The sequence below is a fragment of the Rhipicephalus sanguineus genome, chromosome 3 (genome assembly GCF_013339695.2).
Source record: "Rhipicephalus sanguineus isolate Rsan-2018 chromosome 3, BIME_Rsan_1.4, whole genome shotgun sequence".
Classification (NCBI taxonomy): domain Eukaryota; kingdom Metazoa; phylum Arthropoda; class Arachnida; order Ixodida; family Ixodidae; genus Rhipicephalus; species Rhipicephalus sanguineus.
In genome coordinates, this window is record NC_051178.1 from 80,416,680 (window position 1) to 80,477,627 (window position 60,948).

Sequence of the window (60,948 nt, forward strand, 5' to 3'; positions counted from 1 at the left end):
CAGTCACTCCTATTTTACCAACTTGCAGTGTTTTGCGAAAGCAAGGCAGAACACCCTACAATACAAAAGTTACATTATTACAACTGGTGTACGGGAAGCTTCCTTCAAGATATGTATCAGGGGACCTAGAGAACTTCCAACTCGGAAAAGTTCTGAAGGAGTGATCCTTAAATTATGCTCTACAGAACACTAACAATGTCTGATGGGGTCTATCTTTGGGTTTCACCAGTCATGAATGTCATTAAATGAAAACGACTGACGTTGAAGGGAGCCCGCACAGCTATGACTACACGACGAAACCAATGCAATGCACATATGCACTGTTTATGTGAAAAATTCCACATGCAAAACCATGTATGCCAAATGCCGGGGCATATTCTGCCAGATGTTTTTTATGTTGCAGCAAAATGAGTGGACAGTTTTAGCAATTTACATAGTAATGCAATTTTGTCAGGAGTGTTACATTTCAGTGCTTCTCAAAACGCCTTTTATCAATATAGAGATCACATTTTCTTTTCATAAGCGTGCACAAATTTGCCATTGCAACATGGTTCGGCTTAAGTCAAGCCCCTGTAGGCAGTTGTACACCGCCCATCACCATGGTAAACAAAAACTGTAATCCCCTCCTCCCGGCCTGACCCCACAAGAGTGTCACTGATCGCAGGAAATTTGCTGCGTCGAGTGCAATGACCCTTTTGTGACAGTGTAATTGGCTGGCGTATTGGTGGGTGGTGACGTGTGCGTGATTGGCTGCCATCAAGGAGGAGGAGTTAGTCTGAAGAGTTGTAATGACGGTGCTGAGTGAGAGAAGACTCTCTGGGCCCTGGGTTATTGGCTCATCCAGTTCGCTCGTCGCTGAACTCTTACCTCTTTACTATGTAATTAAGTGTACAAGAAGTGCCAGTAAACTTGTTTGTTTTCATTTTCCCAACTTGCGAGCATCAGTTCCTCAACCCGGAGACTCGACTACGCTACCAAACGGAGTCCGGGTACGACGCTGCCCTATCTTAGCAACAACATGGTTGCCGAGGAGGGACGCAGCTAAACCCGGGTCACAACACCATGTACTGTTTTTAAGTGATAACACGTATGTTTGTGGTGATGGCACATTTTTTTCAGTGCAATGAACAAAATTAAGTACCTGCCGGTAGGCCACCCAACCCAAGCAGAAGGCATGTGGATTGATCACATCAACTAGTGGATTAAAGGCCTGTGTCGCACCAGTCAGCTGGACACATGCAGCTCTACAGGCACACAGATCAGAAGGGATTGGCAGCGCGCAAAACTGCACAGTACAAGCCTTACCGAGATACATTCTATATATCACTAACACTATATAGTCACTAACACGTACATGACATATGAAGCATGCAGCATGCTTTAAAAAGAGTGTTTCAAGAGGGTGTCACAACACAAACCTTGTGGACTGCTCCTAATTCTGCCACTGCGGAGAACTGCATGCAAGCTCTATTCAAGTCTTCATTCTCACCACACGTGAGATAATAATGTGATCACACAAAAAGTATGACAAGTTCTAGAGCACTGCACGGGCCCGGGCCGGCCCGGGCCCGTGACCTTCGGGCTCGGGTCGGGCTCGGGCCTTAGCCAGGCCCGTATTAGGCCCGGGTATCATACGTATCTGTATAATCACGCTCCGGACACCCGACACGTCACTTCGACGGGGATCGCTAAAGAGGCCGCCGGCTGGTTCACTTCGGCGCTCTAATAGACAGTTGTTTTGGAAGCCCTTAGTCCGGTCTAGCTTTAAGGCGTAACATTTTCAAAGATCGAAGGCGGTCACACAAAGACGACGAGACAGCCATCTTCAGGGAACAGCGAGGGCGGTGGCTCGCTCTCTAACGGGTGTGCCTCGCTTTGACAGATCTATGGCACTGCGGTGGCGGTGACTCGGGGAAAAAGGGTGGGACAAAGAACGTGCTTGTTTTGAACACGAAAACGTTGTGTACGTTGGGTGCAGTTGCCTGCCGAGGAGTCAACACGACAGCTTTAATTTATGTAATGCTGCCCAGCCTGGTGTATTCCTACCAGAAGCAGCTAGAGCACGTTTTTTATTTCATTGCATTGTGCAATAGATGAAGTTTACAGACTTGCTACTTTTACTCAACAGCCCTAGCTCGTATTTAATTGATGTAAAACTTAAACTAAAAGTGTCTGCCATGTTTTTTTGTTTTTGTTTTTTTTTTTTCAATTTATGGAGGTATATTTTGTAGTCGTTCTTTGAAATGCAAAAATAAGATTGCGTGGTTAGCACTGCGTGCGTACATGAAACAGCCAGCTATGACTCAAATTATATTTTATATTTCCCTGCAATTATTTCTCAAGAGTGTTACGGGCGTATTTAACCGAAAGTATACACAGTACCAGTGAAAGTCGTGACACTGACAGAAGTTCCCAAAAGAATCTCTAGAAAATATCTTGTGTGTGGCAGGTATCTTCACAATAACCGAAGGTTAGACAGTGCCTCCTTTATGCTCAAGGCATAACTAGCTGAAACGGGCCGGGTACGGGCTACATTTAAGAACACCGGGCCGGGCTCGGGCGGGCCGGAGCATAGCGTTTTCGGGCCGGGCCGGGCCCGGGCCGGAAAAATCGGCCCGTGCAGTGCTCTAATGACAACTATCTGGATGCTAGAGGATTTTAAAATACACTTCTCATAGTGAAGGCAGAAATAGAAGTGGTAGGCAAGCAGGTACTACACATGTGCAATGCAAGAAACAGAAATAAGCAAAAACTTGAGTAATGCTTGCAAACAACGCACAAATCAATGTTGCCCCAAGTGTGTGTGTGTGTCCCCGAAAAAAGAAAATCTATTGTACTGCTGTTAATTTTCTCCACCTCTGCAAGTTAGCAGCAGTTCTTACTCCCCTGAAAGCTCCCATGCAGTCAAACTTTATCTAAGTAACACATTTGTCAATAACTACAATGGATTCCAGTTGGTGTGGTGGTGCTAAAATAAACCCTCAACAATGTACCACAGGTGTAAGAAGAGAATGGATAATACTCCCACAGGTTATTAATTTATCGTGGGAAAATCCTGCAAAGCTCACAACAACAAAAAAAAGTGACATGCTTTTTCAGCTGGATCTCTGACAGGGCTATTAACCACCCTCTCAACTTACCGCATTTACATGGCACAAGTGACATAGGTACACCTGCCGAGCTTTTCTATAACTTCTGCCACTGGGCATGTATGACTACTGTAACAATGCGGCGCATCTCATAGGAAAGAGCCCCGTTCACATCACGCATACATCTTAATATTTTAGGCTGGGGTGCAGTTCAAAGTCCCGTTTTGCTCGAGCACACGAACTTAATGTGAAGTCACTATTTGACACAGTCAATCGGGGACAAGCTCTTAGTGACAGCCGGTTATGCTAGAGAAGACAGTAGGGCTAATACAATGCACAGAGACAAGATGATTTCCTGCGATTCACCATCTGAAAATCTACAGCAGGCGAACAATCTGTAACTCTGAATTACACATGAAAGGCGGTCTCAAATAGCTGCAGCTCAACTTTATAAGCTTCGGGGACTCTCCGATTCACGCTGCATTTTGAAGCCTTGCCTAAAGCTGGCAACTCAAGTATCGCCAAAAGGTAAGTGCGTACCACCAGTGTTTGTCTTCTAACCTAGTGCCTGCATTTAAAGTGACACAGTTTATTTTCCACCCTAGCCTTCAAGATCAGACCATACAACATCCAACTACAGAGACCATGGTGAATATGCCATATGTAAACTAAGCTAGCTTTGCAACCAAGGCGTGCTTCACTTCCTTTTTACTGACACTCTGAGGCTAGTGGGCATCACAATTCCATGTCATGGGAGAGCGACATTTGGCATCCAGAAATGAAACGGCTATTCTGATTTTGCTAGTATTTCAAAGCGTCTGTGCCAGATAACTGTGAAACTGCCGAAATGCAAATGATTATTTACATCAACAAGGGCATCTACCTGTAGTCAAAAGCATCATACACCTGTTACGAAACAAGCCAGTGTGCACCACTTGTTGCTCGTTTTTTTTTTCATCGTTAAAAAAATATGAGAAAATCAAAGAACACATTAAGCTAGAGACCATCAAGCAATCTTCCATTTGTTTTTCTTTATGTGGTTTATTTAAAAAGTGCTATTAATGCCTGCTGACAAACATTTGCACAAATAAGTTTGTCATGACATGTCCTGTGACACACCTCTCCATCTATGGATGAATGTTAATGAATGTGCTTGTATTCAAATGAATTGCCTGTATCCAACAGGGGACTCACTTGTAGAACTTCCAGGAAAATCCCAAACTTTTGAGTCACAAGCCAACAAACATCCTAGTGTCTGTTCAGAAATAACAATTTCAGTCCCTCGGATTTGAACTAAATCCATGCCTCACCAAGTTGCTTCTCCTCCAGAATGCGAAGAACCATGGCAACGCTTAACAGTGGGAATGTGCCCTTGAATGCACCACTACACCAGTGTCATAAGACTCCTTACAAAAGCCTCTTAGCAGCAGATTCTATACATCCAGCTAAGTACGTGGTCATGAAACTGCAAGGTGACACACTTACATCTGTACCAACGTAACATTTGCTCCAATTTGAGCCCTCACGATCAATCCTATACGACACTTCATGGATGGTCTGTTTGGCACGCCACCAATACAAGTAATAAGAAACTGCCTGCTGCTGCAGTGCATGAGAAAAGCAGAATTTATGGCTTCACAAGATCAGCCACTCCTGCACAAACTATTCCTTTTATACCTAAGTGCCCTTTCTGTCACGGGATGAGCCGTGTTAACTACTAATGGGCGTTTTTCTTTTTTTCAAAAATTAAAATAAATATAATCTCGAAAGTATTTCAACGCTTAATACAGAAAGGGACTGCTCTCATGTCAAACCAAATTCAATTAGATAAATAAAAATAGTGAAAATGAGTATCGTATCTACAGCACAAACTGAATTCATATTTATGAGTCATTCAGTCCTGAGTACAACAGCAGTAAGTTATATACGTAAAAGTGCCAAAGATTTCTCTGTGTAATATTTCATAAACACTTTACTTGACCTCTCTAAAGTCTTCTCTATCAAAGTGAATAGTAATTATACTTAAAACACAGGTATCTTTCCTGTGTGACCCAAGATACTATATATGGCCACCTTACAGAATCCAGACTTCCGTATAGCGCCTTATGGTTGTCATGTATGCAACATCATGTTGGTGCTTATATAGACTTTTTCCGCTGCCACTATGTCAAGAAAATGCGGTGGCGCTGTCATCCAGCGCTGTCATCAAGTGGTTCCACGCAGTAGGCAAAAGCCGCTGTACCTATTGCAGTTGCTGCTGCGTTTTCGCTGGTGCGTGCGCTGCTTGTCACCGTGCAAAGAAAAAAACGGAATACCGACGGGCAGTGTCCCTGTTATTTGAGCAGGAAGGCACAAGAAAGATAGAATAAGCTTTTTTTTTTCAGTAGCTCTTTACAAAGACCGTCGCAAGAAATTAGCCACAGCTGTAAAATGCGAGAACTTGTCTCTGATGCCGGCTCATCAGTTATGTTTTGGGGCGGCTTGCCCAGCAGAAAGGATCAGCTTTGTCAAGCGTTTGTCATTGTAATGTGCCGCAGCAAACTTTTTGGCATAAGCCTTGTGTGGAGGCATAGCGAGCACGTTTACCTCAAGGCACGTTAACGTTGTGGATAGCATTGTCATATGCAGAGAATTCTTCACAGTTTCCATCGTTGATAGAACTGCAGAACTCTTAGATGCGTCAAAAGGATTTCACTGTACTCGCGCAGGTCGTGGTGCATGTATTTCTTTTATGATGGGCACGGTTCATTAAGGCAGCAATGAACGAAAGGATTATTTCGACTGTTGGCGAATTCCATTGAGAGAACAGGAGTAGAGGCATAGTGCAGTAAGGAGTGGGGGGGGGTAGAGCGCTTAGAGCAGGGCCACTCAATCTGCCGCTGGAATGCGGCACGTATCCGGAGAGCAGGTGAGCCATTAACCCCATTTGCAATTACGTACTACGTTTATGCAACGACGCATCCAGCAAACAGGTGCATACACTTCATAGTCGTCATCGTCGCTACTTGTATAAATGACAGTAATACGGCCAATATCAGTGGTGTCAAACTATACATAGTTGCTACCACTGCCACTGCACTCGCCAGCTTAAGCAAAATAAAAACAAATAGGGAGAATGTGGTGTTTAAAAGTCACGTGACTCTCTTCATATTCCTGCCACCTTCTTCATTTTTTATTGCCAGCTGCCTACGAACATGTAAAACCTGTAATGAATTTAAAGGGGTCATGAACCACTTTTCCAAGTAATGATCTAATGACCTCAGTATCGGAGTGTACTGCCTCCCGAATCGATTGCCGCAAAAATTTCTCGAATCCGTCAAGAATCAGCGGAGTTACGGGGGTTTGGCGCACGCTCCCAGCTCTTTCTCTCTTTTCTCGTGCCGACGAGCGCACTGGAAGCTAGACAGGGAGGGATGGCATGGGGGAAAGAAGTTACGTCAGCGCGCGTCGTGAAACGCGATCGCTCTCCCGCTGTGATTCGCTTGCGCGAGTGCGGCTACCGTGTACTGAGGAGTGCGGCGCGGGCAAGCGGCGGCACCCCGCGACAAGAAGCGCATCTGATCCGAACGCCGCTCTCGATTTACGTTGGCTATCGGCCAATAAGCATGCTATGTCTCTTGCGACGTAAACTGACAGATACGCGACGTAAACGGACAGACGCCCCGCCCACCGACGAGAGTGAGAACCGGCCTCTGTTTGAAAAGAGGGTGCCTGGGGAAACGGCAACTTCGCGCTCCGCTTGTGGCCATTACGCGGCGCGCACGACTAATTGGCAGAGCAGTTCATAGCCATGTCAGCTTTCCGCAGGATGTGTTTTTTCAACCAGCCCAAGGGGTGCTTCATGACCCCTTTGAATAAATATGAATTCGGTGCTCTGTGCGCCTACACTGGTATACTTCCTCAAATGTGTATAAGCTTAGCTGCCTGCATCTGCCAGGCTGATCACAGGCTTACATTTTATGAACGTTCTCACAATACACTCTAAAAACAGTTGCGACCTTATGGGTGTATTTCTGTCGCCCCCAACAATAACGCAATCTACCAGTGCACCTTTCCTGGCTTGATTGCAGTGTGGATCCAGTACTTCTAGGTCATAAATTTTGTGCCTGCTATCGCGTGATGGAGCACTCTTGATAGGAAAGTGGCAAGCACAGAGTTTTCGATGAAAAAAAATGCAAACAAGGCAGATGAAGATTATCGCTGATCGAGTGAAAGACGCCTCAAATAGTGCAGACCTTCTTGGATGGTATGTCGTAAGTCGCATTGCCCTGGGGGATAAAGTAAGTCTCATATACCATCCAGAGATAACACGGGTGCCATGGGGACCACACCACGCAGCCAAACGACATCCATAGTGAAAACACGAAGTAGACCATTTACTTTTGGCAAAGGCTGTACATTGTGTCTGGTACATGGCATGAATACAGTATGGCTGGTTTCAACACTAATCGTGAGTAGCATGTGCACGAAATGTGCAATGACACAGAGGTGATCAATGTGTGCATGTGCACCTTATGCATTGTTCCACTGCACAAGACAGAACTGTGTAGTTAGAAGTGATGGATGTGATATCAATGAAGCCGAAACTTAGTACAGCATGAAATCAGTTAAGAGACGGGTAAAGGTGCTGTCAAACTGCATTATCACATACACCATATATACTCGTGTAATGGCCACACCCATGTAATAGCCACACCCAGAACATTGCTAACCAATCCCCTGAAGCAAATTTATTTAAAACTACCAGTGTGTTAGCCGCACCCTTAATTTTTAAGAATGTTAGCAGTGTTAACGAGCATCTTGTCCTCATGCGGGTGTGAGAATTCCGAAGCATATTATTGTTTCGGGGGGCAAAACAAGGCAGCCGTGCCGAGTTTTCAGCACCTCCAGGCAGCAACAGCGCAGCCTCAGAGATTCAGTGGCTGCCTACGTTGTGCTGCAGTCCACAAAACAACACCAAGTGGACGGCCGAGGAGGGCATCCCTTGTGAATGTGTGCCACTGGGTTTTCGAAGCGTGGGGTGGGGTTTCCTTCGACAGTGGAGAAAAGTTTCAAGGTCATGGGAATCTCGAACGATTTCGATGGAACCGGGGATGACCTCATCTGGGACAGAGGTGAGGTTGAAGACGTGAAGAGTAAAGAGGAGGACGAGGGCGAGGAATAACATTCTTGCAACCACATGAAAGTAACAAGTAATGTTTTAGCTTCTCCAAGTACAAGTGAGTACTGCAGTTAAATAAAGGCAAGTAACACTGAAAAGATGCACAAAAAGAAAAAAATGCTCAGTCTTTTTCTCCGTGTAATGGACACACCCGTGATTTTCAACCCAAATCTCAGAAAAAAACCTGAGGCCATTACACAAGTATATAAGGTATGCATATGTATATCACACTGTTGCTACATTGAACAAATTTGTGTTCCCTTTAGAAATTTTTGTACCTAGAATCAGGCTTATACCGAATTAGTGGGAACTTAAGGTGGGAACTGCCTGGCATGCTTGTTCTGGCAGCTTTTAAATAGCCAGACTATAGTTCCAGTGGCAAAGAGACAGCCATTACAATGCCACATGAACAAGTAGTAGAGAGTGGAGACCCAGTGTTTTTGTGCCACACTAAGTTCGTTCACTCAAGCATTGGTAATAAAACTATAGCTTGTGCATCTAAACTGAACGTGTTTGAAAAACTGCAGTGTATAATTGCAGTGCAGTGGTTGCATGGTGAATAGCATGTGTGACGTGCCCTAAACTGGTAATTTTTTGTGAAACACCCTGTAGATGAAAGTGTGCCATACTCACTAATAATACAACAGTTGCCAAATGCTCCTTGCATCCGTAATGATGAATGCACTTAACTACAAAGGGCCGGTATAAAAAATGCAAGTTATGACTACTTTTTCAATCACCATGACAACACTGATGTCCGGTAAGCTTAATTAGTGCAAGGAATTCAGATACGTCAAAGGCGGCCTAATTATAAGGCAGGGAAATTTATCCCCTGCCTCTATACTTCATATAACTTGCACGACCATGACAAACAAGCCAGCCTGCCAGCATCTCCTGATCTGGACAAATTTTTTATTTTGTTGCACTTATCACTAGGAAAAGTGTGGCATTAGGTAGTTAACAACGCTTTTAAGAGCCTTTAAGCCAGTAAATCAGATTACATAGCCACACAACGCAAAAAAATGCTGATACTGTGTCAATGAGCAAAGTCCCATGAAATAGCTGCCTTATCACATTCGTGGCTTCCACTCGGGTTTTAAAGGGACCGACAACTGATTTTTCTCGACCCAGTCTTTTTACGGCGCGACAGGAAGGTTACCCTTTGTAGCGTTTGTAGATGCAGCGGTTTATCCTAAAAGCGCATAGTTATTTTATAAGCAGTATTTTTCGATCTCAAAGGCTCCAAACACGCATGAAGGCTTGCTCCAGCAACGCTGAGAATTGATAGCGATGCCGCTAGCCCTGTGAAAGCTGTCGTTGTTCTGCTTTTGCAGGAGTTACTGTAACTATGCTTAACCACCTTTATTTTGAGCTTTCCAGCCATTTTTGAAAATAGCAAGCTGTTACAATGAGATGATGTGGCTTCATACACCACCTCGGTATTTGTACAGCGTTGTGTGCGCCTGCGCCCAAGGTTGCCTTCGCCTGTGTCAAGGCTGCCTACGATGATGATGATGATGATGACTTGGGGCTACTCCCTTTGTATCGGGCGGGCAAGATTAATTTGCCCTATCCAGCGAACAAAAAAAGAGAAAAAAAAACACACACACACATACACAGCACCGTAAATAAGTCTGTACGGCTAATTCACTGCCGCTGCGTCGCTCGCCACCACCGCACCAGCCTTGCTTTGGTGGTGCGAACTGCTGCATAGTTCACTGCACCAGCCGTTTCATCGCCTGCGTGCAGCACCGTGTCACTCGTGCGCGCAAACCCCAGTGCCTCGGGCGGAGTAGTGCCCTCTCGCTGGCGGGGGCACAAAGACGTACAGCGTAGCAGAAGGCGGGGGATGGTTTCCTCTTCCTGCTCGCACACCCGGCATAAAGCCTTCGTGTCGTCGGTAGCTTCGTCGAATCGACGGCGGTACACAAGTGTTCGCAGTGCCCCAACCCGCGCTTCAAACAAAAGGCCGCTACCCCCATTTGTGTCGTAGATGCGTTCCTTTTCTATAACACTTTTGTGCTTGCGGTACTCCGTCAGTGTTGTCTTGGAACACATCGCCTTCCGCCACTTTTCGCTTTCTTCTTCCCGTACTTGTTCTTGAACAGCCCGAGCCCATTGGCACACCCTGGTTGCCATCACGGGCTTCGCGAAGAACCCGAACTTTCGGCGGAGGGTGTGCAACCGCGCAGCCCATTCAGTCCTCGTTCCGGTCAAGTGTGTGTAGCGGAACAAGCGCCGTGCCCACCTGCGGTCGTTCATGAGACGCAGGCGGCCCTCGTAGGCGATCTTGCTCCTGGCTTCTCTAGCCTCATACGACGACCACCCCACGTCTCCTTGAATGGCCTCTATGGCAACTCGTCCGTGGCAGCCCAACGCCAGTCGACCAACCTCTCGCTGCCCTCGCTCCAGCCACTCTAGTCCCAGCCAAGCGAAGGCAGCGCCACTTTGTTGCATACAACTAACGCAGGCCTATATGTAGATTTTTATGGAGTAATATCTTTTAATATAAAGAAATGAACAATATTTCAGTGCAAACAGAAAAGTCATCGAACGCGTACACCAATCAACGGTCACGTGACCGGCTTCTTCGGACCATTTATGATTTTGCCGCCAGAGGCGCCAAAGGTCATTTTTCGCGACTTTCAATGAAGAAATAAAAATATAAATCCACCTCTCACGAGATAAACAGGGTTGGTTCGAGTCAATGCGATGGACAATCTTTTCATCAGTGCAGTCATATCATTTCATGTTCTGGGCAGTTGTCGGTCCCTTTAACAGAAAACGGCCACACTAAAGTGCCATATACACCAAGCATGCTCTGCATATAGCGTAGGACACGACTTGCCAAGCTCGTCAGTAGTGAGCTGCTGTAGCCACCGCCTATCAAGGCTGTGCACTGACGGACAGCACTCTCAAGGGTTGAGGGCCCACAAGTGCACTAGTAGGCAAGAGCCTTGCAGTGCAACCTTACACTACAAGCAAACTCCGGTGAAATAGGCCTGTCAGGACCAGGGTCGTAACTAAGGGGGGGGTTGAGGGGGTTCTGACACCCCCCGAAATTTCTGCATGATTTCTGCAAATTTCTGCCAAATTTCTGCATTCCAACAACACTAAAATACTTGCACACTTTCACAGCAACCACTAGTTGCCAAAGTTAGCCATTCTACACACAAACACCCCCCGAAAAGAATTTCTGGGTACGGCCCTGGTCAGGACACGAAGAAGCTTACCACTAAAGAAACATGTTACTTCAGCTCGTAGGAACCACGTGTCATGACATCCAAGGAAGTACAGCACTGCTTTGGCAAGTTGGCACTGCAGTGAACGGAAGGCCTGGTGTTTCCAGGGAAGTGCTTCAGCGTATGCCATCCCAAGTTTGCTAATGAAGTGAAAAGAATGTCACTGAAGTGCACTAAACAGAGGTGCAAGGCAGCACCAGTGAAGACTCTGACCGGGCCAATAAAAGACTGCAAAAAGTCGTTCCAGTTTGAGGAGCAGGGGTGCCATATCCTCACCTCGCTTCGACTCAGTGCAAGGCCTTACAAGTACCTAGTTATAGCCGCAAAGAAGACAAAAATCTTCCACGTAGACTTCGACACCAGTGTGGGCACTGAAGCAGCTTAATCCCGGCTGCTGTGTGTGCCACTTGCCACAGGAACATTGCAACAAGATTGTTTATGAGGACCCTGATGTGCAACTCACACAGCGAACGAGGCCTGCCTGCTGCGTCAGCGACAATGACAGACTTGGATGCTACTAAGAATAGACCATGAAGCTAGCAAAGCCAGCAGTGGGGTTATCCAGCTCTAATCTACTACCAAATCAGAAGACGGATTTATTGACACATGGAGCATTGCTGGTAAAGAAAGGTTGAGCTGCATCGTGACATGCCCATCGGTAATAAAAAATGAAAAGATATAAAAACTGTTTGCTGCAGTTACTGCGAGACCAACCAGCCCAAAGAGACATCGGGTGCCATATCAACGTGGGATGTTTGCAACTTCTGCACAACATCACAGTTGCCAAATGAACGTGCTTGTCACTACGTCAGCGGCCACAAGCGCCAATACTCTTCCAGATTTTGGTGATGCCCTGGTTGAAAAACCTTGAAGCACAGAATTACAAAGCAATCAGTGCTCCTTCATATGGCACCTTCCAGAATGCCCCGTGGACCGTAACTGTGACGCAAGTGGAAATTGAAGCCTCAGGCGTTAAATGCCGCCGTCTCCGATTGCCATCACAAGCTGGTGCTTGTGGTCGTGGCTGACGGTCATGCACCCATACAATATTATGGTGAAACCAAAATGCAGGTACCTTGAGCAGAAAAACAACCTCCTTACAACAAATTCTGAGCAAGTGTGCTTAATTCATTTCACCCACGCTGAGTTTGGACAGTTAACTATCTTACATAAAGGACTGTGAAGTGAACATTGAAACAGTCATACTATCAACTTTACACATCGTTTTCGATCACAAGGGGGATTAGGTATTAGAGAGCTTTAGACTTGGGGCCCCAAGGAGCCTGGGAGCTGCCAGGGCGCACGTGCAGAACCCAAGCCACTCTTGGGCTGTTGCGTTCGCGTTGTCCCAAGACCCAAAAATCAAAAACTAGCCCAGGGACCCCAAGGCATTTTGGGTCGCCACCGTGACGACGCAGCAGCAATGCGGGCCACGATGCATTGTGGCCCGTGTCTTGCAGAATTTTAATTTCTCCACGTGTGGCACTTTGTGCATTTGACCCTACGCAACCTACGTTTGACCCAACTCTCACACTCTGTTGCTCCTCCGAACACAAGAGCAGCCTACCCAACGCAGCTTGGGGAGCCAGCGTCTCGGGTCCCCTGTTCTAAAGCTCTCTATTATTGGGAATAACTACAGACTTCAGGAACAGCACTCTTATACCAGACAATTAAGACTCAACTCCAAATTCTTTACACTCTTCCATGTCCGTTTCTTAACAATGATGAAACAATATGCAACATCAATAACCATCTAATTCGGCTTCAATAACAGCAGTGTGCTCAGTGTGGATTGCTTGCATTGGGACAGATTGGTCCTACCGCAAAAGTAGCCCCTGATAGGTTTTGTGTGGCTGTTTGTTAGGAGAAGCTGATATCCAGGTCACCGTAACTGGTACACAAGACCAACCAGGACAGCAAGCGGCCATCATACTGCAAGCTTCTTGGGTGTGAACTTTATAGAGATGTTCCAGAAGTGCCTAGACTGAATGCCTATACTACAACAAACAAAGACAACAGAAGAGCTACATTGCATAATGTAACTGAGCCACTTGAGGCAGGCCCATTAAAAAATAACTAAGGGGTCAAAACAAGCGCTTAGTGAATCACATTTCCATAGCTTAGGGACACCATTGGCGGCAATAAAAGGGATGCTAGAAAACAAAAAATGCAATATAAGAACATTCTGAAAGGAATTACCACATTCTCATCTGCATTAGTTCAAGCTGAAGAAGGCAAGAACAAACATTTTTATACTTACAACAGGAGAAAAGGCAGAATACATGGCTGACGGTTATGTCCTACTTATTTTTCTGCTGTTCTTTTCAGTGTCTGGGCATTTGCAACACCGTCGCACATACAAGCTATGCTGATTCAGTATCTGTCAAGAGAAACCAAAAGAGCTGTCAGATGCTGCTGGAATGATGTAAAGGCAACAGGCACTACCTTACGACCCTATTATGTCCCCTTTGCAACTACAGAAAGTCGCTCACCTACAATACCAAACTACGCGAGAGGATGCCTGACAAGCCCCCCCCCCCCATTAAATTTCTGACTAGTCCCTGCTTAACATAAATTCCACTCATCCATGCCACTACCCTTTGCTAGTGAGGTGAAGCCATGGCACTTCTTTAAGTGCCAGGTCTCATAGGTTTCCATTATCCTGAGGGTGCCATTACTTAGGCCACATTATGTGGACATCACCTCTTATCTACTTCCATTCCGGAGGGCTACCATCTACCAGATGTAACTGCCATCATAAGTGTGCTGAAATTGTTTTCTATTGTTTCTGTAACTGATGTTATCTTAGAGGCATTTATGACTCGAGCCAAGCACCCACTAAGCCAATGAGTTCTGAAACATACAAGCAGTCAGGTATAGGCGCCCCAAAAAGTAAGCAGAACATGCAAGCAGTGGCATGCTGCAGCTCCACGTGCCAGCAAGCGCACAGGCAGAAAGCTTTTTATTATGCGCGAGAATCTTAAGGCTCTATCCTTGGGTGGTGCCCTTCTGCTGGTGGGCACGGCCTATCGTGGCTTGTCGGGCCTGTTCAAGGGTCACCAAGTGGCTTCCCAAGTCTAGTTTGGAGAGTCGCACCTCCGAAGTTCCTTTCGCGCAGTGTGCAGGGAGACTGCAACTGCAGAGCACACTCCATAACCAGCACTTAGATGTTCTGCAGTGGCCATGGGATATGCTTTTGACCACTGCCTTGCTCTTCGGAATGATCCGACGCTTAAGGCGATTTTCCCAGTTAAAGCAACCACTTACTGCCAACAACTGCTCTTGCCATAACCCACTTGCTTCCGGCATGCGGTGCGGCTGCCCGAGTTAAAGGGACACTAAAGGCAAATAAAAATTTATGACAGAGTGAAAGATCAATGTTTGAGAACGTCTCAAACGTGAATATTATCAATAGCCGTGCTCAAGTAATCGAGAAATTAAGGTAAATGTAGGACACTATATGCATCACCAGCGGGACGTTTTGGAACGAGCCCGATGATGTCAGGAGTCCGGAGTACAAATTATCACTAGTATTCAAGCTACTTATAATAAAAAAAAGAACATTCCGAGCATTGCAAGACGTAATAAAATGCTGCTTGTGCATTTCTGTTTGATTCATGGAAAAAAGAACTTGACGCTTCCGTAGTGCGGGTTGTGCAAGGGTCCCGTTATCCCAGGGGTGCACTCTTGCGCTCCGCTCACGTGGTCGCGTCTCACTAGTAGTTTTGTTATTGCGTGTGCCTTGTACGCTCATGAAAGTCGCTCTAACGAAAAGTTCGACAAAATATCATGTCCATGTGGTGTTGTGTAACATGCCCTTCAGAGCAGAAACCACAGCACTGGCTGCCGGGCAGTAAAGGCAGGCAACGTTGGGCAAGGTAAATGCTACGTCAGGAGGCCTTTTCAGGTGCGCGATTTGATGTGCGTTAACGCTGTGCGGACCCCTAAAACGAGATTTTGATTCAAAAGAGGCATTTCCTTGGTATGAAACAAGCACTACGATGTTCCCAGAACGCTATTTCAACAATCGTCGACTTAACATTTGTGTTTGGTGTCCCTTTAAACCACGCTATGATCAGCATTATTTCACCATTGACCGGAATGCCACGGTACAGGTGTTGTGCTAGGCGAGTGCTAGGTACAATAGACGCCAACTACATATATGTGTGATCAATGAACATGCATTTCTCAAGATTTCACGAAAATATTTTCGAATTTTTGCTTAAGTTTCCATTTATTTTTTTTGGTCGAATAGAAGGCCAAGTCCTCAAGAGTCTGGAAAACGTACTGGTATGCGTGAGTGGCCCCCTGAAAAATTACGCGTTCTTAAAAGCTAGTTTCAATTCCCACTGTACCCCGACATCACGACACGGTATGAGCTTCTCTTCACGTGCAAGATATTGTGACGTTTCCACGGCTGCTCCACTGTGTGGCTCTTTAGGTGATACACAAGCAGCAATTTTGAATGGTTTTGGCGACACACAAGCAGCCATTTTATGTTTTGGTACCTTACGTCATCACAACTACCCATACAGGCCCATGAAGTGACCAGAATTGACACTGTAGCCCGACGTCACGCTAGTGTCGATGTGAGTGGGTGCACCATGTAAAAACTGGCTTTAATATCAGAATAAAATATCTTATCCGCATTTACTGGGCTTCACAATTGCTCAGAGCTGTGTCTGTATAGAGGAGATTTGTATGACGGAGTAAACTCTGCTTCGAAAATTGGTGTCAGTGCCTCTTTAATGAACAAAGCTCAGCCTATGACACTTGATGTACCACATTTGAAGAAAACAAATGCTTTTGTGAAGAGCTGCTTGCCAGAGTGAAAAAACTGCTGTAAGTACGAGAAGTTCTGCTGGCATCAGCCGTTGGAAACAGTACTCCTTCACCCGAGTTGTTGATAAGGTGGTGGTCAGAAGCTTACCGCACGGCAACCACAGATTACTTTTACCCAGACTCTGTAGCACATGCTGATGCTCCTGGTGCACACAGCAGCAATACAGTCACTACTCACATTACCCAGTTACTTTCTGGAGCATTTGTACTACCTTAACCTTGAAAGGAGCATTCCTAATGTATCCAAGTACTTGACGTTTAATTAATAATAATAATTGTTGAGGTTTAATGTCCCGAAACCACGATATGATTATGAGGGACGCCGTAGTGGAGGGCTCCGGAAATTTCGACCGCCTGGGGTTGTTTAATCTGCGCCTAAATATAAGTACACGGGCCTCAAGCATTTACGCCTCCATCGAAAATGTGGCCGCCGCAGCCGAGATTCGATCCCGCGACCTTCGGGTCAGTAGTCGAGCACCATAACCACTAGACCACCGTGGCGTGTAACTTCAATGAAGACTCTTTCCTATTGACATAATTTTCCAACTCCATCCACCAGAGCAACTGCTGCTATACTGCATTTCTAATGGTTATCTTCCAGAAATCTCTATTATTTGCCAAAACACCAGACAAAGGAAAAGAAATCTAACCTGCTTAGGCTGGGCAGTGTCATCGCCAACCATAGAGTTTCCTACAATACTTACTAGAGGGAACTCTGGTGTTAGTGTCTATGGGAGCTGCAACGCACGGCGCTTCAGCCAGCATGGGAATGATGGGTAGTACACCGATTTGTCTAAACTTCGTTCTTTCGGCTCCGTTTGGCTCCGCGTCGCCTGCGTCCGCTTTGTCGCAAAACGAAGTTCAGCAAAAGTCAGCAGTTCCACTTCACCACTAACTTTTTTTAGCCTCACCAACTCACATCTGGTCACAAAGTTCACAACAGTCTATTCTTTTGTCCGAAAGAAAATCAAAACACAGCAATAAACAAAGCCACAAGTGCGTTCGAAGCTGTAAGTACGAAGATTAGGCAAATTTGTGTACTACCCATCATTCCCACGGTGGCTGAACGATTGCCATGCCAGAGTCCCTCTAGTTAATTTTAGGAAACTCTATGGAACGGCCGCAGCTTGTGTGCTAGCCCTATTGTGATGCAAGGGCACTTGTCAAGGGTGGTCAAAATTTTCAGCTGGGAGCGCACTGTCAGCATCATAGCAGTGGCTGGCGGGATTTGCTGCATTTTCAAATCTAATTCAGCAGTTGCTGCACATAGCTTTGCAAGGTGCCGGACAAGTTTCCTGCACTTGTCAGCGAGACAGTGCACGGGCAATGACTGGCACGAAGCAGGCATGATTTAATTAAATTTGGGTTTTTACGAGTCTAAACCTGGGTACAATTATTAAGAACACTGTAGTGGGGGACCCCGAATCAGTTTTAACCACACAGCCTGCTTCGAAGTGCACATAAATGAAGTACACGAGTGTTCTTGCAATTCATCTCCATCAAAACACAGCATGGCTGGGAATCGAATACGCACCCCCTTGCTTAGCAGCACAAGTTAGCCGCGAAGCCACCACAGCAAGTAACAATCGGAAAAGCATTTCAGTAAGAGCAGGCCAATTCAAGTGGACTTTAGATTTGCAGTAGCACTCCTTTTAATTGCCTAGATAAGCTTTTTTTCTCTTTTCATTACAGGTAGCTTGGAGCTTCTGTTATAATACGAGGCTATAATGCTTCAGTGTCAAATACTTACAGTATTCTTTATGCAATCTTGTTCAAAATGAATGCTAAGAGTAGCACAGCTTCAGATGTGGAAGAGACACGGCCACACAGTGACTGTGTCACTGAAAACACAGTTTCACTAGCACGCTTATGGCATACACGGGTGATTGGGGCCCATCTGGCCGTTCTACAACGGTGACGAAAACAGCTTTACAGCCGTATTACCTCAATGCAAGTGGTTACAGTGCTTCCGTATCAGTGATGCCTGCTTATGTGAAAATTTAGTAGTTAGCGTACGCGACAGAAGTGCCAGAGCGCCCAGACATGGGCAAGAAATTATTCCATGGACATGCGGGGCAGCCCACTCTCTAGTTCATTGTTAATTAACTCTTGGCTGCGCAGTCAGTCATTTATGTGCCACAGGTGTCTGGTAGCAAAGATGTCCCCCCACCAATATACATTTTTACATCTGAAACACCGCTGCTCTTGGTGGACATTTTGAAGTGATCCCAATAAAAGGCAATGCAATCACTGCACTTTCAAGTAATCAAAGCTCCACCATTTAACTGGACAGTATAGACTGTGTGACAAAGAAAAATATTGTTTCAGCACTCTTTAAAAGAAAAGCAACATTTGCTTAGGGCTAACAGCATACTTAAGCAGATCACCAATCCTTCAATCTGCTTAACTCCACCCCAAGGCCACATTAATGTGAGAATTGATGTGAAGTCCTCTAACCATGTTTGCATGCTTGGACATCACTTCGATTAATGTTGTAGTTTGATTAATGGTGCAAGGGCTAGATATTGCCAAAGAGTGCCGAGCAGGTTAAACATGGGTGCATGATGTGTTTCAGTGGGCAAGTTGGCTCCACAAAGGCCTATAAGGCAGGTGTTGCATAATGTGTAAATGCATGTGTATTTAAATTACAACTATGTAGGTGTGCACTAAGACTGTACACTTTGAATGGACAAATCGCCAATATCTGTCACTGCCAGTACTACCTCATTAGAGCTCTTGAAGTCGAGGGTCCAGGGGCACAAAATGTAAAGCAACATTAGTATCGCAGCAGCAAACTCGCTTGAGATGTGCTTGGAAGCCCTCTTCCTTATGCAAGATTTTGCAACTGAAAAGCTAACCAAGTGGAAAGGCTTCACTGAATTTCTTCCAGATCAGAACATTAGCCCAGTTTACCAATAGCAATCAACATCTAACTAGCCCCAAACCCTCCAGATTTGAACTCACTGAGGGAAGATTGTGCTTAAGTTTAATACTGGCCACTGCTGCTCAAACGTATGTAGCAAGGCTAATCTGTTTTAGCAGAATTATACAAAGGGGCAGGGGACCAAAGAATTACAGCTACCCTTCCATTGCCACTGTTACTTAGTTGCTTTGTTAACGTGCTCCACTATACCGATACACCAGGACAAAAAAAAATGTCATGACCACATGCATGTATTTAGTGTCCAATCTTTCAGTTTTTTGTCCTGGTGTAACGGTATGGTGCAGTGGACCAACAATGACATACTAACTAGCTCTCATTGAAGTATTTAACATTTTCTACTAAGGTTGACCTAGTGGTGCAGCACCAAAGTTCCACAGCACATGGAACAAGGACAAACATGTGCCTCTTTGTTCATCCTCATTCCATGCGATGTGAAACTTTGGAGGATTAAATGTTTGCTGCTAGTCTACAAAATCTTTTGTCCACCCTTGCCCACTGGGTGAAAGGCAATTTGGCACTCCAGCTTCTATGAATGAGCTAAGAGCAACTTTACAGCTGCAACTGCAACTCACTCATGCAAAAGCAACTGTAGGGCTAATGCCAGAGCAGGCAGTGACTCGCACAAGCTCCCAGCAACTCCGGCGAAGTCAACAGACGTGGGCGAACCTAAAAGTGAGTCACCTGAGAGCCATCTTTTTCCTCTCCTCAAAGCAGGTTCTCCAAGTAGACGACGTGGGTGTTAAGGCTACAGGGCGAGGGGGGTACAAAAGGGGGTCGCCAGGGGGGGGAGGGGGGAAGAAAAGATGCAATTGTTTCATACCCAGACCAGTCAAACCCAGTGGCGTGTGGCGAATGCTCGCACAGCGCGTTCCCCCCAATGCTTGCATAGTGGTGGTTCCCGAGGCAAAGCCATGGGGCCTTTCCACACTGCCCTAGAAAAAAATAAAAAAACAGGAGAGAAAAATGTAGTCACTGGCTCAGAGTCGTGATTGCGACAGGCCTAGCAACTTTTTTTCTTTTCCCGAACAAAACGACGAGGCAAGGTGCTGCAGATCAGCCTTTTTTCGTTTTTATTTGTCCTCGCGTAGTGCTCCCTGCAACAACAACTGCATGGTACACTAAAATCATCAGCCTTTGGAAAAGAAGATTGTACATGAGGCATCTTTTTTTCATTTTATACACAGTCAAAGAAAGGTGAAAAGAATAAACGCCAGTCCTACGCAGCACACGCGCACACAAAACACACATTTTAAAGAAAATGTTTTTTCAAACAAAAAAACGTCTTCGAACAAGCTCCCGTTTTTCTAAAGCCACAAAAGTTCCAACCCTCTCTATCTCATCCGGTAATTTTCTTCTAGCAGTCCTTTTTTTGTTTGCCGCATTCGGCACGCGCCCGTTAAAGGAGCTTAAAAAATTGTAAATACACCCGAGCCCGCATCGGTTGGCACATACCGACGGCTCAAAGACGCAACCACAAAGGAACACATTCACAGTAAAGTCACCAGCGGAGATCAGGTTAAAAAAAATCCAGGGGAAGGGTTTTTTTTTTTTTTTTTTTGGAAGCCAGCGCACGAAGAAGGCGTAGCGAACGACGACTCGATGACGTACCATTGCTCGCAGAGGTCAGCGATCTTGTTTGTTCCGCTTCTCCGTCGCGAAGGCTGCCGCCACGTGTGAGCATCCATTGTGGCGTGGCTAGGCCTACACGAGTACGCAGCAGCATCCACCATTCTTTCGCCGCTTTTTTTCAAAGATGGACGCCCGGCGGCGCCGGCAGTCGAGGTACGAAAAAAAAAAAATGAGGCCAGGGCTCAGCTTCCTCGGACAGCTACGCGACGGGAAGCCGCTTGAAGTCTCCGCCTGACCGGATGAATTGCGCAAAGAAAAAGATAACGTCCAATGGCTGTTTCGGGAACGGGAAGTAATGCGATGACCGGAGGAAACAAATGCAGTCCTAGCGTAAAACCGCCACGAGACACGATGAGGGGGGGGTCGAATGCTTTTTTTCTCTTCACGGTAGGCCTAGAACGATGACAACGCAACAACGAACTCTTGTGTGCGGCGGCGGAGGTAAAACTTTTTTTTCGTTCTCTCCGTTCTGCCTGGCTGTCTCGCGCGAAAACTCCTCACGGCTTCTCGTCGCAGTCGCGCGATATGTGGCCCTGTTTGCCGCAAGTGTAGCAGGTCTTGCCGTCTTCGGGGCACTCGCGGGCGATGTGTCCCGCCTTGCCGCAGTTGTAGCAAGTCAGTCGGCTCGGGCCAAAACCGCCGCCGCCTCCGCCTCCCATGCGACTTGGCGGGCCTCCGCGCATACCGCCGCCACCACGGCCTCCACCGCCGCGGGAGCCAAACCCACCTCCACCACCGCCGGAGCGGTACGAGTTGCCGAACGACGATCCCCCGCCATAGCCGCGGTCTCCCTGCGGGCACTCGCGGGCGAAGTGGCCGGGCTTGTGGCAGGCGTAGCACTCCTGGCTGCTCATGTTGACGTTTGGTCGGTGTACTGGGCTCCGGGAACAACCGAGTGGGTCTCCGTAGAGGGTTGGCAGCAGGGAACGGGTCCGAGAACCAAAGCAGCGACTCGAACGCAGACTGCGCAGACTGACACCAACCGACGCCGGCACGAAATGGAACAAAGAAGCCCTTTTGCACACGGACCACTAGAACAGCTCACGTGGTGCACTTTGTGCACACGGCTCGCAGCGCGAGCCGCGCTCGTCACCGGCGCGTGCGCGTGGCCCCCGCTGCGACCGGCCGGCGCCAGCGGTCAACCGAAACCGAACGAAAAAAATTTTATATCCCGCGTGTGAGATCGGTTCTTTTGCTGCTGATCACGCAACCACTAGGCTACTACAGACAGCTAAGACAATACGGGAACTTGACAGGAAGCGGCTCACAGCGCGTCTCACGCGCCTTTTTCCCACCGCGAATACAAATTTTGAAAGCTTTCGCCTCGTTCTGACCATGTCCATGTGAGGCGTGGGAAAATGGAGTCCACACACATCTCTCATTTAGCCTTGAATCGGAGGTTTAGTGTTTATCGTGTTGTGCCGTTAAAATTGGCGCCTCCGTGATGTGACAGCCGTTTGTTTACAGCTTGCCGCGGTCGTTACTCCCGATGCGCGTCGTCCGTTCAAGGCCATGTGTGCAGCGCGCGTAGTACGGCTGTGCGCGATAAGAAAGTGCGAATGGGTGCAGCGTTTCGACATCCTGCGTTGCGCAACATGTCTGCCCAACGAGTTGGACGACCTCGCAACTGGAATGCGCTTGACAGCGGCGAGCGCAGGTAATTTCCCGCGCTATCTGTGGCGTGCGAGATTGAGGCGAAACCGAAACTCGCTGTATTTTTCGACCAGCAAAAATCAATCAGCAATGAAGAAAGGGGCGTCGACTTTGAAATGAGACAACGTTGGTGTACTATGTGTATATGAAGCAATGTATATTTTATTTCGTGTGAATTTTCGTGGCGTTTTCTTTACAATGGAGACCATGGAAGCACAGGACGGATCCCGGAGGCGTGTATATTGAACATAAACTGTATGCAGTGCAGTTATACGTATATGAATTACACCAGCGCTGTACCAGTATAATTTTACGTGCTCTGCGATTGCTTGTCGCGTCTTCTATTCCTCATGGGACCCGCAAGCGTCGAGCCATAGTCGAACCGCAACAGACCTGCAGATGATGACGTTTTTTGACCAATTGCCTATTATAATTTTACGGAATTATAAGAACTTTATTTTGCTGGCATGGGTCGCTTACCATAATTACTCCTTCGGTTCGCCACGTATGCTTGAAAAATGAAGCATACAAAGAATAATTTTGTTGAGAGTGCAAAGAAACGGCGCTTACACTGCCGCATATCGTTGTAGAATAATTGATAGATGGGCAATTTGGTAAAAGTACTTGAACATGTTGAAAATACGGTCACACACAACAGCGCTGTCTTTCTATGAGGGTTTTCTATCTTCTTTTGTCCGTATCGGTTTTGCGCTGTTTCCAAGTGCCGCATGTATCACATGCATCTTTTAGATCGCTTTTAGCAGTTTATTTCTACACGAAAAAGTACTGTCAACAGTGCAGGTGATGTCAGACGACGAGACGATGGTTGTATATGTGTTCTCTGACGAGACCAAGCTTCAGCGGAAACAAGCGCGCGCGTTGACTCCGCTGCGGACTCAGCGATCGGCGGGAAAAGCGTGCCGTGCGCAGCGCACGTGGCCCGCGACTGAAATCCGAGGACTAAAGCGCGCGCGCGTAAGCGAGTTGTTTTCGTATACTTCCAAGAATCAGTGTGCTTTGGCGTCAACGGCCAGGGGATGATGAGAGAGCGCGGAGGCTGCTTTCGAAGAGGAAACGAGCAGACACAGATAACACTTATGACAATAGCACGGCGTGGAATACTGGCCGCATACGTGTTGGCAAGATAAGAGATTCGGCGCGCTCCGTGACACTGACCTGAGATCAGTGCAGACTCCGCGATAGCCTGTCGGTGGCAGCTCCACATGCGGGGGATTTATGAAGACGGGCGACTGGCGTTTGTTTTCTTTCGCAATTAAATTCGATATATATATTCCATAAATGTTGTCATTCATGGGTACCTCTCATACATACGGCAGTGCTTCCGAACTTTGTAAAGACGACGGCAGCGATATGCTGCGTCACATTTCAAACTGCGTATTGGGAAATCATCGAGGCAAAAACGACTCTTTTTCCCCCCTTTTTTTTGTTACAGACGATCAGCTAGCCATAGGAGCATAAATTGGCTTTTGAAAAGAGGAAAACAAAGAGAAAAGGCGCACCGCCATCATGTAATGTCTCCCATGGAGGACACCTCGACAGCTAGTGTACAGACAGGGGATCGAGTAGAGGAATTAATTGAACAGAGGAGAGAAGAAATGCAGCAGAGACGAAGACCGGCACCAAGCCAACTGCAGGGAGAGTTTGGCAGATGTTTAGTCTCGTTCAAAAGTGCAGCGCAAAGCATGAACTTAAATACTTATAAAGCTGAAGTCACATACACAGCGGCTACTTAGAAAAAGGTGTGTAATCATTCTAAAAGACTGCGGGCATGCAAACACGGACACAACAAAATAGTCAAGACACCACTAACGCCGCTTCTTTCTTTCCTTCCTTGAGTCCGTGTTTGCAACGTCCAGTCTTTTAGAACGAATACTTACCAACTAGCTCAGCTCACTGTTATTCTAAGGTGTGTAAGTCTCTTCAGATCATGTTACACGAAAAATTCCAGTAAATAGTAAGTGGCATCAAGCAGCTTGATTTAATTATCAAAGTAACCCAGCATTACGCAGTTTCTTGTAGTCCACATTACGCGTTGTGCTCTGTTTCTGCAGTCATACCTTTGCTGTTTTTCTTTGGCTTTCAGTTTGAAGTTACCTTTTCTTTACCTGCATTCAATCCATACAGGGCCGTAACTAATGGGGGGGGGGGGGGGGGTTGAGGGGGTTCTGACACCCCCCGAAATTTTTTCATGTGGCACTAAAATACTTTCACGCCTTCACAGCGACCACTAGTTGCCAAAATTAGCCGTTCTACAAACAAACACCCCCCAAAAAAAATTCCTGGGTACAGCCCTTAATCCATATATTAGGTGGAAACAAGCCAAGATTTAGTGCAGACTCCTGATGTTATAATAAAAACCTGCGTTTTCATGTCAGCTTCTGCACTCTGCCCACTTGCAACATTAGAAAAGGCACAAAATATAGGTTCTTGACGGAGGTGCGGTAGCACTCTTAATTAAGTGCGTACCACACTAAGCAAACATGTGCACGAGAGCTGTACAAGTGTGGCTAGAGCCCCCCTCTGGACACACCGCCATTAGGGGAGGTTCAACCCCCCCCCCCCCGGCATTTTTCAATTTTGCACACATGCAAACACACACACGAACATCCATTAAGTATGGTTGAACCCCCTCCCCCGAAAAAAAAATTTCTGGCTATGCTACTGCTCCATAATGACTGTAGACTGTAAAATGCAATGGACAGAAACATAATGTTCTGTCGAACAAGAAAGTGCTTTTATGCGGTAAAAGCTGTACACAATGTCGAGACTCGACAACATACTTTCCTGTCAATGCGACAATTGAAGTGAACGAAATATGTATTTTATAATGCGTACATAGCACAGTTATGAAAATTTAGAAAGGAAACATTTTGGATCAGGAAAAGCGATATTACACTGAATGTAGAGTAGTGAAGAGTAGTGCAGTAATATATGTCCTGCATTTCTGTGCACACTAATGTCATGGTGAAAGTTCAACAAGCATAATACAAATCCTCGTGACCAGAGGCATCAACGATGGAGCGAGTGTCTATCAGAAGTGTACTAGCCCCTCCTGTCCCCCATGGTGAAATACCTACTAACATTCCAAATTACTAGCTGAGCTTATTTGAGGTGTAGCATATCGCTGCAGAATGGAAGTTCATAATTAAACTTAAAATTTTTATTACAACAATGATTTATGATGTGTGCCTCCCATTCATTGTTTATGACACTTGTATTTTGGGATAGCTCGTGACAGGTGTAGCATGTAACGTGCTGAACTGAAACTTTGATTCACAGGAACCTCTAGATGTGAAATGGTTCTGCATAACTTTTATTAAGCTACCGTATACACACAAGGCATGCATGTAATAAAGAAATACTATATTCTAATATAAGTGTTCATGTACACGATTGTCATGTGCAATACACAGAGGCAGAGTTTCTTTTTCGTCTTTGCACCATCAGATTAGATAGAAAGTGTGACCAATTTAGAACCCCTTGCTGATCGAGTTTGTTGGACACACAGAACTCCATGATTAGTGGAAACAAAATAACGACTTTTGAAACCTTTCCAGCGAGTTTTAAATGATATGAGACAAGAGCCAACTTACCTGTTTAATCTTGTTTTCATTATAAATAATTTTGCACACTCCAGGAATGTCCAGTCAGGCAACATGAACGCATTTATAATGCAGTTCGTTGATTCACTCTCTTCAGTCACAAAGAAAGTTCCCTTCTTGCTCCATGTCCACGGCACAAAAGAGTGATGGCAGGCTGTGCAGCGAAAACTGAAGAATACAGACGCGTACTTCTTGGCAATTTGTTGGGAAAGTTGTACATTGTGTGCGTGCTGGAGAGCTGGCTGGACGCACTTTTCTGGAGTAGTCTTGCAGGCTCACGATTTCATCCATTTTACCCGCACTCAACGTGTCACCAGGAGTACATGTGACTCAGTGGCACATAACAGGCCCAACAGAAGGAGGTAGGGTTGCTGCTACGTTTGACACACCACATTTCTGGTGACTTCACTAGCCCAATATATCCACATTTGTGATTCGCGAACAGTATAGTAGAATACATTTTCACGCAAGTGAAGTTTCCAGTGTCTGCTCTCAGGAAAGATTCTACAGATACCTATGTACAGATCCCGTTTTCCATGCACTGCTGCCACCAAGTTCCTGCCTGACACGTTGCGAACTGTCACTGTGCTGGATGTGCTGAGGAGTTATGTCAACGACATCGGCACTGTGGACTGTCACAAGGCCATCCAAATGTTCAAAAAGTGTCTGGTTCCGGTAGAGGCATGAAGGAAACACCAGACTTCCATCAACGACTTCTTTAAGCCTTAGTGTAGGTAATTTCTGCCGAGGTTGACCTGTGTGTGATGCGTCTCTTTCATTACGTAGTAGCACTTTTTCCCAATCTTGACTGCATATTCAGCTATAAATTGGCCAGCTACTGCATTTTTTTTTCATGGTCTTAAGAAAGCTGTGTTAGAGGGGTTCTACTGTATTTCCATCTCAGATTAGTTACCTCCCATGTCTAGCTAGCTGAGATCAGGAGGACGAAATAGAGTCGAGGAGATAGCGTTATCTATCCACATAGAAGGTGACTGGTGCAACAGTGCCATTGGAAGGAAAACACGGTTGAGGACGGCATGGGAATAGGTCTGGTGCGATAAAAATAGCAGATTTGCAGGTGTAGGCCGTCAGGACCGTAACTAGGGGGGTTGAGGGGGTTCTGATACCCCCCGAAATTTTTTTCATGCTTTAATTTTTCGGGTGGCACTAATACTTTCATGCCTTCACAGCGACCACTAGTTGCCAAAGTTAGCTGTTCTACACACAAACACCCCCTGAAAAAAAATTCCTGGGTACGGCCCTGTAGGCCGTAGTCCGGATGCAAGGCAGGTTCCATTGGAAAGTGTTACGAAAGGCCTTCATTTTGCAGTGGTCATGAAGTAGGCCAATAACAGCAATGACAGAAGTCTGCTGCTGTCTTCTGAGTGGATGTCTAGCATATGTAAACTGAACCTCCTCAAATTGCTCGCGTTAAAAAAAAAAGAAAGTTTGCCCGCTTGGCCTAACCAAGCCACATTGTATGTTGTAGATATTTTACTCCGAGTGCTGCATCCAGGAACACAAATAAACTTCATGTTTTTCCTTCTGTCGCGAAGACTACACTTTCCGACTAGGATTGCTTCGTTATCCGTTAGCTAGTGCAGGACGAAACTGACAATGATCGGTGATGGTGACCACAGATTCAGGAAGGCGATTCAAGTCAATCGCTGCACGTCTCGGTTAGAGATGCCATAACACCAGCTTTATTAGAATGATCAATCCTAGCCAATATGTAACAAAGCAAAAAATTAGTGCACATGAGGAGCAGGAATTTAATGATAGTTTTGATTACTATGGTAGCGCAAAGAAAAGGGACACAGGAGAGGCACATGACGACACACACAGTGCTACACTTCCAACAAATGTTTTATTGTCGGGCACCATGTCGTACTTGCAGGCATTTTGCACACCGCTACAACTAGCATGCGGAAGAGCATAATCAGAAACACATCAGCAATTTTTTTAGCCTTCCACATGCTTTCCCTTGCTCTTTCATGTGCTAGTTGCAGCGGCGTGCAAAAAAGTGTACGTGATGCCCGACAATCAAACATTTGTTGGAAGTGTAGTGTTGCGTGTGTCGTCACGTGCCTTTCTTGTGCCCTGCTTCTTTGCACTACCATAGTAATAAAGATTATGGCATACCAACAAACCTGCTTTGCAAGAGTAATGGTAACTTTTGTGAAATAAGCACAGGCGCAAAAACAAGGTTATGGGTAATTAAATACTGGGGTTTTTACAAGCCAAAACATATGATTACGAAGCACACACTAACAGGGGAGTCTGGATTAGTTGTGACCACCTGGGGATGCACCTAAGTCTGAGTACACGGGTGTTCTTGCACTGCACTTCCATTGAAGTGCAGGTGGTCGTGGCTGGGAATGCAACCCGTGGCCTTGCGTTAACCACTAAGACACCACTGACATGATTATAGCACTGTCCTCTTCTAATCAAACAAATGATGACTCACACCTGTGGGCTTCAGGTATTCCTTTTTTTTAGATGCGAAGTATCCCTTGCTTGGGGGAATGTAACGTGGCGTGGTAATCCGCATGCGGCGTAGTGGTCCGCACTCACACTATGCATGCGCGACTCTCCTCCTTCCCTCTCTCTAACAGCTGCACGTTGCTCTCTCCACTTCTCTACCAGCACCTGCTTGCGCTTCTCCTGTGTTCTCGCTTCTGCTCTCACGGCGCATATGCTAGTGTCCTCCCCTAGTCTCCTCTCCTTCAAGTGATAGAGCGCTGCGCGCGTTCAGTCCAGCGCTTGCCTAGGTTGGCTCCTCTGACATGCGGGCTCTACATGCCGAAATTCTTTCCTGCGCAACGCCGCGATGAGGGCCAGCGCATGCACGTCCCCTCCCCCTCTCTCTCCTTTCCTACGCTGGCTCTCTCTCGGCCGCCTGTCGACCGCGTTTCCCGCATGCCCTGTGAGAATTAACGGCCAGGCTAGAGGGAAGATACGATGCGCGTAGTGTTCCTCTTCGCATTCCACGACGCGAGGTCGGTAGCATGCCCAGCGAATGCCAACGGAACGCGATCGTGCAAGTGCTCCGGCTTCGAATCGCCTCATGGTCCCCTTTAGCGGGAGATGGTGTAATTTTTTTTTACTTTGCATTGAAGGTAATAAATCTGTATTAGTAATTGTATTGTGCATACTGTCAGATAATGTGGATAACATGCCGAGTTTCCTAGTAGTAACACTCATCTGACACAATTGCAACACAGTTTCTAGCGAGCCGTGTTGCTCAGCTCAAGATCACAGATTCCATCCCAGCTGCTGTGGCCACATTTTGATGGTGAAATAATGTGAAAGTGCTTTTGTCCAAAGATTTTTATTTTTATTTTGATAGCTTGCCCTTAGTTGTACACAGACATTAAAGAATTCCCAGGTGGTGAAAATTAAAGCGCAATTTCTTACGCACTTCATAATCAGATCATGGTTCCGGCACATTAATACCCAGGCTTTTAAAATGTTACTTCCAAGCGGCAACTTACCTGCATACTGCGTAATTTAGAGGTCTATGGAAAAACAGCTACCATGCCTGTACCTTAATATTGATAGCTGCAGTACCGGAACAATATCATTAACTGTGGTGGAACCAGGCGTGGTGCTGAAGCCAATGCTTCGACAAAGGTTTCGTGTCACAGACACACATCGTCGGGATGCTGACAATGATTTGCGCCGTTGTCAAAACGTTGTCCTTCAGCAGTATCGCATGTTTTACCTAAGTTTTTCACTTCATGCCTCGCTCTCGCTCAACTTTTCTCTCAATTTAGATTTGCACCCCTAAAATGGAGCTGCAATAGCAGTTTTGGATGTTATTTTCTCAAAGAAGTGGGTACGGTAAACGCTGCCCATTGGTGCAGTGGGAAAAAGAAACGGAATAGCGAAACCAGTCCATATAATGGGAAATGTATTTCATGGCACGTGCCATAATTTTCTTGCAAACAATTCATACAGACATAACCAGATGTCAGATCTCAAGATCTTCTGTAGGAATCTCGAGTAAAGAGATTGATTACATGAGCAAGAGGGGTGTGTGTGGTGGTCACACGAGCAACGGATTTCTGCAGATACGACACGTACTCTTGAATTTTGATGCGAGTGTGCCTCTTGTGCACGTAAGCGTTGGTGCATGTTAATTAAAGCCAGTTTCTTAGCGCAGACTGCGTGTTTTCACCTCCCTGTGCAAGACTGGAAGTTGCTACCCTGGAATACTAGCTGATATGCATATGACAAAGCGCCTACTAAATAAACAGGATTACAGTGCTAACATCTGTGGCAATTGTAAGTTGTATTCTTAGATAAACACCTTGAGCAATTGGCATGGGGTGCATCTGAGCACAGCAGCAACCTTCAGCTGTGCTCTGTTGAGTATGTTGAGTATGACTGGGCATAGGTTGGCTTATTTGATCAACATGACCACAAAAGAATGTTGTTCATTTTGTGAAATAGGTGAAGAAACATTGATTGCTTGTGCACACTAGGATGTTGCGGTCATACTCATAGCCATTTCATCAGTGAAGAGAGAGCAACTGATACATGAACATTTGGCAGCACATCTGAATATGGTCCCACAGCCTCGTTTGTATTTTGTTTAAGATGGACCACAGAAAGCATAAACGTCATATTTACAATGGTGCTTGTACATTAAAATGGTACACCACTCAATGCTGTTTTGAATTTCATTTTCTTGCATTGCGTTTGTGAACTTCAAAGAAAGTAGGCTACACTGATTCATTACCTGAGGAAGCATTAAAATTTGATGGAATGGCTTGCCTTGTAATACCCCTGTAGTGTACCAGACATTGCCACAAAGTTGTCAGCAAGTACATTACAATCTGTGTGGAGAATCCCATGGATTGGGTTGTCACTCCATGTTTCTGTACAGTTGCTTCTATCAAGAAAGGTTTGTTTTTGCAAATGGATGCCCGCCTTGTGATTTTTCAAACAACTTGTCTGGCCAGACAGATGAGAATGCCTAACTTTTGAGCAGCATACGCGCTTCATCGTCAGGCTGCTTAACTTTAATTTTCAGGCTGCAGTCGATGTCAATAACTTTTTATGGCACTGAGATTTATTTATATGCTGCAAGAAGTTTATTTATAGAATTACAACTGCAATGTAGGAAAGCTAGCCGGTGATGCCGCTTCTTCTCTTGGTGTACAATCATTTCTGAGTAGTGGAATCCTCAAAACGGGCCACTCTCTCTCTTGATTGTGACACCGCCAGGCCCCGCAGAAGGACAATACAAGCCTGGTGCTCCTGATGACAGACACATCACAGGCAACCCAACCACATCGACCTCCCAGGTGGGAAAACGGCCAAGTTGACCCAGCGCTGATGTGTGCCCCTCCACTACAGCATGCAGATGTCCATCAGAGAAACCACCAACGAGCCATGAGTTGGGAATTCTTCGAATCTTGAACACTAGCCATCCCCTTGTGGCCTACAGCTGGGCCGCATGTGCAGCGAGTACTTCAAACTTGCATGTCTGGAGCTGCCTCTCACCTGCAACAAAGTTAAAGCAGTGCCACTTACTCTGTTGCAGTCATTTCATTTTTGTTTTGCATCATGACAATGTATGGACAGTGTTTAGTGCAACGTGCAAATGGTTGTTCTTTTGGGAAAAAAAAATAGTACAGAGGAGAAGAAAAAAAACCCTCTTTCTTCTTTGTACCTTCTCTCCAAACAACCATTTGTGCTCTGTGCTGAACGATGTTACAAACTACGTACCATCAACTAGCCCAAGCTACTGCCCTTTTACTAGTACTAAATTGAAATTTCAAATGATACACTGCTTTTTCATTGAGAGGTTGCTTGTCACCCTCTACATTGTGGTGCATTTGAGTATCGAGTGAGAGAATTTATTAGAAGGCACAGAGGTCGATCTTGCATTTATGTAGATTCTAAGTGCGTCTAGGAGGTACTGGCAGGCTAGTTTGCTGCACATGAACTACAGAACAGCAGCACACATTTAAGAAACATGGACAAACAAAGTCAAACACAAGACAGGCGCTGAACCATAACTAAATTTTTCATGCTCTGCAAGACATATACAGTGGACTCTCAGTAAACGGAAATCTGTTAAACGGAATTGCTGCTTAAATGGAACAACTGCCTTTAGTATTATTGGTTTCATACCTGAATGTTTCAACCCAGTTCATCTCTCAGTAAACGAAACTCTTGTTAAACGGAACATATTTTCCTGGTCCCTTCAGGTTCCGTTTAATGAGAGTCTACTGTATACAAAAAATTATGTTAAAGTTCAAAGCCAGCCTCGTGACTTTGTTCACACTCGTTTCTTAAAGGGACACTAAAGACAAATAACAATTTATGTCAGAGTGAAAGCTCAGTGTATTACAACTTCTAAAACGGCAATATGATCAACAGCAGTGCCCTACTTACCGAGAAATTAAGCTAAATGTGTCACACGATGAGCGCCACGAGCGGGACATTTTCGAAGTGATCCCGATGACGTGAGAGAGTCCGACAACAATTAATCACTCGTAATCAAACTAGCAGCAATAAAAAAAGAACCTTCTGTGCATCAAAATACGTAATAAAATGCTGTTTGTTCGTTTCCGTTTGATTCATGGATAAAAGAACCTCTTTGGCGTTGCCATGGGGGACGGCGCGCGTGGTTCAAATGTTCCGTTTTTTCCGAACTACGCTTCGCCCAGCGCCCTGCTTCGCTCATGCGGTCGCGTCTCAGTGGTAGTTTCGGTATCGCGTACTGCCGCGTGTGTTTTTCCAGCTCATGAAAGTTGCTCTGACAGAAAGTTCGACAAAATGCCGCATGCATGTGATGCTGCCGGATGCCCGAATGGTGCACGCCACGCAGTAAAGGCGGGCAACGTTGGGCACGGCAACAGTGACGTGAGAAAGACCGCTTTCAGGCGGGTGATTTGAAGTGCGCTAACGCGATACGAACCATTAAAACGTGATTTTATTTCAAAATAAGCACTTGCTTGGCACAAAAGTAGCACTACGAGGTTTCTGGACCGCTATTTCAACAATATATGTCGACTTAATATTTGCCTTTAGTGTCCCTTTAAATGTATGCTGCTGTATAGAAGTGTGTCTAGTTACAAAATCTCTGCCCAGAAATGCCACAGGAATTTCATTTCATTTTCATTCTATCACTTTAAGGACCCCACTGTGGGGGTATTATTACACAAGGGGTAGGTGCACAAAAAGCTGTTCACAATGAGTAGTGAGCTCTTACAGCATCAACGAAGGCATGTGGTTTGGTGATGGCGACGATGAGACATGGGGAAGGCCGTTCCAGTCTACAATGGCGCGCAGCGAAAAAGAAGAAGAAAAGGTGAGAGTACAGGTTCAGGGGCGAGCGACACCAAGGGAATGTCCTGTATGAAGAGATATATGGGCTGGTGGTAAGATGTAAGGTGCCTGATTAAGAGAACTACGATATATATTGTGAAATAGGGACAGGCTAGCAGTGCAACGGTGACAGGAAAGGGGGGGAGACAGACCTGTTGCTGCCTTTAATGAAAATATGCTTATGCTGTATGAATACAATGAGTGAATGAACCTAATGGCGAGATGCTAAACCATCTCTAGTGCATTTATAAGATAAACCTGATTAGTGTTCTACATTGCAGACGAGTATTTAAGTTTTGGGTGTATTAGGGACCTTTAGGCAGTGAGTTTAACTTGAGGAGGGGAGTTTCACAGATGACGTATGAGGAAGCCTAAGGTTTTGTTACTAGATGAGATGATGCTGGACACATGTGGAAGTCAGCTGAGATCTTGAGAGATAGCAACGCCGAGATATTTAAATGTATCACCATCATCAATGCGAGTGTTAGCAATCTTGTACGGAAAGAGGAGAGGGTTACGAAAATGAGTGAATGACATTGCTTAACATTTAGTGGGAATTACAACCATTAGCCAACAATCGCACCAGGTTAGAATATTATTTACACTGCCTTGCAGTGTAGCCTGGTCGTTAGTGTTTGTTGCTGGTTGGGAAATAACACAAGCGTCAGAAAACATATGAATTGAACAAGAAACTTTTAATGGCAGATCATTTATGGATATGAGAAACAACTGGGGGCCCAGAAGGGAACCCTGGGGGACACCAGAGAATACGGGAACAGGGTTAGAGGCAGTGTTATTGATGCATACACATCATGAGCGGTCAGTAAGGAAGTCTTTAATCCGTCGTATGACAGCTGGATGCAAGCCCAAGTGACAAAGTTTTAGTAGTAGGTGTTGATGGGGTACTTTGTTGAACGCCTTAGCAAAGTAAAAGAAAATGGCGTCAATCTGTACGTTAGTATCTAAGTTTAAGTGTAGGTCATAAAAGAAAATAGCTAGCTGAGTTTCACAAAATAGTCCCTTGCAAAAACCACGCTGTGACGGACGAAATGAGCTATTAGAATTGAGGAAGTTCATTACACGAGTGAAAATTATATTCTCCATGGTTTTACAGGGTATACAGTAGAACCCCGCTGATACGTTTTTGAAGGGACCGTAGGAAATAAACGTAAGAGACGGGAAACGTAAGAGCCGAAAAACAGGAAAAACGGCAAAATATTTAGTGGTACAGAATTTTATTTCAATTCTTACGAGCAGCACGAAAATTGGCGCGCTCAGCCGCGATCTAGTCGATGGATAGAAACGCGTAGCTTAGGACGGCCTTATCCACAGAAATGTAATCAACGTATGTGATTTTTTTAACACCAACAGCTGTAGGCATGAAAAAACTAAGCACACGCAATCACGACCGGCGCGGCGAGTCCGACCGCGAACCGCACGCACGACCATGCGAGCTCCAACCAGCTCGAACTCCTCCCGTTCTCCGACAAATAACGATGATGATGAGTCTACGCCAACGCGATGGCAGAAGTGAATGCCAATCTCGAAGGCCTTGCTTTCGCAAGCAATTACGTCGTACACGCCATGTTTGTGCAATGCAAATCTCAGAGGCGATGCTTTTGTCAATAGTAAATGCCAATCTCGAAGGCCTTGCTTTCGCGAGCAGTTACGTCATAGATGCCATCTTTGCAATTTGAATCTCGAAGGCCATGCTTTTGTTTGCATCAATTGGAAGATTCTGTTGCTTGCGCCTCTCATGCGGCTAATATTACGGTCAAACGAGGCCAAGCTGCGTGAAAATGCGCCATGGCCGCTCTCTTTGGTAGTCACTCGGTCGGCTCCGGGCGCACTTCGCGATGTATCATACGGGAACGGTCCGACAGTTACGACGTAACAGCGGGGTTCCCAATACATTGTATCCTATGGGAGCTATGCCGGGACCGGCGGAAAACGACGTAACAGCCGGGAAAACGCAGCAGTGAGGAACGTAACAGCGGGGTTCTACTGTACTAGTTATGGAGATAGGTTATGGATGGAAATTGGGCAAGGCTGTTCTAGTTTTGAAGACTAGAACAGCCTTGCCCAATTTCCATCCATTTGGTACCTGAAGACAGGGGCTGTGAGAACAAAAACGATGATGCATCAGAAATATGCTTAGTGTTTTTTTAATAGTTTAGAGGTGATTTCATCACCACCTGCGGATGAAGACAATTTTAGTTTTTCAACTAGTGATACGATGCCGTCAGCGGAAAAGCTTATGGCTGGGATTACTGACATGGCAAGGACAGAAAACACGGGTAGGAGCACGTCAGGTTTCATTGTGAAAACTATTGAAAAGGTGGCATTGAAGGTATCAGCACACTCAAAATCTGAAAGTGTATCACCCTGATCATTATAAATATGGTTAGTGCAGGTGGGCTGAGGGTTAACGGTCTTCCGGAATTTAGGGGGGGGGGGGGGGGCAGGGGGGTATCAGTTATTATGCAAGGGAGGTCAAAGTGAAAGAAGGAATGTTTACGCTGGCAAACTGCTGTTAGATATGAATGCCCAGCATGGTAGTATCTGTCCCACAAGTCAGCATTTCGTTTTAGGAATGTTTTTAGTGCTGAGGTCATATCAGATGAGGGGCAAAATTGTTTTTAATAACTTGGAAGTCAGATGGAGCAATGATCTAGATTAGCATACTAGAGCAAGTCATTATCCACACGTGCGACTTATGCCTGTTGTTTGGATAATTAATTACAGATTGTTTCTGATCACCTACACAGCTGCAAGAAGTGGAAAGTAGGCATTCCGCAAGCAAGAGCAAAGTACCAGGACACTTTTGATGTCAGAAATGCCAGGTGGTGTGTACATACGCACACAAACAAACACATACACACACAAAAAAAAAACAAAATATTGCAAGCTTGGCGTGCCCTTCTGACAAAAGTGCTGTTTAACCACATTTTACAAACTGCATGTGACAAAAACTGTCTGAAACCCATAACGGTAGCATCTCTCATAGCCAAGGCATGACATGAACAATGCTGATTGAATAACCAAGAGCTTGAGACTCTAATACAGGTATTTAAATCACCGTTTGGCCAAAACTACAATGTCATGAAGGCAAATCTCTTGGAAACATGGCCCGTGCTGTGATCACAGCGTACACACGAGCTGGTACTGGTATGTGTATTCAATATATATGTTGACACCCAATGCAATGTTTCGTCTCCGGAAGAGACTCAAGTGCAGAAACTCTGGGAGGCTTAGGTCTGTAAGCATTACAGTAGATATGCTGACCGAATGATTCATAGAGTTTAACGTCCTAAAGCAATACTGCGTCAATGAGAGGTCGCATAGGGAAGGCTATGGGCTTACTGCTTTTTAATGCAACAAGCACTTAATGAGCACCTGAATTGAAGTGTATGAGAATTTTCGGATTTTGTCCCCATCAAAATGCACTTGTGGCGGCCAAAAATCAAACTTATACCCTTGAGCTCAGCATTGTGGGGGCATCTACCATATTTACTCGAATCTAGGCCGCCCTTGATTGCAGGCTGATCCCAAAAATTGGCAAGACCAGACAAAAAAAAAAAAAAAACCTCGAATGCAGGCAGAATGCAGGCCACTGAATCTGAAGCACAGTTGGTGCAGGCGAACACGTGTGTAAGGCACGACTACACTGCACGATCGCTTCCAGAAAACTGACCAAATCCGCACTCGCGCTGCTCGCGCCTCTGCCACCTCCGCGTCACGCGACAGCAGGAGAGAGAGTGCCAAAGTGCGTGGCATTTGCCACTGCCATAATCACGTAACCCGATCCACCTTTGCCCGTCTTTGCCGGCGTGAAATCTCACCAGCTCTACGATCCTTGCTGCATGAACGTGGGACTGCGAGATTTCGGAACAATGGACAGTACGAAGCAGACGATGCGGTTGGCCTGAGTAGCCATGGGGACCACCACTCTGCCACTGAGCCTGAGCGACCTCATCACCATGCAGCTACCGTGGGATGTTGCGAAAATGAGCCTCAGACACACATACCGTCTGCATACGGTAGCTTGAGATCGGTGCATGGTGAGCCTCCATGCCGCTAACGCGGCCGGGCCTTTAGGTAGGTGGTGGCTGCGGTCAAATCATGGCACTCGAATGTAAGCCGACCCCCCCACTTTCGCACATTGTTTTTTCAAAAAAAAAAAAAAAAACATCGGCTTAGATTCCAGTAAATACGGTATTTTGTGACACGAATGTTAAGCCACAGCTACATGTGCCCGTGCAGAATATCATATTTGTTACAGTGCTGCTTAATGTTTAACTTGACTTCCGGGGGAATGCAGGAGTGCCGAGCCACCACTGTTTACTGACATAACAGTGCAATGGGCACTCAAGATGAACCGCACACTGCTGTCCTAGCCAATGTCAATGTGTAGATACGAACTCAGGAGGTATGTGCACACAACTGTCAATTACACTCAAGTTTACTGTGCATGGACTTCTGAGGCTATGCTTTGTAATACTGGTATTTCTAATTTTACACTCTTGTTTTCCCTTCGTCACGGGCTCGTATGAAGCCATACCACTGTTATTACCAGGATTAGGTACTAGGTAGGACAGATGCGAACAGCTGGCAGTTAAGGGCCACATTACACTCAAGCCTCACAGCCACCCCAAACAGGGCAGACAGCCTCCCACTTGTCTCTCATTGGCTGCACACTTTGAGAAGTAAGTGAGCAGCCAATGAGAGAAAGGCGGAAGAAGAGATGCCAGAGGCTGCCGAGCTGAGAAGCAAATAATCATCCCAAAAGAAGCAAAAAAAAAGCGTGACTTTTGCACAGAAGCCCAAAAGAAGCAGAAGTGTAATAAACTTTCTCATTCTAATAATAATAATATAACTGTTGGGGTTTAAAGCGACACTAAAGAGAAACAATGAATCGGTTTAGATGGATAAGTTGTACTTTGAGAACTATAATGTCGTTAATTTCACCATCATATGTGTATTAATGAAGAAGGAAATGAAGTTCAAAGTTTCATTTTTAAATTTCGCGCCAAAATATCCACGCGTGACGTCACGGGTTTCAAAGTGTATTTGTCGTATTTTGAAGCCATTGGCTCAACAAAATTTCTTCGAACTTGGTATGTTAACTACATGGCCCCCCTCAGAGGACAGTGTACTTCATTTTTACCAGTTAGGAACTACGTAGGCTCTAGTAGGCGCCGTCAAGATATGTGACGTCACAGCGAATGGTGCGGAAACTTCAAGGTGGCATTGCCACCCACATTTTCTTTCTGCGCGATTTCTCGTTTACTAAGCGTCTTATCGCAGCAAGCGTGGTGTTTTTGGTATTGTGGAAGAGTAGTTCACTAATACGAGAAAAACCGTTTTGCTCTTTAGTGTCCCTTTAACGTCCCAAAACCATATGATATGATTATGAGGGATGCTATAGTGGAGGGCTCTGGAAATTTCAACCACCTGGGGTTTTTTAAAGGGATACTGACACAAAATTTCGCGGCCGAGATAGCCTGAGGGATCAATTCCCGTGAACATACGCATATCATATGCAAAATATCAACAGCGAATATAGCTTGGAAGGTATTTTAAATGAATTTTGAAGTTTGCGTGAGTGTTCAACACCCTTGCGCTACGGACACCCTCAAAGGTGGCCTTCGGTGACCCTCCTACTTCCCTCACGTGACAACGCTGCAACAAGTTATGATGATGTCATAGCCGCCATTTGTTTTTGCCGCATTTGCTCCAGCAGCCTACTTCTCGGCGGCTGCTCGCGAACCGTGCTGAAGTGCGTCACAGTTCTGTGTGCTGACGTGATCGAGCGCTGCACCCGCTAGGTGGTGATAGTTTCACCCGAAGGCTTGTCGTTTTTGAAACCGAAACTGACTCTGGTCGGTAATGAGGAGCCTGTGATTAATTATCTGTCGCGTGCTGCAGCAAACGTGCCGTGTTATGACTAACAGGCCCCCAGCAACACATTGCAGCAAAAAAATGCGAGGCCAAAATTTTTGTTAGTACCCCTTTAACGTGCGCCTAAATTTAAGTACACGGGCCTTGACGAAAATACGGCCACGGCGGCCGGGATTTCATCCTGCGACCTTCGGGTCAGCAGTTGAGCGCCATAATCCCTAGACCACTGTGGCGGGTAAACTTCTTCGCTCTTAAAGATACTTTAAACTATAATAAAAAAGTCACCCATATACAAAGGGAAGGTGAAAATAACTTGAATTACTTTGTGCAGCAAAAATATGTGAAACTATGAACAATAGCACATTTTTACTCTTTAACATTGTCTTTCACCACTTCATTCATTGCATGTTTGTTGTTGCATGAATAAAGTTACTTGATGACTCCCTCAACATATTCGAGTTCAACGCTCAACTACACAAAGTCATTGACAAACGTGCTATTAATGAATGCAACCAGCACTAAAACAATCGTATTTGCAAGAAAAAATGAGTAAGACCAACAAACACGACAAGCGACTGAAAAATTCAAGTGACTCGGTAAAAAAACAAGCCCTAGGGTACTTATTAGAAGCAGAACTGGCAATTCTGGGCGGAAGGTCATCCGCCTTGTGTGGGACGACCATGCGGCTTGAGCATAAAGTGACTTAAAGCTCATCACCTTGTGTGTATTGGGAGGGGGGTGTTGGACATACACTTTTGCAAGAGGTGCGTTTACGGCGTAGATCTTGCCTCGAGAAAGGCATGGTCCTAGAGCCCATGAATTCAAAATCCGATGAAAGGAGCCTTGCGATAAATAGCTCCTGCAGCTAAAGTTTCAACTGTGGAATGTGTAAGCAGGGTAGAACGCATGCAAACCAACCTGACGAGTATGGTTCAGTGTCTTGGCCTCCTTGGCACAGTAACTGTTGCGAAGCATGGGATGGCTTGGTGGACATGCTTAGACAACTTCACCCACTTAATGTTAGTCACTCCTGGAAATCCTTCATTCTGTACCGTCTGGCCTGACCGACAGTCCTGCAAGGAACCAAGACAGATTCATTACAACAGAAAATAAGTTATGTAATGAAATTTACAATGAGTGCAAAGCTGTAAAATTCCCATAGCGCTTATGTGCCACAGAAGTTGGGCCAATCTCACTACTTTTCAGCTTCTCTCGTTAACCATCTGCACAGAATGCTTGGGCATTGATTGCGCGTGCCGGTTCATGATGATGATAATTTTCTACCTACGACACACAGCAAACCTCGACCATAACAGCTCTGCTGTGAAAGAATGCTACTTAAATAAATAAATAAATAAATAAATGACAACGGTGAAATTTGGTCCCAAAACCTCATGTAGTGCTCAACAAATAGCTAGTGTGATGGTTGTTTCTCCAGCTGCTAACTGCAGTGCAAAAGCAACACGTGATAAAGCGATATGTGCATGTAGGTTTAAGTATGCAGACGAGAGAGATGTGTACTGAGCTTGCTTGCAAGAATGACACCTTCATGCTGTTGAGACGTTGCCCCCTTGCTATTGACCGCCAAAGAGGGGAGGTCACTAAATCCCTTTACTCGACCAACGCTAAAGTCGCCACTATCTACTCTCGCTCGCTCCCTCTTGGCTACGCATCTCAGCAACTTCTACTCAAAGGGATTTGTGCTGGGGCCGAGTAGGAAAAGAGGACACGAGCCTTCTTTGCTTATAAACAAAGTATTTAATAGTAATTATGAATGACATACGCACATCCTCTCCTCACACGACACACGCTACACAAAATCATAACAAAAGAATATAACACTCGCGACAAAAACTGCAGAATACAGGATAGATATCAATGACAATACAACCACACGATTAGCACGAGAGGGCGAAGATAATAATTAGTCAAACTACGCAATGTCTCAACACGCCACCTCCCTTCCCGCAAAGTTCGTTTAAATAAAGAAGATGAAGCTCGTCTCACGAAAGGTCCGTTGATGGAGGCCTCGGGGCCGGCTGTTGAGTCGGGGCTCGGGGTTTGTTGCTGGGGTCGCTCTCCAATTCTTCCCGCTGCTCGTGAACCTCCTGATCTCTCCTCTCTCGTTGTCTCGCGGCCGCTTTTCTTGGGTTGCAACCCCGCCCCTCCGTGTCCTGCAACCACTTGCCACTGTTTACACAACATTCTTCTTTGTCAGTCAGCTTGTATCGGCCCGACAACAGCCCCTCCCTGGCATTTAACCAATTGCCACTGTTGATGAGACGTATTTTCCTGTCGGTCAATGCGTGTCAATCTCGACGACTGCCCCCGCAGCCTACACCAGTGGAAAACACCCTCTCCAGCAACGTAGAGCAAGCAAAAATGTAGAAGCTCCACATTGAGAGAGTGGAACGGGCGAGCTGTCCGATGACGCGTGAATTATGGGCGACCAGGAATTCCAACGCTCGGACAAAGTGCGCTGTCTCTAATGGTCCACGCGCAGTGTTTTGAGCGCCACGTTGAAAAGCCTCTGGCTGCCTCCCGTCGCTCCAGTTTCCGGTGTCTCATGACCCGATGTCCATGTCGGGTTTCGACCTCTCCACACCAGTGTCTCCCGCGCAATTCTCCGCAGTCGCCGCTTCTTCTTCCTGGAATGCCGCGGGCGGTCATTCACGGAGAACGCGATAATGAGCCCGGGATCCACAAAGGCTAACGGAATGTCAGGCCCAGCCGGGCTCAGGGGTTACAGCAGAGATGCAGGAATGGAACCGAACCGGGTGCTCTGCTGCCCCCCATGCCATAAAACTGAAGGGCGCGCACGGCGTCTTGTCGCTGCAGTGGCCGTACACAAGAGAAGGTGTCACCCGATCTCGCCGTGTTTGCGCGGTGGGTCTGCGAGGACCGTCAACAGAATTCTTCCAGGAACTCTGCTCCGAAATGCGCGTTCGTTTAACTTTGTTTAACTAAAAGCTTAATGCATAGAATGAATAAGAAAACCCCCGGAGATTTCTAAAAGTTTATTATTCTGAAACATTCGTTAAACCGATGTTCGTACATGTAAGCGTTCAGTGTACGTTGCTCCCGCTGCTTTTTGTGCCTTGCTGCAACTGTGCACCCTGTTCCCTCATTCTTTTCTGAGAAACCAATGAGACTCGTCCTCTCTGCTCGGGAAGGCACGTCGCTTCCTCGAGGCTATTTAGCCTTTTAACTTGAGGGCTTGCGACTGAACACGTCTCGAACGAGCTACATGTGCCATCACATGCTGTCACCCCCACACGGCCCAGCTTTTGGGTGTGGCCAGGGCTGGTGTGCGAAGTCAGGTGAGGTTAGTGAGCCATTTTCAGTCTCCTGACGTGTGCTTCCCAGCCTTGTGCTTTTTCCCCAGTCGTGCGGAATGCTCTGTCATTGAGGCTTTTGTATAATTGTTGCTGTTGGTGGTGGCATTATAAGAACTGAGGAGCATGAACACCTTCAGTTACAGGGGTTCTTATTTGAAACACGAACACAACAAGCCGCCAAGCAAACCTGTCCCTCGTATGGATCACTCCACGCGCTATCGGAGTGTCAGTCACTCTCGCTAGTACTACGCAGCAGCCCTAACAGTCAGAGCTGTGACCCCTATCCCACGGTTCGCGTTAAGTCGCGACCGCGGCGGGTTTCAGGCCAGTGGGGACAGAGACAAGTCTTTCAACTGAAGGTGTTTATTCACCTCAAATACATACATGCCAATTGCAACGAATAGAGTAGCACATAAAGTTAACGGAACACCTCAGCGGCAGAGTGTTCCGCACTACTGGGGGAAACAACCGTTAACAAGTAGCAAGCACATGTCGAGGGAATTATAACTGTTCATCTCGCCTCGAGTGGCTTTTGCACTCCGGTCCAGGGTGGTAGTTCGCACTCCATGGCCGGAGCGCTGCAGGGGTTGATGGCGGAGGTGGTGCTCGCGGCTTGGGTCCGATGTGGTCAGTCACACCTCCCAAGAACGAAGACCCCGAGGCCCCTGAGAAAGCGACACGTGTTCCTCGGGTTGAGAGGAGGAATCTCCCCACAAAAGGGGAAGGAGGGAACAGGGCATCTTGGCTGCAGAATGACCGCAGTACGTGTAAGGCAGCGGGGGTGGCAAAATGCCCCCTTCCAACGTAACCCCTCTCGCCGCTGCACGCGTAAACATATCGTGAGCCAAGGCGCCGCGTTGAAGACACTGGGTTGCGCATGCAACCCCACACAGTTAAGAGACACATCACTCTTCCCAATGGCCTGAACCTGCTGTGGTTGCTACTCAACACTAACCAACAGTTAGGTTGTCACAGCTTTTAATAATGATAATAATAATAATAATAATAATAATAATAATAATAATAATAATAATAATAATAATAATAGTAGAACCCCGCTGTTACGTTCCTCACTGCGCGTTTTCCCGGCTGTTACGTCGTTTTCCGCCGGTCCCGGCATAGCTCCCATAGGATACAATGTATTGGGAACCCCGCTGTTACGTCGTAACTGTCGGACCGTTCCCGTATGATACGTCGCGAAGTGCGCCCGGAGCCGACCGAGTGACTACCAAAGAGAGCGGCCATGGTGCATTTTCACGCAGCTTGGCCTCGTTTGACCGTAATATTAGCCGCATGAGAGGCGCAAGCAACAGAATCTTTCAATTGACGCAAACAAAAGCATGGCCTTCGAGATTCAAATTGCAAAGATGGCGTCTATGACGTAACTGCTCGCGAAAGCAAGGCCTTCGAGATTGGCATTTACTATTGACAAAAGCATAGCCTCTGAGATTTGCATTGCACAAACATGGCGTGTATGACGTACTTGCTTGCGAAAGCAAGGCCTTCGAGATTGGCATTCACTTCTGCCATCGCGTTGGCGTAGACTCATCATCATCGTTATTTGTCGGAGAACGGGAGGAGTTCGAGCTGGTTGGAGCTCGCATGGTCGTGCGTGCGGTTCGCGGTCGGACTCGCCGCGCCGGTCGTGATTGCGTGTGCTTAGTTCTTTCATGCCTACAGCTGTTGGTGTTAAAAAAGTCACATACGTTGATTACATTTCTGTGGATAAGGCCGTCCTAAGCTCCGCGTTTCTATCCATCGACTAGATCGCGGCTGAGCGCGCCAATTTTCGTGCTGCTCGTAAGAATTGAAATAAAATTCTGTACCACTAAATATTTTGCCGTTTTTCCTGTTTTTCGGCTCTTACGTTTCCCGTCTCTTACGTTTATTTCCTACGGTCCCTTCAAAAACGTATCAGCGGGGTTCTACTAATAATAATAATAATAATAATTTTATTTCTGCCACAGCCCCTAAACACAAGGCAACAGTGAAAGGCAGTTCAAAAGGAAATCGACACGCTCATATGGCTTCAAGTTAAAAAAAAAATAGCACACCGCATAGCAAAACAGACAAGGAATGAACAAACAAAGTGTTATCTGCACTTTGTATGCACACAACACAAATTGCTTTCTTAACATAAAAAAACAAAACAAAACATAACACTTTCCTAAGACCATCATGTGTCCTGCTGTTAGATGTGTCGCCACCGGATACACACCTGAAGAAACTGAAACTGGGCACAAGCATGAAATGCGCGACACCACATTAGAGACATTTAGTTATTCCATAGACTAGCTACTTACAGTTTGCATATTATGCATGACCAGAGAAGTATATGTGATTGGCAACACTGGTAGCGACACCTGGTGCTGCAGAGGCTTGCCAGAGGGATGCAAAGGTAATACTGCAGTGACATGTGTTTTACCCAACTGCTGGTGTAAAGCACTGGCAGTGGGATAATCATTAACTCACAGCAATTTCATTACTTTCTTTTGACTAGAAAACAGATGCAACCGAAACAAAGATTTATGTGAATGTATTCTAGTTGGACAAAGCGTCACAGGATGTGTCTACCAGCTCTGTTACCACCGTCAACAGCTTTGGTGACCTGGTCCTGAAGAAGTTACTAATTGTCGAGAGAATTTATTGCACTGCATCCTATCGGACTTGAATTCTTTGACAACCAAGCTGGCACTGCTCAAAGCAGCCTCGTTGATGAACCTGTAGGTTGCTTGGGAACAAATAGGTAGGGGTGTTCCAAGAGAGTAACTTGAGCTTTGGTGACAGTGGTCATGCAATTCTGACGGCCAGGCTTGTGCTTGGGTGTCATACCAGCAGGAATTGGTGATAACTCCCGAGTCCTGCATGTCTTTGCTTAGGGTCTTGAGATCCCAAACCATAGTCTCCTATGCATTTACATGTCTATGCAATCACTATGGCAGTGCTGTTAAACGTCCTTGTGAGAACTTCGCATGGTGCCTGTGTGGTGCGCTGTTGGCCCAGAATATCTTGCTAGCTGCTGATGCATGGTGAAGGAGCAAAAGCTTCAGTGCAAGCATCTCAATGTGTACTGAAATGCGACAAAATGAGGCAGTTTGCATTTTCTTCCTTTACCCAGTGTTTGCTGGCTCGAGGAGGAATGACTTGCCTTTCAGGGCCGGCACGGTATGTCGCAATGACAATTTCAAAGTTGACTGAGAATGTTACCGATATTTTGTTAGCACCAGCACACTGACAGCAGATTTCAAAAGTAGTCAGGAACCAGTTAAGCTAATGGAATTACAAATTTTTGCAGGGGCTGCAAAGCTTTCAAACTAGCAACGTTGATAAAGGTAACTAGGCCGAGCAATGCCTGTTGATTGACCCTACAGAAATCTGCTGTCCACTGGAACCGAGAGGAACCCTATACTAACCGAGTTGTGAAAAGTGTTTTGGGACATTATTGCAGCAAAGTGAACCAGTTGTGCCTAAACTGAATGCTTCCCTTCTGGAAGGGCGCAGGCAAAAAGAAAATCAACAAGAGCTGAGAGGCTAATGCCAACAACACTCGCAAGGAGTACTGCAATGTAAATTTTTCTTTCTTTTCGAAACTTACCACTGGGAAAGGAGCAGGAAGTGACTATGTTCATGTCTGAATCTGTGCTGTGTCAACTTTGTCTTTCCAATTAACATTAACTCACTCTTGTCGTGTTGATTGCTGCGGCAACGCTGGCACTCTTGTACTGTCGTACACATACCACTGCAAAGAGCAATAAGGAAACAGTACCAACATAAATTTAACTGATTTCACCACATTCTAGCATGAATTTCAATGTTCCCAAGCAAATATGGGCATATGCACCCCAATGATCATCTATCGATGTTTACTGAAAGCATGAAGGCCCTTTTCAGCAAATTCCAGTTACTCTTATCACCTATTCACTTTTTAAATTTCGGTACTCAGCCACTTCTAGTTTTGAGATCTCCATTGACACCAGAGGACAGAAGCAAAACATGCCACTCCCTGAATCCAGTATCGAGGATCCATAGAACATGTGAGCTGAAGTTCAAGATAAAAAGCAAGGCTTGTGGGGCCATGCACTGTAGCTGACATGATGACAAAGGTTGCAAAGGTAACGTCTACTTCTTTTCAGCACAAGATTTCTGTAGTTAGGGCACAAAAATGAATTCAAGATGCCAATGGCTCCAATGATAATGGTGAAGTAAGTTTTGTTGAGAAATTGAGCAAATTCAGCATCAGCTGAGGTGTTCAGAACCTGATTTCATGATGAACAACAATTTATAGTTGCTTACAGTACAGCAAACTCATGCAGTCGACTCCGGTACCGTTCCTGTGAGTCACGAAGCCAAGTGGCACATGCTAGAGATGAAATATGATGCTGTAACTGTCATCGAGGAAAATGTGGCTGTTTGTGCACAAACAATAAGCAAACACTGTACTTACAGAACAACAACAACAAAAAAAGATCACGCTTCCAGAATAAGTACTAAACAAGGAAAACACAAATTTATGTAGCGAGGCAAGCAAGTGCAGCTTGTATGAGGCGGTATGTTTATCAGATTAAAGTATTTTCACTGAATTATCAATCAATGGCACATACAGCGGGAAAATGGTCAAGTGGTTGCAGCGATGGTTGATGGTTGGGTAGCACAGTACAAGTGGCAATTATTAGATTACAATGCAACGTTCTGTTTTAGATAGACCATGTAGCATATTCAAGGGATAAAATCATGTTTACTTTCCTTGTTCTGTGCTGCAACCTTTCCACTGATTGACACCACAATTAAAGAATGTGTTCTAGAAAGTATAACAAGCTCACCGAACGAAATTGTGGAGGCATTCATTAGTAGAACTGTTAGCTACTCTGAACTTTATTACCACTACTAATTGGATAGAAAACAACAGGCGAGGTGGTAAGAGGTAAAAAATGGCAGCACGTTTTCCAGAACGTTCATACCTTGTATTCTAGCTGAGCTTACGTGAAAAAAGCAGAGCTGGACATATCTTGTATTCCACAGACCAAAGTAAATCAAGTAGAAAGGCAGCACGACAAATAAAACTGCAGTTGAAGATAAAGGTCGTGAGGGTGCTGGCGGCCGGCAACATTATTAGGTGGTGACAAAAAAATGAGAAAAGTTGTAGGCACACAATGAAATCAGCTGACACAGACAGGGGCATTTGGAGATAGCTGGGAGAGACTTTAGACCTAGTGGATAGGAAATATGCTGGGAATGGTGATGAATACGTTATAAAACAAATACATGCAAAAAGTGGCAGTTGAAGGTTTCACGTTCATGTTGCACCAGTTTCTAAGCCGACATTAAGGCAGCAAAAAAAAAAAAAAAAAAAAAAAAAAAAAAAAGAAAAAAGAAAAAGAAAATATATATACATATATCGCCACACACTCAGGGATTCAGTATAATGGAAACTAGTCAATTGACAAGAACAGATGGTACACCTCAACAAGATTTTCGCAATAAATTTGTCCTGCCACTGTCAGCCCTGTTGCGAGTTGACTGGTTTCCTAGATGCGAAGGAGAGACGTCTGTTTATTGTCGATACCAGAGGCGAACTGCCGCACCGGCCACGTCCCCCCGTGCCCTCGATGTCGCCTCACTATTGTTTTCCTCAATAATGTCTGGCACGCTCCAGGTTGCTCCATTCCGCACTATTTTTCTACATCAACCCAATGCGGGCCAACGCGAATCGCACGCTTCGAGGGCGCAGCTTGAGCGGTGATAAAGTGACCGCGACAGTGATGGGCTTGCCTGCGCCTCCTCCGCAGTTCAGTTGCTAGGTGCTTGCAATGATGAGCCTTGCATTGCAATACAAGTGCACTTGGGAACCCCGAGGCGGAAGCATGTTGGGGCAGCGAGATGTTGCAACTTGCCAGTAGGAAATGGACCGGGATCAAAATGCTGGAGCTCATCGGGCTTGCCCTTGATATGTCTTGGTGGTCTAATGCTTTCCCAACTGACGCCCGACGACAAAGAACACAAACACAACCGAGTCTGAAGTATACACACTGTTTGTTCGCCAGTATTCGCATGAGTTCCAACTCGGTCCTGGTGGTGTCATCCGGGTCTCCCCCTGCACCCGATCTTCCAGCGATGCTTCTGACGCTTGTTCCACACTCGTGCTTTTTAACGCGTTGTCCTTGATGAACTTATGCTGCCAATGAACGGTTTTCGCTGGCAAGAGAATTCACAATGAAGATTCTTCCACAAGGATCTCGTGTTGCTATTTCTGAGGAATTTTTTTCCTCGGCTTTCTCATCCATCCTGGCTGCGTTCACCTTGGAAGCATCAGCCTTTGCCTTGGCCTGGGCTGCTTCGTACACCATTGTGACACTGTCTCAGCATTTTGCACCAGCAGCGAAGTAGCTTTTATGGTCCACATTTTCCTCCTCCGTGACGTCTGCAGCTCACTCGAAGAGCTACATCTATGAGCAATAGAGATGGCAGGCTTCTATGTATTTATGGTATCACCCTTGATGTATCACCCTTGATGAATTGGCTGCGATTTCCTTCAACCGAGCACACGTATTCACAGAATTTAGGACTGCACAACCCCTCAATCTGCTGTCTTCATCGTGCACTCATCCTCAAGATTTGGTGAATCACCTTTTGGATTTCCAAAGGCTTCCCGCTTTTTTTTATCGCAGAAATCCCTTCTACCAGGTACACCCGAAATATTGCAGCTGTCTTGTTATTCGCTTCTCGTGTACAGCACGGTGACGAGAATTCTGAAGTCGCTGAGGATGTTTTTAGATTTTGAGGTTGTTCTTACGTGCTGATCTGCAGGATTGTATTTTCTGTAGTGGAAATGCTGGTTTGTCTGCTTCCAGTACGTTCAACTATTTGTCGTGACGTCGACTCGTCTAGCTTCTGCACGACAAGATCGCTATTGAAGAAGCACTGGCTAGGTGGTGATGCCATAGACGAAGAGAGTATTTTCGCTTGTACTTCTGTTTTGACAGACTGTCTTATCGAGTTCAAGTGAGCCTGCCAAGTGATTAAAGTGTCTGCGATCTTATATTCTGCACTGACCCTTGCTAGAATTATCTGTTGCATATAAACGTCTGCTTCCTCCATCTCAGCTTCAAAATTATCGAGGTCAACTGTGTCTTTCTTCTACCTTCGTATCGGTTCTTCCGAGAAGCTCCTACTGGTCAGTACAGATTTGGTGAATATTCTGCAACTCACTTATTCATGGGTGACCCAAATGCAAAAGACTTTTGATGATTGCAGTGGTTTGCATGACAGCCTTGTGTATTTGACTCCACCTTTCAAATAGGGCCTCCGTGATCCAGTCCAGTATTGGCAATGTAAGAAATCACTGGTTGACAGTGTCGCGAGGCGAAGTCGGCGTCATCGTGCTATCCGTCACAAAATTTTTGCACGACAAAGTTACAGGTGTTGTCGAGATGCCATGCTTCACATTCTGGGTCACGGTTAGGCCTCACACATCACCTTCACCAACTTGCGGTGTTACGAAAGTCCTCCAGGCTACAGATGCGGCCGAGAATTTGTGAAGGCCACTCGGTCTCACCTCTGAAGGTCCTTTCTCCCGGGTTTCAGGGCACCAAAATGTAGAGAAAGGGATAGGCTGCCCTCCCCCTGGTGAACCCTCCCTGTCGACCTCTTCTTGATTCGAACACACTCCATCGATCCTAGTGACGACTGTGCCACTACTTGTCTTCCACACAGTTTTCAACAAGCCCAACCAAAGCAGTGCAGAAAGGCAGTACAGTGTCCCTACTGAACACAGCAACTAAACCTGTAGATGCCACAAAGCTTTTGCACAGTACTAATAGGACGTGCCCTTCGAAGAGTTGTTGATGATGGAGAAGTATGCACGCTAGTAAGTACAGCTACCCCTCTGGCCACGAAAATTGGAGACTAAGCCAAAGGAAGGCCTATGTGAAGGTGTCAGTTGAGGATAGGGTGTACCAGAGCCGTATATTCCTTCGGAGAGTTCGGCGGAGGGGTGGAGCCAACAACCATCCAAATTTAGCGGCGGCGCTGTCCGCCATTTTGTGCCGCGGCACTGCAAGCTCGCGTTGGCGTGCGCCCGCAACGCTCCGTCTCTGGCGAACCCTTTCTTCAGCGAGTTAAGGGGCTGATATACTCCAGCGTAACGTCGACGCGCGCGCACTCTCGGGACAGTGACACTACGCTAACAAACGTGCAGCACTCTATAGGCCAACGCGCGATGCGAGTGACGCGCCCAGCGTCCGTCAACGCGCCCCGGCTGCAGCCGGTGCAAGATGCGACATGTTGCATTCCACGCCGGCGACGTTATCCAGACTGAACTGCGTCTGTGTCTCTACGTGAAGAAGGGACACCGAGTGCGCTCAATTGCGCATGCGTCAAGGCGACGTAGTGCGTCGCGCAAGTGGGAGTATAGAGTGCTCTGTTTTCGCGTCAACGTAACGTGACGAACCTAGCGTCGCCAACTCCCGCCGCCGCGGGCTGACGCGAACGCACCTCGGAGTATAACAGAGCCTTTAGAGCAGCCTACTGCGCTGCAAGCCCCCACTGCGACAACCGTGCAGGTCCACGATGTTCCACGCAGCCGACACGTGCACGAACAGCAGCAGAGACACACCAGGTCGGTCACAGAGGAAGCATAAATGCCGACAGCGACGTCATGGGTACAGCATCACGAGAAACCTCGGCACAAAATGGCGTCGGCGGCGCGGAAGCGCGCTGTTGCCAGACTGTAGTGCAGCAGTTGCCAGACTGGCGGCGAGATCAAAAGAGCGCCGAACTCTCCCTAAGGGAATATACGGCTCTGGGGTGTACAACTGGGGTGCTTCCCCCCCCCCCCCCCCCACCATTTGTTGAAAACCTGATTGTCTCTGATTACCAGTTGAACTTATTCTAGCACATTGTTGGAATAAACCTTGCATCAAATTTAGATCATAACAGTGACATATTTTCTGTGCTTCCCTCAATACAAAGCTGCATTAGCTTTCACTGACAACCCCACCCCCAAGCCTGGCATCAGAATTTCGAACACCCCCACCCCCACCCATAAAAAAAGCAAAAAAGCAAAAAAAAAACTATGCCTCTAGGCCTATATATTCCCTGCCATGAGAAAATTTTGGCAGTGTTCATTGTTTCATTGCAAAATATTACAAAGCACAGAACTGTCACATTGTAGGGCCACTGAAGGTAGCTATACTCATTATACGCATGCTGGGCTGTGTTACATGAACTACTCGACAAGACATGGCCAGAAAAGTCTGTCACGGTTCACAGAGAAAGATTTGCTTAAAAAAAAAGAGGGAGAAATAGAGGAACCCGTACTTTGTACACGTAAGACTTGGGCAGTTCAAGCTCCTCCATATGGCTCCAAGATGTCAAGCTACCCCTCAGTGTCTTAAGACACCGTGGCCCATCACACGGTCGAGGCGTCATTTCCAGAGTAGCCACATTTGCTCTTTTGTATCGGCACCCCGAGCGGTATTTTCACGTACCAGCCTTGGAAAGCAAACAAGAAGCCTTTATGCCTAAACAGGAACACAGAGCAGGAACATTCTTACTCCACAGTCAGGGCAACACACTACTGAAGAAGAAAACACAGCAATCAAAAGTTCACAAAGAGAGCAGCTAACTCATGCACTATTGCAGAGTTAGCGTCAAACACAAACACGTCAAACACAAACAAGTTAGGGCTGACCAGAACATTTTCTTTTGCTCGCATATAATACTTTGGAACACTTACACAAACATTTTTCATGAAGACTGCAACTGAGAAAAAAAAAATGTTGCTTCATGCACTGACTAGCCACAAAGTTCTGCTCATTTTCACGAAACTTTATATCTGTGTCATTCAGAGCTCTCCCGGGGAGGCAGGTTTAAAATCTGTGAAATTCGTAAAACACACTCTTGCAGGCTCAAGGTTGAGGCCTCGGCGCCAGTAGTCAGATGGAGCCTGATCGTGAGTGTGCCCCAGGCCACTTGTCCTCTTTTATACCAAACCTGGCCGCCGCAAGGTTTGGCACGGGGTCGTGGTTTTTCCGTGTCAAAGTCGAGGACTCTCTGACTGGTGGTAGTATGAGGTTGAATTGCCTCCTCGTGGAGCACCTGTGGGCAAAGCAAGCGCAGCAAGGCAACAGTGACCTCAATAGTGCCCAAGGAAGATCCTACCAACCGGTCTGGTCGACTGCAGCAGCAGCGAGGTGAACGCAGTGGAGTGCGTTCATGCAGCTCAGGGACTCCACAAAGGGTGCACAGAATCCATGCCCGCCTCCTCCGATGTGTGGCTCAGGCGTGTGCTTCAGTAATGAGGTGATGTTGGAATGGCTTCGGAACAGCGTTTGGCGGCCCTGTTGATTGGACAGTTCCCAAGGTAGGCAGGAGGCACAGCCGACAGGGGAACCAACCGAGTCCAGAATGGTCCACGTTGCCACAGTGCAGTGGTCGCTCCGGTGACAGTGAAAGCAGCCATCGCAGGAATGACCCCAGGTGGCCAGTTGGAATTGGAATTGAGATCAGTATGGGGGCGCTGGCTGCGGCCAGGTTTGGAATAAAAGTGGAGGGCAAGTGATATGGGGCACACTCACGATCGGGCTTCTTCCGGCCACTGACTCCGAGGCCAAAGCCCTATAGAGGGTTTCACTGTTTACTAACACAGGCCCTGGACCGCTTCCGGTTTCCTGCGCTGGCATAGGCTAGCAGGATTGGCGGGGAACAAAAGCCTTGCCGAGTAGCCCATAGAGTTTCCACACTTTTCTCCCTGTGTTGTCTAGCAAAATATTTGAATTAAATATTCTTCTACGCTACACACAACACTGAAAGAGTTAGTCTTTAAGGGGAGACACTGATCTTAAAATTTTTTCTTTATTTCGTGATTGATTTTGATGAAACTTGGTGATGTTATGTATATTTGTGTGCTAATTTCAAATATACAATTACTCTCACAGTATATTGTGTAGTTTTTAAAATGCAAAATATTTCATGTGCCTTTTGGGGAGCAAAATTATTTCTAAACTGACTGTGTTACAAAGTGAATCAGCATATCACAATAATCTGCAGTCGGAACTGTGTGCAGTGCAACAAAAATGGATGTTCTAAACCCATTTGAACAAAAGTTATGGTATGTTGAACATTCACGAGTGAGTCATTTTCAAGCTAGAATTTCACTCGTGAAAGTTCAACATACTATAACTTTTGCTCTAATGAGTTTAGAACATCCATTTTTGTTGCACTGCACACAGTTCCAATTGCAGATTATTGTGATATGCTGATTTACTTTGTAACTAACTCAGTTTAGAAAAAATCTTGCTCCCTAAGAGGCACATGAAATATTTTGTATTTTAAAAATTACACGTCATACTAGAAAAATAATTGCATATTTTAAATTAGCACACAAATATACATAAACTCAGGAAGTTTCACCAAAATCGATAAAGAAATAAAAAAACTTTTTTTTCAAGTGCCATGTCCCCCCTTAACTATAAGCGCCTTTCTTTTATGTGAAACTGGAAAAAGAGTATTCCCTTACTCTGACAAATCTTAAAAAAACGCTTTACGCTTCGGTGTTGCAGAATAATAAATGAGGTGACCAGAAGTTTCCTGGGGTACACCACGTGCTCCTGCTATCGCAACCTTGAAACCGTCTATATAATTATATCAACCAGCTGATTTACTACAAATGTGGTAACTCATCCACAAACTTCAAAGTTTGCCTAGATATCACGTCTCTCATTCCGACAAAATGTAAACAGTACACTTTGGTTAACGAACGATGCTAGAAGAACAATGTAAACATTATAAATGCAATAATGAAAGCAAAGAGCAAGGTCTAATTAGGCAAGTTTCCTAATTAGGCTAAAACATGTCTTCCTCATCAGTGGTCAGTGTGATCAGTGGCCGCGCGATGCGGTACACCGAGTGTCCACCCCATATCCACCAGCTACGAATACAATGAGACATAGATTTCTCTCTGTCCTTAGCGATAACATGCTTCCTACTTCACTGGTATACTATATAAACAAGGTGTGCCACACAGTTAACCAGGAAAACCAAAAGATTAACCCACACAACTCATACAATGCTCGAGAAATGGCGAGACAATTACTAATTATTTTCCAGGCACATGACTAAATTACACACTTCAAGCTTTTGGAATGTACCACACTTACCCTGGCCCCCGCATTCTATAAAATGTGAACTCATTATGTCTTTGGCCTTCTCAAAATAACGGGAAAGCTTTTTAAGCATTTCATATAACCACTCTAAACTGGCCAAGAACACTGATGCAGCAATTTTTATTCAGTTCTGAATTAACTCACGGGCTCAAAAACCTACCTGCATTCCCCAAATTTATTCAGTATATAAACTTTGCAAAATGATCTAGCTTTTTAAAGGAAACTGTGAAAACAAAAATAAATGCTGAGGTTTTATGTGCCAGAACCATGATAAGATCATGAGGCCCACAGTGGTAGGGGACTCCGGATTAATTTTGACCGTCTGGGTCTCTTTAACATGCACCTAAATTTAAGTACTAGGGTGTTCTTGTATTTCCCCTCAATCGAAATGCAGCTGCAGTAGCCGGGAATCGAACCCATATCCTTGAGCTCAGCAACACAACACCCTACATGTTAACTTTACCGTACATGCACCCAACAACTTCACTCTAAAATGCCTCCTCACCTACAAACATGACTTTGTCTGCACCGCTTGGCTCACCTGCACTCTGGTCAGAAAGGGCACCTGGCTGCTGCAGCATCTGAAACAAGTTAATTAAAACAAGTTGCTGAATACAATGCAAGGGGGGGGGGGGGAATGCCAGCACACCAACCTCTGAAGCCCTTGGCGAATTTAAAGGAGTCCTGCTTACCCCTTTTTTTCGTCTTTTATTTTCCCCCCTCTACCTGTTCCCTGAGTAGTGAAGTCAACCTGACGCTTTCCTGGGTAACATGTCCGCCTTCAATGTTTCACTGTAAAGATGGCGCGAGGCTCATGAACATTAAAGTTTTAGCCATATCTAAATTGCGTATGCAGACTAAGAAAGCTTTTAGATAATTTTTGAAACATAATTACTAATTTAGCATATCATTACCAAACAGACATCTAGCTGTCACACACACACACACACACACACACACACACACACACACACACACACACACACACACACACGCACACACACACACACGGTGTTCCAATATGACACAAACCACCTGCACAAAGTGCATTTGTACGGTAAGTGCCAAACTTCTACTGAAATTACCGACACTATGAAGGCACTGTATACTCCTTGTTTTCATGGGTACACGAAAACTGCCCTTAATCACTTGAGGATTTTTGTTATTCTGGAAGGTTTGTTTCATGCTCTAGGCCCTGTATTACGCGATTCCAAGGCTTCATCAAACTGACCCACAACCACGAGCTCCGTTTCTTTATCAGGGTAGTGAGCATGCATGTTAATCTACTGCTCTGTGCATGCTAACTTGTAAGCTTACCCACAAATACGTACTTTCCTGGCTCACATCCCTAATCATTTATTTCATGGCATCTTGGGTATTGCTGAATGGGACATTGTTATCTGCAAACAAACAAAGCATTGATCACATGATCATTACCGAGACATTCGTGCTGCCCGTCATTGCAGCCTTGTTGCCGCTCACACGCAAAGGCGGTTTTAATCATCTTCACGTTACACACTTCTACTTTTGTTCTTCGGGTCTTTCATAAAGAAATGACAGTGTCTGGAAGTTTTCTGTAGATATTTTCCAAGATATTCATGTAATACGCTTCATTTGCCATTTAACCACATAATGCTTTGATGATTCTTGCTGTGTCCACTGGAGTAAGTGCCTATTAAGGCCATAATGCAGAGGTTAGCTATACTTCGCACAGACTTCTGACTTTGCAGGTTGATGGCATGTCACTTGCCTGACTCATGACAAATGTTAGTCACCGTGCAACGTGCCTGCTGTTCAGGCTGACTTAAGTGCTCCAGATATCACACTCAAAGTTACCTTAGTAGGATGTTACTTGGTGTACTACTACTAGATGAAGGTAATAGGTACAGAATGACGGTAAAAACAGCGCGAACATAATAGCATGGGACGAGGAAGGAACAGACACCGCTTCCTCGTACCGTGCTATGATGTCCTTGCTGTTTTTAGTCACAAATCACCAACTTACACAGCAAGCTTCACTAGAGATACACAGTGCTTGTATTCTTTGATGCTGCCTTGAAGCAAGTTACCGCACTGGCATTCTTCCCGCGTCTATGGTGCACATGAAGTGACAAGGTAGAGTGTACAAGGGTAGCAAGCTTTTCAAGTACAGCCTTCCTCTCTATTTTATTAGATTGTTATTCCATCTTTTTTGGCTCCTTTTTCCATGGACATGCCTCGTTAAGATAAATTCACTCCATCCCTATAGCTGCATGAGAGACTTATTCTCTGAAACGATCTCTAATCATGGCTGTGTGGTTGCTCTGGGCACTGGCGAGTTCAACGTGGAATTTTTCAGCGGCCTTTATTGTAACCTCAAAGCAGCTGATGAAATTACCGTGTTTATGGTTAATAATAATTGTCGGGCTTTACGCCCCAACACCACAATACGATTATACGAGACTCTGTAATGGAGGGCTCCTGAAATTTTGACCATGTGGTGTTGCTTAACATGCACCTAAATCAAAGTACACGGGCTTCTAGCGTTTTGCCTCTATTGAAATGCGGCCGTGGCGGTTGAGATTCGATCCCGTCACTTCAGTGTCAGCAGTCGAGCGCCATAGCCACTCGAACACAGTGGCGGGTTGTGTTTATGGTTGACTGCCTACAAAATGTATCAGCGAATGCTCAGTTTTTTTTGTAGATATTATCTCTCTTTCATTAATTTCTGCATTGTCAATCTTTCGAGTAGGACAATTTCAAATATTAATTATTTTGTAATTGTAGATCACTTTAGACAGCTCAGTCAACAGAACATATGTCATGTACTTTATGACTTACATTTATTTATATTTTATTCACCTACTGGTTAATTTGTTACGCAAAGGACCCTTCCAGTTCTTGTGTATTTGTAGAGAAGCTTTCCGTCAAGTATGTCCTATTCACTGCATCTATGATGAGCACACTCTATGTATAAAACACCACTTTAAAGCTTAGAATAACAGAGAGCTGAGCTAGTTGGTAAGTATTCATTCTAAAAAGACAGGGCATGAGTGAGAGTGGCAGCTGCATGCTTTATTTGTCCCTCTAAACGTACTCTGTTAATGAACGTACTCTGTTAACGTGTATACACGAGTAGCATGTGGCGTTGCCGCTAGTTGTATTCTCTGGGATGCACCATGTACTGTGCAAAATCTTCCACAGCCTTCTACGGCTTCTACAATCTTCTACAGCTGTCTAGAAAGCTTACAACACACAGCAAGCCTGTGACATTTATCAAGCTTATGGAAAGTGCCATCTCGGTCAATGGCACCTCGTGTAGATTTAGAGAGCTGGTAATGCGGCACTACTGCTCCTGAATGTGCAGTGCCACCTGTGTCACCAGCAGAGCACTTATACGTTCATTGTTTACATGTGTGTCTTCGGCCTGTTTGACATGCAAATGACTGCACTGCGACTGAGAGGCACCGTGACAATGAGAAAAGGGACATTAGCAGGACGAAAATATATGGGTCCACACCATATAGTTACACGAAAGCATGCATTCTTCCGTACAAGGAGTCATACCCGAGGAACACGCAACTGTGCTTCTCAGGACCGCTTGCTGCACAGTTCATTGCACACTTTTGTCAATGGCGCTGACGTGTGATACTTGCGTTGAGGCAGAAGACTGGGTGATGGTAGAAAGAAACAGATGGCATGGTCCCGTGCACGAGTCATTCTCTGTCTGGGTTGGCTATGGAAACAAATTAGGAAATGACACATTGAAGAGAGGCAGATGTACACAAATACATGCAAGCACAGATGTGTACGCATGCACAGAGAAGTGTAGCCAGACAAGTCAAACACTCGGAGCCTTCTATGAAAACCAGTACAGTACAGCAGAGGCACACTGAATCAGTTAAGTAAGATACAGCAGCACTACTGATAGGTGGTGCACTATTTAGCGCTGGGCCAAGTCGCCAAACATTTAAATATCGTTAGCACAGTAATGTAAATATGAAAGCAGCTTACCGCAGAAACATATCTGATCTCAAAGTCTGGATATTCAAGTGGAGTGGGTGACGGCGATGGTTTAGCAACTAGCAGAGATGAGCTGTGCTGCTGAAGCCTTCAACAAGAAATGAACCATGTTACTGTCACGAAACTGTCTCACCCCTGTGTAACATCTGCGCTTCATACATGCATAACTTCTTCTTCCTCTTTTTAACCACGTAATTTTTGACTTCGAAGAATTAAAAAATAAATAGTTTGATCCAAGCAGCGCTCGCACTCACCTTTGCTGCCCTCTATTCTTCGCCCGGGGCAACACACCATCATGTTTATTGTAGCACGGCAGAAACAATGTCGGTACGTACGCCGGGTGCTCAGCAATCGAACTCTTTTCGTTCCCAGCGAAGTGGACGCTGCAAATGCGCGTCTCATTCCGCTTAGGATGCCACTGCTCGCCGTTCGGTCTGGCATAGGAGAAATGAATTGTTCACGTGAGTGCGAAATGAACCGCATCGTAGTTGGGTCACTTCTTACGAAGTCCTAGCCGTTTTGTTCACCTTGTGCGCCGCACAGCCGCGATCCAACGTTGCCTCCTTTCAGCTTCGTACGACTTCCATGGGAACCGGTAGAACTTGACGGGCGGCTGTCTTCCAGCGGTGTTTCTGTAACTGTTGTGGCAGCCATGCACGCAGCAGTACGGAGAAGTGCCCGACCAACGCTGGCCGGGCTTTCGCGACTTTTCCACGCCCTTTTGACGAGATGCCATGTTGCGCACCAGCGAGCATCCTACCGATCATTCCAACCACCAACCAAACTTTTCCGCTGTCTACGACAGATGACGCTAGCGGCGGAGCTCGAAACAGTACTTCTAACAGCACGGCTCTACCGTCGCTACCGTCTCCGCCGTCTCTACTCTGTGAATCAAATGGCAGGGAGAGATACAGTGACTGTTGCAGAGGAAGTCTTATTAGGGTGCAAAGTTAGTTCCGCGGCTCATATCGCCGATGAATCCAGGAAGAGAACGGCACACGCGTGCTGTGCTAGAGGTGCTAGAGGTGTGAGCTGTGCAGTTGAGACGTAGTACGGTAGTACCCACAACGAATATGGCTCAGGATCGCAGTAGCCTTCCGGGAGGAAATGGGCAGAGCACGCTACAAATTATTTCAGCTCTCTTCCTTCCTCCTGTCGCATTATTTTGAGCGCCGAAGCGTGGTCGAAGCTCATCACACGGCATCCCATGCCAGCTGGTAACCTGGTGCACGGAGTGACCTGGTGTCAGCAGATAACATGCTGAGACCTCCACATAACAAAGCTGTGTTCTTTCATGGGCATTTTTGTATTCTTTTCCTGCTGCGTGCGTTGTTCGCATGCTCTCAAAATGCTCAAAATAAATCACGTTATTGACCACATAGCCAAGTAAACTAACTAAACAAATAGGTACGAGCGTGGACGTATGTCAGGGAAGACGACTTTTGTGGCTGTTGCACCGGTTGCACAACCCTCGGGTCCATGTAAACAGGCAAATAAATTTAAGAAAGGAAGAAAGATGGGGTGGAGGCATGGTGGAGGAATGGATCCATAGCCAAACAAAATCCTAGTTTCAGTTTCGTTATTACCATCAAAAAGAAATAGGCTGGATTTTTCTTTTAAGGAAACAGTTTTCTAAGTAAGTGGCATAAACGTTCGCCAATACACCTTCTAGTAAATCTATAAGCAATGAAACTAATAACTAAAGAGATAGAAGCTTTCGTTCTACGTGACGAATGTTTGGTGCACGTGTGCTCTCTGAAGTAGTACTGCTGTTCTTCATATCCGTTATCGCGCTGCTGGATAAATTTACGCTCCTGATGGAAGGGAAGAAACAACGTGCTCAATCTTGGCGCACGTCGTTTATTTCTGGAGCTGCGGTATGAAGCACTGAAAGGCGAAATATGATGGACATGTCCCTGGTGTTGACAGAACGTTTATTGAAATTAAGCAAACGTGGACGGATAGCGTTGATCTGTATGAATGAATACATTCGAAACTAAAAATGAACCAATGAAGAAA

At 45.8% G+C, this 60,948-nt stretch overlaps 2 protein-coding genes across 4 annotated transcripts; both read right to left on the bottom strand.

The window, feature by feature from the left end:
- Positions 1–20,325: 20,325 nt before the first annotated feature.
- LOC119386789 (uncharacterized) lies at positions 20,326–21,914 on the bottom strand. The gene has a single exon (XM_037654062.2). The coding sequence runs from the start codon at positions 21,759–21,761 to the stop codon at positions 21,405–21,407; it is 357 nt and encodes a 118-aa protein (XP_037509990.1). The 5' UTR covers positions 21,762–21,914; the 3' UTR covers positions 20,326–21,404.
- Positions 21,915–31,184: 9,270 nt separating this feature from the next.
- LOC119386790 (uncharacterized) lies at positions 31,185–59,712 on the bottom strand. 3 transcript variants are annotated; one of them, XR_007415356.1, is made up of 10 exons: positions 59,457–59,712; positions 59,184–59,363; positions 58,921–59,017; positions 58,438–58,642; positions 56,245–56,327; positions 55,433–55,508; positions 52,089–52,284; positions 46,362–46,505; positions 40,347–40,501; positions 31,185–31,694 (listed from the first exon to the last, which is right to left on the bottom strand). XR_007415356.1 is itself a non-coding variant. In XM_049413242.1 (5 exons), exons 1-4 carry the CDS (start codon positions 59,663–59,665, stop codon positions 58,520–58,522), a joined length of 609 nt encoding a protein of 202 aa, XP_049269199.1. In that variant the 5' UTR covers positions 59,666–59,712; the 3' UTR covers positions 55,606–56,327; positions 58,474–58,519. The 3 variants fall into 3 exon arrangements, 1 of the variants encoding a protein (XP_049269199.1); XR_005182380.2 differs by lacking the exons at positions 31,185–31,694; positions 40,347–40,501; positions 46,362–46,505; positions 52,089–52,284 and adding an exon at positions 52,879–53,286 and having other exon boundaries at positions 56,259–56,327; positions 58,474–58,642; XM_049413242.1 differs by lacking the exons at positions 31,185–31,694; positions 40,347–40,501; positions 46,362–46,505; positions 52,089–52,284; positions 55,433–55,508 and having other exon boundaries at positions 55,606–56,327; positions 58,474–58,642.
- Between the last annotated feature and the right edge of the window lie 1,236 nt (positions 59,713–60,948).

Bases quoted from the DNA above. Each gene is read 5' to 3' on its own strand.
- LOC119386789 (XM_037654062.2), bottom strand. From the start codon at position 21,761: ATGAGCAGCCAGGAGTGCTACGCCTGCCACAAGCCCGGCCACTTCGCC.
- LOC119386790 (XM_049413242.1), bottom strand. From the start codon at position 59,665: ATGGCATCTCGTCAAAAGGGCGTGGAAAAGTCGCGAAAGCCCGGCCAG. The intron at 59,364-59,456 runs GTGAACAAAACG...CTCCTATGCCAG, and splicing joins GCGGCTGTGCGGCGCACAAG to ACCGAACGGCGAGCAGTGGC. The intron at 59,018-59,183 runs GTGAGTGCGAGC...TTCTTGTTGAAG, and splicing joins AAGAATAGAGGGCAGCAAAG to GCTTCAGCAGCACAGCTCAT.